At 39.0% G+C, this 72,089-nt stretch overlaps 4 protein-coding genes and 3 pseudogenes across 4 annotated transcripts; 2 read left to right on the top strand and 5 right to left on the bottom strand.

Moving 5' to 3' along the window:
* Window positions 1-4,694: 4,694 nt before the first annotated feature.
* LOC120294460 lies at window positions 4,695-6,276 on the bottom strand (annotated as a pseudogene).
* A 9,967-nt stretch (window positions 6,277-16,243) lies between these two features.
* Window positions 16,244-17,981, bottom strand: LOC104447317 (secoisolariciresinol dehydrogenase). The gene is made up of 2 exons (XM_010061072.3): window positions 17,606-17,981; window positions 16,244-17,254 (listed from the first exon to the last, which is right to left on the bottom strand). Exons 1-2 carry the CDS (start codon window positions 17,773-17,775, stop codon window positions 16,459-16,461), a joined length of 966 nt encoding a protein of 321 aa, XP_010059374.2. The 5' UTR covers window positions 17,776-17,981; the 3' UTR covers window positions 16,244-16,458.
* Window positions 17,982-26,811: 8,830 nt separating this feature from the next.
* On the bottom strand, window positions 26,812-28,931 carry LOC120294608 (putative pentatricopeptide repeat-containing protein At5g37570). Its single transcript, XM_039314882.1, has one exon. It carries the CDS (start codon window positions 28,861-28,863, stop codon window positions 27,202-27,204), a length of 1,662 nt encoding a protein of 553 aa, XP_039170816.1. The 5' UTR covers window positions 28,864-28,931; the 3' UTR covers window positions 26,812-27,201.
* A 2,095-nt stretch (window positions 28,932-31,026) lies between these two features.
* Window positions 31,027-35,068, bottom strand: LOC104447338 (uncharacterized protein At5g41620). Its single transcript, XM_010061091.3, has 4 exons — window positions 34,775-35,068; window positions 33,776-34,256; window positions 33,050-33,172; window positions 31,027-32,745 (listed from the first exon to the last, which is right to left on the bottom strand). Exons 2-4 carry the CDS (start codon window positions 34,229-34,231, stop codon window positions 31,360-31,362), a joined length of 1,965 nt encoding a protein of 654 aa, XP_010059393.1. The 5' UTR covers window positions 34,232-34,256; window positions 34,775-35,068; the 3' UTR covers window positions 31,027-31,359.
* A 3,394-nt stretch (window positions 35,069-38,462) lies between these two features.
* On the top strand, window positions 38,463-43,852 carry LOC120294459 (lysosomal Pro-X carboxypeptidase-like). Its single transcript, XM_039314549.1, has 8 exons — window positions 38,463-38,472; window positions 40,546-40,829; window positions 40,974-41,172; window positions 41,361-41,484; window positions 42,155-42,268; window positions 42,368-42,491; window positions 43,026-43,181; window positions 43,826-43,852. The coding sequence occupies exons 1-8, from the start codon at window positions 38,463-38,465 to the stop codon at window positions 43,850-43,852; spliced, it is 1,038 nt and encodes a 345-aa protein (XP_039170483.1).
* A 4,259-nt stretch (window positions 43,853-48,111) lies between these two features.
* LOC120294458 lies at window positions 48,112-56,181 on the top strand (annotated as a pseudogene).
* Window positions 56,182-71,725: 15,544 nt separating this feature from the next.
* The window catches only part of LOC120294457, a 2,674-nt pseudogene continuing 2,310 nt past the window's right edge, over window positions 71,726-72,089 (bottom strand).

The following is a 72,089-nucleotide window of genomic DNA, read 5'->3' as shown; positions in this document are numbered from 1 at the left end:
TCTCTTATAGAATTTCCTGCAATCAACTCATTTCCTTTTTGGTATCCATCAATTTGGATCCTTCCATTTCGTTAGAGCAAAATATAAAATCTTCATGAATAATCAAATATTTTTTCTAAACTCGTCATAACAAAGTATTTAAGGAAAGAATATTATGCACAATAATATCTTGAAAAAGAAATCCTCACTTAGTCAAAGCACAATAAAATTAGGAGAATAAAATCCTTGAATATCTAAGAGAGAATATTTTAATATCACATAAAACAGATTTCCACTTTACAAAATATGACAAAATTTGAGAGTATAAAATCAAAATAAACTTAATTGTCTCTAAGAAAAATATCAAAAAATGATCACACGATTCTTCCTTTGATAAAACCAATCATAGAATATAATCATTATAAAATCTTAATCAACCAAGGATATATCGAATATAAAGCATAATAAGAATTATGTGCCCAAAAAAAAAAAAATACATTCCTTACCAAATCTCTTTCTTCTTTTCCTTTATTTCTTGCAAAAACAACTCATTGTTTTTTTTTTTTATACCCATTTTTCTTGGGTCCATGAGAGTTAGTAGAGTATGCTGTTTTTACCCAATATTTCTTAATAGGTCTCCACTTTAGGACATTCTTTTTTCAAAGTGTTCTGAATCTCCACAATTCGAACACTTGAGGGCATTTCGATCAACAGGTTTTATAAATACTTTTTAAAAATGATTTTTGTAAAATGCCTTTAGAGGTCTTTGTCTAAGTCTCTCCTTGACTTTAGGAAAATCTATTAGAGAATCATTTTCCTCATTGAAACCAAGTCCCGACTTATTATAGTAAGGAACTTGTATAGAAAGGATATGCTCTAATGTTTTTGATCCATTTGAAAATCTTGTCGAAATATTTGAAAATTCTTTCTTTAAAGAATTATTTTCTTCGACAAGTAAATCTTGACTTTCTTTTGTTTATAGAAAATCTTTTGCAAAATTTTAAACTTTTCTTTTCAAGAAAGATCCTGTTGCATAAGCCAAGAATTTTCCTTTTTAAGTTTGAAGATTCTTTTAAGAGAAGATTTGAGATTAAAGCAAAGCTCATATATATACTTAAGAACTTTTGCAGGAATTTCTGAATGACTTACCTCGATTTCCTCATCGGATTCTAAGTCTGTGTCTGAGTTAGACTTTGATTCTAAGTCTGTGTCTGAGTCAGACTCTGATTCCGAATTTAAGTCTGAGTCCGAATGTGTCATCAAGCATATATTTCCTTACTCATCATCTTTTTTTATTGTTCTTTTCTGGCCATTCTACTTGTATTGTCTTCTTTCACTAAATTTCCTTCATTTTCTACTTAGCTTTATGAATTTCTTGATCATAAAAGCAAGTTCTTCGTCATCCATGTCATTTTTTGAGTTTGTATCATCAAATCAGCATTAGTTTTTAAAGCGATGGACTTCTTACTTTCGAGATCTTCATCGTTGATTTGTTCCACTTCATAGGATTGAAGAGTGCCAATCAATTCATCAATAGAGAGTGGCATAATCCTCTGAGTCTCCCGGATTGAGGTCTTGACATGGTTCCATTCTTTTGAAAGACCTCGCAAAAGTTTGTTGACCTTCATTGGGGAAGAAATTGTATGACCTTGATACGCCAAACCGTTTACAATCTCTGTAAAATGACTAAACATATTTCCAATCAACTATCCTGGCTTCATCTTGAATGATTCACATTGGCCAAGCAGGAAATTTACTCTTGTCTCTTTTACACGATTAGTCCCTTCATATGTAATATGAAGTCTATCCCAAACTTCTTTTGTTGTTTCACATGAAGAGATTCTATTATATTCAGTAAGAGACAAAGCGCAATATAAAGAATAAATGGCTTTTGCATCGAAAGCTTCTCTTTTGGACAACTCCGTCCGAGACATAGGAGCAGGGAGTTTGGTTTATTTGTCTTTGCCATTCTTATTTGATGTAGACGCAACAATGGAATTGATTCTTCTTTCCACAACATCCCATTGCAAGGGATCTCTAGATCTTAGGAATGCTTTCATTTTGTTTTTCCACACGTTGTATTCCTTTCCATCAAAATATGGTGGCCTGGTGTTGCTTTGTCCCTCCATAAGTTCAAGTGCCAAGATACTAGCCATAGAAGATCTTTGGCTCAAAAGTAAAAACACTTTTATAAACCGAGTACTTGACTCTGATACTAATTGAAAGTGCTAGTAAAGACACCTAGAGGAGGGTGAATAGGTGTAGAAACAAATTCTGCAAAATGCAGTGAAAACCTTTACTTTTAACTTGAGTTTGAATAACAACAGACTTTGAAACTGAGTCTGAAGATAACAGAATTTGAGCAAGTTCAGACTTTAGTAGTTAAATAGAACTATGAACAAAATAAAAAAGTTTAGGGAAGAGAATAAGAACACAAGGTTTATAGTGGTTCAGCTTAGATCAAGCTCACGTCCACTCTCCCACGCTAACAGCCTTCTAACTAGATTTAACTATGCAATCAACAAGAGATTACAACATTGAGTGCAAGCACTTAGTAGTAGATCACACTATCTCACTAAGTCATTTTTTTGGTATTTCTCTCACGATCACAAACGTGTAAGCTCACAAGAGATAAGTGTATGATTGAAGGTCGCTTAGACTTATTCTACGTTCCATCTCTTACTTGCTCATCGGTCCTTGATCTCCTTAAATACTCATCCACTTCCCAACTAGCCGTTGAATAGTATCTTGAGGATCGTCTTTTAATCTACCCATTGGATAGATCTGTATCTAGAAGATTTGATAATCGTTGAGTAACAAAAGTAGAATCCCAAATTGATTGTGATCGCCCATACAAATAGAATATTGGTTTCCATAAATAGAGCTTCTTCGTATAGAAAGTTCTTGTCTTCAAGATCTAATTGTCAATCAATTAGATTGAGTCAATCAAATCAATCTTAATGTAGAATCCAAACCAGATCACTAGCCGTTATACATTCAGGGCTTGTGTACGTTCGATTGAATTTGGATGTAAAGTCTGAGAGTCTTCAAACTGAAGAAGAGTCTGAGTGTCTTTTGTCTGAAATAGACTTTACAATCTGGACGTCAGTCTAAATATATTCTGCTTTTGAACAGATTTAGCTTTAAGGTTTGAACACAGTCTGAATAAGTTCAGCTTCAGCATATAGTCTGTCTTCTGGTTCTTCATTCACACTCAGTATGGAATTTGTCAGAATTGGTAGACTTTTGATATAGAATAGACTTTGACATTAAAGTCTGGCAATTTTCAAACTGTGACATAGAAGTCCGGAAATCTTCATAATAGACTTTGGACAATATCCTTTACATATTCTATCATCTGCATAGTCTGTTATTCAACCATTAAATGCGTTAGTAGCTTTTGATATATTTTGTCAAATTTAAAACATCATAAGGGATTTCCCTTACAACGCTATTTGCCTTTTTCTGCCTAAGCACGTGAAGAACCGTGCATACAATCGTTAGTGCCAATGTGCGGTGCTGGAAATGTATCATAAGCCACTTGCTAGAGAATACAATAATAAAATTATTGTCATGTTTGTTCAGTTCTTTGAAACCCGAGTCTTGGAATCAACACTTACCGAATTTTCTAATTAGATTAAGATTTAGCATGCCCTCTTTTAGTTAGCCTTTATTATTTTAATTATTGGTACTAGTAGATAGGGTACAATTGTGCTAGACACATAAGAAGTTGGGAAAATTGTCCAAAAAATCCTAATCCTATTGCAGTTTTGTTAATTCAATCTTAAATCTTTTAATTTTGCTAATTGAGTCCTAAACATTTTCACTTTTTGTCAATTAAGTCTATCCAATCACTTTTGATTGGAATTCGTTAACATAGACGATGGCCGTCCTACACGACCAATGCTAACATTGACAACATTTATTATTTTTATGATTTTTTTTTTAAAAATTATTTTTATTTTTGTCTTCTCTCTTCTTCCTCTAACAGTCGCCTAGCCTCTAATGACTCGCCAAAGGTTGCAACAGGAGTGTCGGCCTTGTCGCCCTTAGGTGAGGTTACCTCATCGGGAATTGGTGAAGGGCACCTCGTTGGCCTCATGCGAGGTCACCCTTGTTGGGATCCGGCGAGGATGACCTTGTGGGCCTTGGGCAAGGCTCGTGGTTGATGAGGCTTGCCCTCGCTTGGCCTTGTCCACGAGGTCGCCCCTCACCAGTTCTTGATGAGGGTGACCTTGCCTAAGGCCAACAAGGTTGACCCCTGCTGATTGCAGCCTTTGGCTAGTTGCTGGAGGTTGGGCGATTGGCCGAGGAAAAAGAGAAAGGAAAAAAAAATTATGAAAAAAATTATAAAAACTTTTAAAAGTAATGAATTTTGTCCACATCAACACCGGTCATGCCATGTAGGACATCAGATGTCCATGCTGGCAAAATTATGTCAAAATTGATCGGATTAACTCAATTGGTAAAAAATGAAAATGTTTAGGAGTTAATTGATAAAATCGAAAGATTTAGAATTGAATTGGCAAAACTATAATAGATTTAGGGCTTTTTGGACAATTTTCCTAGTAAGAAGTCTAATATCGGGAAAAATGAAACTCTTCCACTTTTTTCAGCCGATCATTATCACCATGGGCCTATAAATCTCTGGCCCGACCCGAGAAATGAAGCCATAATTGAAATGGGTCAATTGGATTACACCCGACCTGGCCCAATCAAGCCTCCTCGGGGGGATACTGGAACATGTGGAATGAAGGGTTGACGACGCTGAAGCCGCCGTCAATGAACAGGTTGTGGCTGTTGACGTACCTCACCTTGTTGCCCGCCAAGAACAGGCGGCGTTCGCCACATCTTTGCCTTCAACATCACCCCCTTCGGCTTATATCGCCACCTCCAGCTCCGAGCGGCCCACGCCAACAAACTTGGTCGCCGGTGTCTTCACGCAGGTGTAGGGCGACAAGCAGTTGACCCGGATCTGAACTGCTCTAGCTCCACGGCGGCGTTCCTCGTCAGCCCTAGCACCTTATGCCATTTGCCTTCTTCTACCTAAGCACGTGAATAGCTGTGTTTGCAACTTTGAGCACTCATGCGCAGTGCTAGGAATGTAACATAAGCCACTTGCTAAAAGAGGTGGTAATAAAACATCGGTCGTGCTTGTTTAGCTCTTTGGAACGCAATTACCAGAATTAAGTGTCGCTGATTTTGGTTAGTTCGACATGGAACCCTTATCGAATTTTCCAATTATATTAGTTTAGCATGCATTTTTCGTATGTCTAACATGTTTCGTTCTTATTATTTGTAATTATTAGATAGGGTACAACTGTGCTATACACACGAGATGTCTACATCGTTGAAAGAATCCAGTGTCCCTCCCATGAAAATGAACTCTTCTTTTTCAGCTGATCGGTGTCACCTTGGGCCTTCAAATCTATGACCCGACCTAAGAATCCGGCCACGATTGAAATATGTCGACTAGGAATCATGTCACTCGCTCACGGTCATGGGCCGAACGTAAGAATTGACCCCGCTCAATCAGGCCTCCTCAGGCGGATACCGGAACGTAGAACGACGGGTTAACGACCGTGACGCCACCGTCGATGAATAGGTCGGAGCCGCTGACGTACCTCGCCTCATCACTCGCCAAGAACAGAGCGGCGTTCGCCACGTCCTCTGCCTTCAATGTCACCCCTTTTAGGTTTCCCATCGCGCCTATCCATGCCTCCATCTCCGCTGGGCCCAAGCCCACGAACTTTGCCGCCAGCGGAGTCGCGCAGGCGTAGGGCGACCGGCAGTTGACCCGGAACCGAACTACCCCAGCTCCATGGTAGCATTCCTCGTCAGCCCCAGCACTGTGTGCTTTGAGCACGTGTAGTGTGCGATGCCGAGCTGCCGATGCCGGAGCTGATGCTGGCAGTGTTGATGATGCAGCCATGCCGTGCCGGGATCATGGCTTGCGTGGTGTGCTTCACCCCGAGGAAGACGCCGGTGACATTTATGGCGAGGACGTGCTCAAAGTCGGCCTTGTCGTTGTTGACGATGTGAGCCTTGATCGGGTCGGCGATCCCAACGTTGTTGAACGAGATGTCGAGCTTGCCATAGGCGGAGACGGCCTCAACAACAGCAGCCTTGATCTGGGAACTCATCGGTGACATCGCAATGGACATAGGAGGCGGCGTCCTGGCCAAGGGAGTCCTGGACGAATTGGTCAAGCGAGTCGTTGATGTCGGCGATAACCACCTTGGCGCCGTGGTGTGCAAAGACTCTAGCTGTGATCCCGCTAGCTCCTCCGGTCTTCATTTTCTTGTACCTAGCCTAGTATGCTAGGAGAAGGGCATCGCGGGAATCTGAGCCGGGGGATCTTTGCACAGGGTGGTCCAGTCCCCCGTGGTTAACATTGCCCACATTTTACGTCCGTGGGCTATTTCCGACCAGATGGAGTAGTTTAAGGACCTGCTCAGGTCCTAACCTTGCCCTCTAGTATGTGAGATTAGAGAAAGCATAAAAAATGAAACTTGTTTAGTAACTCAATTCCAAAGAGATAAATATGTACATCAAAGACTTAGGTTTTTCACTAAAAAGTGGAATTACCAAATAAATAGGCAAAATCATATTTAGTGAATACGAAGCCAAAAAGCTTGCTTATGGCGTGATTTGATTGATTATGTAGTTAATGGGAATCCTGTCTCATTACATAATTCAAGGAAATTTTGAAGAAATGTATGACGTGTTTATTATTAGGATTCGCTCTAAAATAACAAGGAAACAAAGTAAAAAAGTGAATGAGAATTTGAGACATGAGATTTTTTCCTGTTTCATCTTAAACTAGGATTTCATCCAGCTGAAAATTTCTCTATAACTAACATTCTGCACATTTATGTTACATCCTTCAATTATAATAAAAAGAGATTATATATACCCAGTAGCTATTTATGGGCCTCAGTTTAAACTATCAATAAAATATTGGTTCAAATTATAAAAGTCCTCTAGTGGATCAGGTGTTGCCCTGCAACCCTGCTAGCTCATCGGGGAGGAGAACCCTTGTGCCATCGTGTCGATAGGCGGGGAGTATCACTCACATGCCAATATTTATTGAAACTAGAGCACGGTATATATTAGTGAATCAGGAGGATGATTTTATTCAATTATAAGAAGAAAACAACGCAGGCAAGAGTCAGTCACTTTCTGGCGATTGCGGAGGTGACGAAGAGCCTCCCATGGGTGGACCATAAGGCGCACTAGAGGAGGACTGCTGCTGTTGCTGCTGCTGCTATTGCTGCGTTGGTGGTCTAATAAGGAAGACAAATCAAATGGAGTTTCTTTATAAGAGACTAGGAAGCATGCTTTTTCATTTTTATTTATATTATTTGGACATTGTTCTGGAGCTCCATGTGCAAAGATTCCATCCTCGAGGCTGCCTCTACAATGTTTTGACAGGCCATTCATCGAAATTTTCCGTTCAATCGATCATGAATGGTCTGAACTTTAGTCGTTTATTCTGCAGTGTGACGTAGGATGATATGCACACTATTGGCGAGAAGAATCATAAATATATCAAGAAATGAAAGAAATGAGGGAGGGGATTGGTGGACATTGCCAAAAGTTTCGGTAAACCTACGAGAAGAAATGGCAGCATAGAGAGAAAAAATATTGATATTGACAAGGATCTGATTGGGTCGAACATCGCGCATGACTCACCAGGTAAAATACGTCGGCACTTGGTTGGATTTGTACTTAAAAAAAGAAGAAGGAAATACCGATAAACCATGTCTAATAGAGGAAATCTTGTTTAGTATGAGGGAAAATTTCAAGTAAGATTCTAAAGTGAAGTTATTTTCTCCAAAGAATCTCCAGAGTGGATCTTTATGCCCAGGGCCCAGCCTGCTCAGGACTTCCGCTCTCCTCTGCACAGCTACTAGCCTCCTCTTCCCACGCTCCAATGCATGCGTGGCACGACTGCATTTTCAGCTGGCCATGCTAGGTTGGCTCCCTCGCCTTCTTGTGCTTGCGAAGCCGGCTCACCCGCGGCCGGTGACCATAAAAATGGAAAAAAAGAAATAGAGAAAGGAAACAAACGGAGGTAAAATAAGAAAGAAAAAAAGAAAAAAGCCCATAGATGAAAATGCCCTCGCTCGTAAAGTATCACTTGAAATAAACGTGCCGACTAGTGGTTAAGTTGGAAATTGTTTTAAAGATTAAATTGGCGATTCAATGATTTAGTTGAAACAAAATCCACTTTAGAGATTCTTTTGAGAAAATGACCTTACTTTATGTCCTTATTTGAAATTTTCCCTTGTATGAAGAGCCAATACTTAATATACAATGACGCATTTTATATGCTTTGTTGAGGTGACATGACATCAGTTATAAAATGGGCTAATAGTTGGTTTATAAGTGTGAGGAGAAATCTCACCCTTTGAGTTAACTTTTAGAGTGAGAAAGGTTCAAGGCCACCCAACATACTTGCCAAATCAAAACAAAAGGCATCTTCCTCCTCGATACCCCATTTCTTGCTCTTTAACGGGTTCCATTAGTTCTAGCATACAACCATATTAATTGGGTTGACTATAATTTAATAGAAATAAAGTTGGTGCAACATTGCCCTCATTCGCTTATGCTCATCTTTATTTGTCATAAAAGCATGTCCTCATAACATTTATCAAGCATCTTAAAAAAAGTTTCCGATTTCCAATTTTAATTGGACATTCTATTAACTCGTGTAATTGATCTTTGATATATGGTGTATAAAGAATGCTGTGAATGCACAGACTCTAAGGTTGTCATAACATGAGATGGACCACCATCTTCCAAAATCTCAAGTTACGTTACCAAAAATCCTAATTGATAATAAGCAAATAGCATACAATCATCTGGTTAGGATCTAAATAATTTCCTGCCCGCGCCAAGAATTTGGGATTCATTATTAAGACCATTTTACCGAATTTAAGGAGGGCAAGGTTCTTTAACTTTTAGGAATATAACGTTGAGATAGCTCATGCGCCGTGCGATTCGTGCAATGATAAAGCCCTAATACATGTATTTCCGCTGATCCTTTACGCAACTGCTCAGATAATCCTGCTTCCCAGTGAAGGAACCGACAAATAAATAAAGAAGGCCTTGTGAGAAAATTGGAGGAGGTTGAGATTCCAAAAGGAAACTCTATTAAAATCATGGGATGACGCTTGAACAAGGACAAGATGGAGCGCCCAGGAATCATTTAGCTCCAAGCCAATGGAATCGTTTCTTTTCAAAGTCAGGAATTGTTAACATTGACTATCGTACATAGTACAATTGTCATGGGTGATTCTCTAAATTTTTTTTTTGATGACCCAGGCGCACCGTACCAACACGAACAACCCGACAGGCCCGGGGTAACGGGGGGTAACCCTGGGGCGACGCTAGCGGAGGACCCACCACCCTGACGTCGCACTTAAGATCCCGTGCGGCCAGCGGGATTCGAACTCCTCTCCTCTGGCAAAAGATCATGGGAGCACTTATCCAACTAGGCCACAGTGGCGGTGGTGTGATTCTCAGAAATTTTTCATATAAAATTTATTCTTTTATTCTTTTTTCTTCTTCCTTCATTGGTCGTTGAGCCTTGGTAATGACCATCGACTGGCGGAGGAAGAAGGAAAGAAAAGAAAAGAATAAAAGAAAATTCAAAAATTTATAAAAAATTCTAAAAATTTTAAAATGTAAAAAGAATATATATATATATATCTTTTGTGTCAGCATCGACCATACAATGTATGATGCTCAACGTCCACGTCTGTGATTACTAGGTCAAATTGGTTAGAATGAATACATTAATAAATTATCAAAATGTTTCGTACAAATTGTTTAAATTGAAATATTTATAACTAAATTAATATTCGTACAAAAGGTTTATGATTTTTTTTGGTAATTATTCCCTTTTTCTTGACTGCCAACTTCTTGGAATCCGAATCTTCACGTACATGTCTATTTCACCGAGTTTCTCTCCGAGACAGTGCCCAAATGGTTACGCCTTTCGTGCGGGTCGGAACTTACCCGACAAGGAATTTCGCTACCTTAGGACCGTTATAGTTACGGCCGCCGTTCACCGGGGCTTCGGTCGCCGGCTCCTCCGTCATCGTCACCAACTTCCTTGACCTTCCGACTGGGCAGGCATCAGCCCCCATACATGGTCTTACGACTTTGCGGAGACCGACTATACAAGAAGCTCCATTGTTCCACATTCCAAGTGAATGCAAATCAAAACTTCACAGTGCTCCAAGGGTTGAATGGCTGTTGTTCAATCACGAATAGATTGAACTCCAGATCTTTAATCATCGACTTGAAAATGAAACTTACCCTACCTTAATCAATCAACTATCCTAACTAAAATTGGTCCATGTACTTCGTCATTGACAAATGCTTGTGCGGAACAAGAACTTGATGATTGAGTTCTTATGTTGATGAAAAGAATTTAATGACATCTACTTCACTGGAAAATGTGAAATACCTTTCATAGTGTGGATCGGTTGATATGAACATACAAAGCCTGTGAAGGTCCTTTGTTGATTCTTGGACATGAATGTAAATGGTAAGGAATCTAAAAGTATGAATACAGGGGACAACTATTGCTAGTAATGTAAATTATAGTGGAGAAGTAAAGTATGTTGAAAGTAAAGATGAAACACGTGTCCATGTATCAATTGGCGATCTGTACAAAAATTACAACTCGAGAATTTTTACCAACAATCGACGGTTACATAGACGGCTACTAAAAAAATTAAACATGCCCAATATAACTTCTAAATTCAGCAACGCTTATCTTCAAAGTTTACGGTATCCAAGATTATCAACTCCACTACTCCACAGGTACATTAACTCTACTTCTTTGATGGTCACATTCCACGCTTCTCCCTATCAACTGAGTGGATCTTCTTCATTTATTGACTCTTCACTCCAACACTTCTAGCCATTTTTTTGTCGACATTTATATAGACTAAAACGGAGTTTTCTTGCCAACAAATTATTCTTGACACTCTAGCGATCTTCTGTTCATATCGCCCTCTTAATAAGCTTCCATCAATCAAGCTATCAACCAAATACTTTGAAATTTTTTTATGTTAACAACGAAAATACAATTGTTAACCAAAGAACAAGAGCAACTGTTTGATCAACACAACAACAAAATGAAAAATTGAAACTCTTAAAAAATTGTACCTATTCCAATAACTATTCTCTCTCCTTAAAATTAAATTTTGACTCCATATTTGATAGCAACCACGTAACGAGTTTGATGGTAACAACTGCTTCGCAGGAACTGTCAATCGATACCCTTAGTAATCATTCCTGCCCAAGAGTTTGATTGCAGTAAATGTCCCGCTACTTATGTCCTTGCAATCGATGTGATTTCAGCCAAATCTCATGAGTCGGTGTCGATGCCTCTTCGCTTGACTGACATTGACTTTGCTATCAATTGATAGATGGAATCTGTTCCCTCCTTCTTGGCTTAATTCTTTTAGCTTCTCATACTATACGCTGGAGTTTAACTATCAAGTTTATTCACAGTTGATATTAGATCACATGTGATGGTTAACATAATCTCTAATTAGTCTCAATTTTGTTCAGTCAATGACTATGCTTTATCATCACGGCCTAACTTAAGAGATTAGTTTTCAGCTCAACAGTCTTAGCACATTCTTATCAACATCGACCCAAGTTAATATCATATTCAAAACCATAGCTGATCTACAGTCAGATTAACTTTACCTCTTAGACATCAAAGACGGTCTTTTCCAGGGTGTTGACAGAACTACAGTTGCATGGTTTTGGTTTGTGATCCTAATGTCTATGACCCTTGTCGACAATCGGTAACTCTCCATACATGAGCTAGGAATTTTTATTTTTATTTTTTGGGTTAGAAATACCAATATTCATTATTAACCCAAAGATGAAGGTTACAAAAGGATTCGAGATCCAAATATAAGTTTAACCAAAAGGAATGAAGGGGATTAATAATCCAGTTCATTGGGAGAGAGCTAGCTCGATGAGCCTTAGCAACTTAGTTGGCCATTTCATTTTAATCTCTTGGTTCAGAATGGATACTACTTCTAGCTGGCTCCGCAAATTGGTGCAATCTTGTATAATTGACCGAGAGGCCCATGGCTCTTCAGACCAGCCCGTAATGCAATCAATTGCTGATAAGCTACCAAATGATAGCATCATGTACATATCAGTGGAAAGTACATCTCCAGTTCGTGCATCTTGCTTCAATTTCAACCACTTCAAAACTTCTCGTATGGTTAGGGCTTCGGCGATGAAGGTAGAAGGGGCGCAGATCGATTTTGCGAATCCGTCCATGAGCGCTCCTTCTCTGTTTCTGCATAATACCGCTTCGATCCCTCCATATTTTGAGCTGCTCCAAGAATAATTGATTTTCACTCTGTAGTAGATCTGGGTCGACGAGCATCCTGTATTTTCTGCAGAACAGGTATCTTCTTCTCGGATAATCTTGTCGCTTCCATGTTTTGCAAATAGTTGAGTCGTATAAACTACATCTTCAATCGTTAAACTTGGGTTGTGTCTCTATGCTTGGAATATTAGGGAGTTTCGCGCCCTCCAAATCCGCCAAACAAGTTTTGCAAAATCCGCTTTGGACTGTGGAGTCATTCTCATGTTGTAGTTCTCCCATACCCATTTGTCCATTCGATTGCAAATCCCTTGGGATAAATCGGCTCTGATCCTCTGGTCTGACTAGATTTCTTTTGTCTAGGGCACATGATGAAGATATGCTCCGTAGATTTGGGAGTTTGGTTACAAAAGGGACACTCTAGTTAGGTAGGGCCTATTTGGCAATGTGCCAAACAGTGCCCGATTCTGATTTTTTGTTCATAAAATTAATTTGGGACGAGAATTGCGTTTGGTAAAATTTTTGTTTCTGGGAACAAATTGGGAAGAGAATTGAGAATAATATATATATATGATTCTCCGTCCGAGAATCAAAAAAGAATCAAAACAGTGAAAGTCTCTATCTTCCCTTCCGACATCTCGCCATTGCCGACTACCACCGCCCGCCGCCGTCTGCCACCGCCCGCCGGTCGCCGGTCGCCATCGGCCGGTCCAACGATCGAGGCTCGACCTCGCCGACCGCGCGAGGCCAAGCCTCACCAAGGGCCGGGCGGGCCTTGCCCAGCCCGGCGAGGCTCGCCCGCCACTAGCGAGGCTCGCCTAGCCCCCCGGCGATGGCTAGGCCGGCCTCGCCTGCCCCGGAGGCCGGACGGCCACGTGCGAGGCTCGGCCGACAAGGGCCGACCTCGCCGACCTCGTCCGTGGCCACCCGGCGAGGCTCGCCCGGCCCAGTGAGGCCGGACTCGGCGACCGGCCACATGAAGAAGAAGAAGAATATGAGAAGAGGGGAAAAAAAAGAGGAAAAAAAGGAAAAAAGTAAAAAAAAAAAACATTTAAAAATTAAAAGAAATTAATTTGGAATATAATCGATTAGCACATTATTAAACGCAATTCTATTCTAGAATTAAAACATTTGGACAATTACCAAACGCGTTTTTTTACTCGGAATCAGTTCTTGAGAACAGAATAAAAAATAATCATTTCTAGTCATAATCGGCTTCCGGGAACATAATCTTTACCAAATGCGCCCGTAGTATCCTCCTCTTATATAATTTTTAGGCAAAGCATTATTACTCGCACTCCATAGCAGAAACCTGACTTTGGGGTAGGCTTTTAGCTTCCAGATTTCAGTCAATAGTCTCTTAGGTAACTAGTATAATGTAGAAGGTTGATTTGCTATTTGAAGTTTTCCCGAGTCTCAAAGCTTGTCATATCCATTTTTCATTATGTAAGAACCCGAGTTATTTGCTGTCCATAGTATCTTGTTTGGTTTAGGTGTTAAGTTTAAAGGCGTGGCTGAAATTTCTTTGATGATTCTTTCCTAAAAAAATCTCCTGTAGTAACTGAATATTCCATCCTCCCTCATTATGATTGATTAATTCATTAAGGGTTGTTTTGGTTTGCTGGTCCTCCTATCTTGCTTGAGAGCAGCCTTCTATCCTCTCTGATTTTGATCTTATTGCTATCGCTAACCTCCCATTTGATCTCTAACTCAATTGTAGCTCTCCCCATTAGTAAGCTTTGCCATCTCCAAGAAGGTCGGGGCCTTTGTTTGCTATCCACAAGTCTTCTTTGGGAAAGTAAATTCCTTTCAATAGTCTACTTCATATGGCTCTCAGGTCTTCAATGAATCTCCAAGTTTGTTTTCCCAACATTGCTTTATTAAAATCAACTAAATTCCTAAAGCCTAGCCCCCCACAATTTTTCCTAGTTTTCAAAATATCCAATCTTTTCCAATGTATAATACCCTTTTTAATAGCATTTTGCTTCTAGCAAAAGGATGGTACTCTCTTTTCAGTAGCTCTGCAAATCAATATGGGAATTTGAAAAATAGACATGATAAATTGAGGTGATGCTTAGACTAATGTTTTAATTAGGATCTCTTTTCCCGCCTTCGACATTAGCTTCTTTTTCCATTCTTCTAGCTTTCTATCAACTTTTGCAAGAATCTAGGAGAACATTTGCTTTTTAGTTTGTCCCCAGTTAGAGAGGACATCTAGATATTTTCCTGTTTTGTCAATGACTGACACTCTTAATTTCGCTACTAGATTCTATTTTAACCCTTGAGTTTCCAAAGAAAATTCTTGACCTATTGAGGTTGATGGATTGTCCTGACGCAAAGCAATATTGATGTAAGATATTTACTAAGTTCTTAGCCTCAGTTATTGTACCATCTAGGAAGAATATAACATCATCTATAAATAGTACATGTGATAATGTAAAGTAATGTGGATTCAGTTGGATGCCCTTTATACTATCATCTATTATAGCTTTCAAATAGTCAAGAGTGATAATCTACCATAATTTCATCACATGACATCATTCAAAGCTATGATCTGATGGAAAACAGATAGGGACAAGTTCAAATGGTAGGCTGAGGTAAATACCTCAGTCGCGAAGGGATGGATTTTCAAGCCAGAAGAGCCTTTAAAGAAAGAACTGCCATAATGCTGCAGAATTCCTGTCAATGGATTTAAATCATCCTTGAATGTTGCAAATATAGATCAAGTGAATAAAATAAAATAGTTGGAAGGAAGGAAAAGAAATCGAACACCGAATATACGTAGTTTAATCCCTCACGGTTCCTAGTGAAACCTTTCAGTGTTTCTCAGCCCTCAATTACACCGAACAACTCATATAGTGTTTAACCCCTCATAATTTCTTATGGAACCTCACCAAGAAATTACACAAATTCTACTCATGAGAATTTAATTTGGTTTCAATACTTGGTGTCTTCTCCAATCTCTCTAGGAAAAGAGCCGGGTGTAATAGAACAATACTCAACCCTCTTGGCCACTGAAAGACTTGGCGCCATGTCATCTCTCTGGCCACCAACGACTTGGCGCACCTTCAACCACAGTGAATCTTCTCCATTTATAACCAGGACAAACCTCCCATCATTTATTGCAGGAGCAATCTTTCCGAGAAGAAATCGCATGCTCTATTTGACTTACACGGCATGGAAGACAAATGTCTATATATATTTTAAGTGTGCAAAGAGTCCTTTCATTTGTTGCTTTGTGCGGCCGTAGCAAAGAAGTCATCAGAGAATTCCATGCACAAGCTGTACTTTTCAACTCAACTTGGGGCCTCATAATTGTTCTTCTTTTTGTACTGTCAAATATTGCGTGCCTCTGCTTAGGAGAGTTGAACAAAACATGCACGTTCTTCCTGCTTTCTTTGTCTCTTACGCATTTAGAGAAATAAATGCAAAAAATCCAAGCGCAATCCTCTTCTTCGTATATCAATTTTTAGCGTTTGGCGCGCTTGCGAAAGGGGCATCTCATCTTGAACTCATACGGACATACATCCACACTTCAGCTTGGACCATATCAATGGGCTTAAACTTGAGATATATTTTAATATTAATAATAAGACCAAATCATCAGTAATGCGCAAATGATTCGCATGGTTATGCTTCATTGGTTTAAAAAAAACCGATCATTGTCCATCGGCTTTCCGTAAACTGACATATCTTTTGCCCCCTTTCCACACATACCAAATCATTTTAAGCCAATTTGATATTTGTCTTCTTCTACCTAAGTACGTGGTATCAATGCGATGTGCTAGTAATGTGTTATAAGCCACTTGCTAGGGAATACGATAATAAAATACTGTCGGGTTTGTTTAATTTTGCAAAACGAGAGTCCTGGAATCAACACTTACCAAATTTTGTAATTGCATGCATCTCTCTTTTAGATAGCCTTTATTATAATTGGTATTAAGATGTCTAGCATCGGGAAAAATGAAAATTGAACTCTTCCTCCTTTTTCAGCCGACCGATGTCACTGTGGGCCCTTCAAATCTCCGGCCCGACCCAAGAAATGAGGCCGCAATCGAATCCGGTCGATTAATGGGATTCACGTGAGACCCGACTCGGCCCAATCAGGCCTCCTCGGGGGGATACTGGAACATGCGGAACGAAGGGTTGACGACGCTGAAGCCGCCGTCGATGAACAGGTTGTGGCCGCTGACATACCTTGCCTCGTCGCCCGCCAGGAACAGGGCGGCGTTTGCCACGTCCTCCGCCTTCAGCGTCACCCCCTTTAGGTTTGCCAACGCGCCCATCGCCGCCTCCAGCTCCGCGGGGCCCACGCCGACGAACTCGGTCGCCAGCGGCGTTACGCAGGCATAGGGCGACAGGCAGTTCACCCGGATTCCGAACTGCCCCAGCTCCACGGCGGCGTTCCTCGTCAGCCCCAGCACCGCGTGCTTCGCGCACGTGTAGGCGTGCGAGGCTGCACCGCCAAGGCCGGAGCTGATGCTGGCGGTGTTGATGATGCACCCGCGCCGCGCCGGGATCATAGCCTGCGCCGCATGCTTCACCCCGAGGAAGACGCCGGTTACGTTCACAGCGAGGACGCGCTCGAAGTCAGCCTTGTCGTTGTCGATGATGCGGGTCTTGTTCAGGCCGCCGATCCCGGCGTTGTTGAACATGATGTCGAGCTTGCCAAAGGTGGAGACAGCCTCGGCGACGGCGGCCTTGGTTTGGGACTCGTCGGTGACATTGCAGTGGACAAAGGAGGCGGTGTCCCGGCCAAGGGAGTCGCAGACGGAGTGGCCGAGCGAATCGTTGACATCGGCAATGACGACTTTGGCACCGTGGTGGGCAAAGACTCTGGCTGTGATCTCGCCGATCCCGCTGGCTCCTCCGGTGATTAGCGCGACCTTGCCCTCTAGCCTGTGAAATTTGAGAAAATGCATCGAAATTGATACTTGTTTAGTACCTAAATCCATGGAGAGATATACATGTTAAATATTTTCGTTTTTCAGTCAAAGTGGGAATTACCAAATAAAAGTGGCAAAATCTCATTAAATTCGAATCCTTTATCATCACATAATTCGATGAAAATTCAAAGAAATCTATAACGTGCTTAGTGGAGCTTGAGCATGATAAATTAGCGAAGCAGGAGGATGATTTATTCAATTACCAGAAAGAAGAAAACCCACAAAAAAAAAAAAAAAAAAACCCTTAAAAACAGAACCAGAAAAGGAGATTAAAAAGAAAAAGAAAAATGAAGGAATCACTCACCTTTTAGTGGCTGCGGAGATAAATGAAGAGCCCGCCATTGTTGCACAGAAAGTGTAGAAGAAGACTGTTGCTGCTGATGTTGTTGTTGCTGCATACGATAATCTCAGGATGAAGAGAGCTAAGCTAGTATGGAGTTTATTATATAGGACAATTAAGACCTGATTCACCATCTTGTAAAATATTAGACTTTTCCGAGCTCTCCGAGGGTTCCCTTCATGGGACTGACTGATTGGAAACTTTTCGCAAGTCTATACATCCGGGCGATTTCATTTGTACCGTGATTAAGATACAACACACCTCGTTATCAAGCGATGTAGTCGAAAATCCATTCTAATCACGATGAGTCAGTGAATTAATTAAAGAAATGAGAGAAAATTACGTAATGAATTAATAAATAATGCTGAATGGACGGCAATATTCCGAATATATGGACGGCAATATTCCGAATATATCATATGATGACACGGAGAAAAAGACGTAAAATAGTAAACGGTGAAAGACCTCGACACCTCCATCGGGTCTGTTACTCAAAAATAGAAATTCCCGTGAGGTACCATGCTCATGTCACGTGGTGGCATGTTAACTTCACTCAATTTGTCTCCTAAAAATAAGGAAAGCCTATGTCGTAACGAAGAGCCGCTGCTTACGACGAATTCGTAGGCTAGCCCGATCAAGAACAGAAGGCATCTTCTTCTTCCCCGATTGGAATAGATCCCTCCATCTCTACCTCATCGACGGGCTCCATTATTTCTATGCATTGATGCGACTTCAGGGCGACACAACTTTGATCGAAATAAGAGTAAAATAAGGTATGCCCACCTATCTTCGCCCGTGCTCATCCTCAAATGTCCAAAAGGCACATCTCCTCGTGATCGGTGTCTTGAATACGTTAAGTATGTAAAGCGAAGAATATTCGATTTCTAATTATTTAGGTTTGATTTCGACACATTTAATTGAGAATTTGAAAGCTTCTTGAGTCATTAAATATCTCTAGCGAATACCCTTTCCAGCTCATTGCACTCCTTAAACGTTATCAATTAATAATGACTCTCTCGGAATTAGTGTTTTAGCGCTGCTCATCGTTGACAACACGCAATGTTGGATGATTTTAAGTGTGACATTTGGATTTTCGCTGGACAATATAGTGAGCTCCAGATGTGTAATGGCCCACGCCATATTAATGAGTTTTTTAAATATATTTTCGTCATATAAAATCCAAAAATTCTGAAATTAAATTATGTTCTAGAACAGTCAATAAGGGACAACTTTTATGAAGAACGTCTCGTGAAATTTGCACCACATTTTTTTTTTGACATAAATTTGCACCACATAAGTTGGTACAAAATTAGCAAACTTTAGGGTCGGGCTAGAACCGAACCTGTCCTCAGCTTAGTCACAATTTTCCTTCAAAGTTTCTGCCATTCCGGCCCTTGTACGTGCCGAATATCAACCATCCCTGCATCTACGACCTAACCACGAACTCAATTATTTTGAACTCGATGACGTAGCTAGGTAACGTAGACGTAGTCGAAGCTTCCGATTAAACGAGTAACGTAGTTGAAACTTCGATTGAGTGAAAATCTCAACAACGTTCTTGAACTTCTAGGCAACTATTCTCGTCGCACGACATATGATCGATATAAGATAGAACGGAGAATATCCACTTGTCTCGAGTCCTCGTGTATGGCAGTCACGACTTGGTGAGATGAAGAGGGCTGACGGCGGCGATGCGGCACTGACTCGAAAGGCAAAAAAATTTCCCGGCGGCCTTGCTGAGATGGGACGCTCGCTGCTGGTTTTTTATCTTTGTGGTTGAAGGCTGGATGAAAAGTTGCTGTGGCCTGGACTTTCTATTTTCCTTTGTGGCGGCGGCTACAAAGGGAATTGAAGAAGAGTGGCAAAGCTAACGTGGTGGGACAGTGGCGTCCCTCCCTCTCTCTCTCTTTCTCCTTTTTCTTCAGTCAACACTGCCTCAGCTTGGACAGCCTTTGTTTACTCCCTTTCCTTATCCCATGCCAGCTGGAAAGGCGGGCTTAAAAGTGAGGAGAGAGGTAAAAAGATCTTCATATGATGGAGGTATTTCAAGGATTTTTAGTGGGGTGGACAGCTGGTCAAGCTTTGCGGTGGACGTGGCAGTGATGAGCAGGGGGAGGAGGGAGAAGCCACTAATGAAGGGGCGGCTTTCTGTCTTATGTCGCTCTTGATCTTCATGCCACGATGAAGGATTCGGTGGGCTTGCTGACCACTTGAGCTGGTCGTCGAGCGGTCCTCGCGAGTGCTGCATGCATTATTGACCGAAGAGCGGCGTGACGTCGCGCCATTAAAACGGACATTGAAGTTGTAGACGATGAGTAGTGACGATGGTTCCGGCGATGTAGACGCATTTTCAAATAAGACAAAATTAGTGTTGCTCCGTGATGACTTGATGCAATGCAAGTGGCGTAGTCCAACAATAAGCTCATTAACGTGGCGTGAACCATTACGCATTTGAGACTTGCTATTTTGTCAAGCGAAAATCCGAATGTCATATCAAGATTGTCGAAACCTGAGACCGATCACGTTTTATTGAAATCCCGTAACAATGACATGCGACGGACATTGAACGATCAGCCCGGCGTTTTGTAAAAATTTCGATGACAAGAATAATGAATTCAAGATTCTTTAGAATGGGTTTATCAAATTTAGGGAGGATAAGATTTTTTTTATGAAAAAATAGCAAGGACGTTACCAAGTAAATAAGAAAATATTGCAGGAGGTTGAGATTCTGAAAAGGAACTCTTATCAAGATCTTGGAGTGGCGCTTGAGCAGGACAAGAGAGAAGACCCAAGGAATCATTCAGCTTCAAGTGGAAGGAATCATTTCTCATCAAAGCCAATGCCGCGGAAAACATACCAGGACAAACATGCCATCTCTTGTTGTGAAGAACCAATTTCTTCGAATCCGACTGCACAAGCAGCGCCATTATACCTGTTGAGATGCGTGCAAAATTTATGTTAGAAAATCCCACATCGAATAATTGACGTTGAATTCCGTAATTAATATATGTTAGTTGACCATAACTCATACTTTATTATTAAGTGAAGGTTAGTCCAAATACATACATTGATGCGCTCCATTAAAGATTCTCATAAAATAAAACTGGAGCTGATTGCTGATTTGGTGGCCACTCTCAACGTTATCTATAAGAGTGAATATCTATTGGAGTTTCACCCATAACATAATTCGAACTTGTGATGATAAAAAGACAAAGGACGAATCTACTGAGCCACGCTTGATGGTTAAATAAAATAAAAGGATTATTAGAAGTTGAGTCCAATTTTAGTCCTCTAGGTATCGTTGAATATTGGATTAGATCACCTAACATTTTTATTATGCAATCAACTCACCTAACTTTCCCCATTTGTATAATCAACTTCTTCTATCAATCCACCTTAGAAGTACCATCAAATTGCAGACTTGGCATTGCTAAAATGACCCGAGATAAACATCCGGTGCTGATGGGGTACGACATTAGTGTCATACCAACTAACACAAGTAAGAGAAAAAGGAAAAATGAAAACTCTACAGAAGATGACCACTTAGGACCCGTTTGGTTCGGCTTTGGGGAAATGCCTTTGGCCAAATGCAAATATTTTTAGGATAAAGGGGTTTTCGGAATGCTCAGCCATTTGGCAAATTACGCATTGGAAAGTTGTTTGTGCAAAAATACCGTTTGGCAAAACTTATTCCAAATGGGCTTTTGCTTTTAATTTTTTTTTTTTTAAATCTAAAAATTGAATCCGGGCGGTGGTGCCGACGGCCGTGATTTGGCCGTCCGCCGCCCGAGGTCGCGACCTCAGCGACACCGTCACCGCGACCTTAGGCGCCCGGAGGCGCAGAGGCCGATCTAGCGGACCCGGGCAAAGACGACCTCAAGCGACGTCGTCACCGCCTGGAGGCGCGACCTCAGGCACCTGAGGTCGTAGAGGCCAGATCTGGCCTCCAGACCGCTAGATCTGGTGGCTCGAGGTCACGCGGACCTGGCGGCATCGACTGGTTTTGAGTGAACCAGTCGACACCGCCTAAGGTCCGCGCCGCCTGGGTCGCGCGTCGCGGCACCCCCAGACGGTGGTCACCGGCGACGTGCGACCCTCGGGCAGTAGCGGCGGTGGCTACCGGAGAAGCCCGGTGGCTGGGAAGAAGAAGAAGAAGACGAGAAGAAGAAGAAAACAACGGGGAAAAAAAATGATGAACAGTAATCGTGGTATTTCCCAAATGCCAAATGCCCAATGCTGCCCCTCCCCAGCTTTGAGCATTGAGCATTCCAAATGCTCATATTTGGGCAAAAGAGCTTCCAAAAAATTTGCCAAACACTAAAATTTTTCTCCTTGGGAATGCCCAACCAAACATCCCTTAAGCCGATCTATAGCATTCAACAACGACTGACGCACCTTATTCTTTTACTTTCTTCTACCTCAGTACCTGACATAACTGTGTATGCAACTAAGTACTGATGCGCAGTGCTAGAAATGTACTTACCATAAGCCCCTCACTAGGTAATATGGTAACAACACATGGTCGTGTTTATTTAGTTCTTCAGAACCCAAGTCCCAAAAGTGACAGTCGCTAATTTTGTTTAGTTTGAATATTACGCATGATTCTTCGGGTAAAAGATGTTGATACTCGATTGGGTATGTACCAAAATTAGATAATGTGCATTATATTCATGTTCATGCTCATGCTCGTGTTGTCTGGTCCTTGCTCTTCCTCAATTGCAATGGATCCCTCCTCCATCTCTATCTCTTTAACGGGCTCCATTACTTCTATGCATCGGACCAACTTATTTGGGGTGATTATAATTTTAATCAAGCAATATTAATTAAATTAAACTCCAGGGGCCACTTATTTGTCATCCAAAATATACAAGTATTTTATTTATACTATGGACATGCCATGATATATAAAATTACCAAAACAGCCTACTTCCAAATTAATTACACAATTAGGACCAATTGTGCATAGACAAGGTGTGTTTGGTAACCGGCCAAATATGTTCTATTCTTTTATTTGTTGGAATAAAAAAGGAATAAAAATCTATTTGGTAACTTTTCTTGTTTCTGGGAATAAATTTGAAACAGAATCAAAAAATAGAATAAATTTACTTCTTTATTCTCCGTAGCAACTTCAATCAAGTCTATTTTCTTTTCTTTTTTCCTTTTCTTCTTCTCCTTCTCCCTTTGCAAAAGAATTTGAGGTTTTATCAAACACATTTCTATCTTGAGAATAAAAATTTTGGTCAACTACTATCTTGAAAATAAAATTTTGCCTTCTTATTCTCGAAACTCGTCCAAAGAATAGGATAAAAACAAATAGGCCCTTCGATACATTGCCTATATTGAGAAATTATCTCTCAAAATAACTCAATTGCCTATAAAAATAAGGTTCCTCATGTTGTGAACAACTCCCAAAACTTTCAATTTTTGCAGATTTGTACCTCAACTTGGTGAAATTACAAATTTGCCCCTAAAGCTTCTAAACTTAGGGGTGATCGTCTAGGGTGGGTAGGGTCAAGACCTGGACCCTGTACCCGACCCTATTATAACCGGTTCTCCTTTTATGGACCCTATACCCAACCCTATTTGTATTGACCTTGTACCCGACCCACCTTGAAAATTATCGAAAAAGTCATAAATATATTATATGATGAGTAATTCAATCCTAAAGTTTTCAATTGTGCCAATTTAATCATAACTCTTTTGACGATCTATCAACACAATCATTCTAGCAATTTTTAACTGAAAATTGAAGATGTAGATGCCGGTTGTCATATGTAACATGGTTAACAGACGATTGGTGCTAACATGAACAATTTTTGTATTTTTTTTTTTAATTTTGACCAACAAGGGTGATGATTGGCCACAAGTGATGGGTGGCAACGGTCACCCAATTGAGGGTCATCGATTCTCGCCCTCACTAGAGCTGGCAAGAGTAATGGTTGCCCAAATAGACATCACTGGATTTGGGTGAGGTTGTTGCGACCTTCATTGGCCACTCCTTGTGCAGGCTTACTTGTGGCTGCCAAGGGTGACCATCTTCTATGTCCGGTGAGCGTTGTGGCTAACTATAAAAAAGAAAAGAAAAAGAAAAAAAATGTAAAACGTATTAAAAAATTGTAAAAATTATTCATGTCTTTGCCTATAGGATGATGAGCCTTAACGTTAGAGATTTTCCAGCCAAAATTGGCTTAAGGGACTATATTAATAAATCATTAAAAATGTTTAAGACTGAATTGACCCTTTGAATAATAGGTTTAGGACTTGTTTTTGGTAATTTTTGGTAATTTGTCAAGCATTTAAGGAAAAATATTTCAATTTCTAATTATTTTGATTCGCTTTTTAAGGCGTGTAATTGACATTTTGAAAGCTGTTCCTTCTCTTTTTTATCATCAAGCATGTCTGGTGAGCTCCTTTATAGCATTCCTTACACATTAACAAGTATAATGACCTCCCCCATTGGTGTTCTAGGGCTGTCCATCTCTGTCAAATGTGCAACGTTGACAACTTCTGCTTCGGTCTCAAAGCCTTCGATCCATGGCTACTCTCGGAGCACCTCCTCGACCAGGTGATTGAACGACCCTTGCGCAAGCACGGCAGGGTCACCAGAACCAACCCCAACCACCCCCCTCCCAAAAAAAAAAAAAAAAAAAACAAAATCAGTGGAACTTATTTGGCATGACATGTTCATTTGCATCTCGTCAGCCATTAGTGATTAGATGATGTTATCAAAGATTAATGAAAGGACTAAATTGATAGATCAAAGAAGAGGTAGATAACTAGACATGCAACAAAGGAGTTAAAAATAACAGACGGCACAAATCATGAATTTTACAAACTACAAATATACTCTATCCCTGTCCATTTCTAATGCATTCTCTATGGAGACATCTATTAGCTCCTTGATTTATCCCCTTCTTCACTATAACGAGCACTAAGACAGCTTCTGCTCAAGTGGTCTGCCGTATCTTCTCTTTCGGCATTTCTTGGGGGAGGTCGACTTTTCTCTTTTTGACCTTTTTCCCCCTACAGAAGCCTCTGAATGGTTTCATCTGGACCCAAAATCCTCTCGTATTACATCAGCTAATTGCAGCATCTCCCTTTCCTTCTCCATTTGATCACGTATATTCGAAGATTCCCTTCTCTCCTCATCTTTCTCTTCCTCATGATGCCGGGTATTTCATCACAAACTTGGTCGATTATCTCTCGTGCTCTCTTATCGCTCTCGAGTTCACGGACTACCGTTAGAAGAGAACCCTTTGACTCTGCTAGTTCTCCCAGTTTCTGGTTCAAGCTCTCGATTTGTGTCCTCAGGTTCCGTACTACTTCGAGTCGTCTACCCGCAACAGACTCTACAGCATGCCTCAACCACTTCATTGGATGGTTTATTCCACCTTGTTCTGAGCGTTGTTCCTGGATAAGTTCATTAATCATCAAATGAGCCCCGTCTAGTTCAGCATGCAAAACTGACGCGATGGATATGCTTGATGGTGGTTAAACTTCATGGCTCCACATGGGATACATAATCTTCAGCAGTTCTTTTGATGTGGTTAAAGCATAACTAACGTCCTTAAAACGAGTCTTTACTCCTACAATCTGACCATCAGATGTCTGGGCTCGAGATTTGTTTTCTGTCTGCACGATCAAAGAAGGGATCTTTGCCTTACAGCCTTCAGACATGACATCCATCAAACTCATAATCAAATATGTAACAGGGCTAATTTAAGTATGGGAAATTTAAAGTACATTGCTTATTCAGAATGACTAAGATACAAAGATATCAGAAAGAATCTGACAGATTATGAATCAACTAAATATATTAAGAGAATTTAATCGAGAAAATGCTGTCTCTCGAGGGAAAAACTAAATAATCTTGCTTAGAGAGCTGAAAGAAAGTGATTTTTTTGGGGGGGGGGGGAGTTTAAGGATGGAGATAGTCCTATTGAAAGGTGTAGCCAATTTGCTGTCACCCTAAGCCTCCGGGAAAAGGACGGCGATCTTCTCCTTTGACTGCCTCTTTCGGATTGATCCATCCCCTGAAAATAGGAAAATGCATTAGTTGAAATTGGAGTTCAGCTGGATTGACTTTGCCAGAAATGGGGAATTAATTATAATACGAGCACCGGAATAGGAGAATCCTCACTTCATTTCTCCTCTCCACCATCATGTTAATGTACAACCCCTCTGAGCAAATTTAATATCGTGATGCATATAAAAAATAGACTGACAAATACATGTTAAAAATTGGACAGACAAATAGATAACAGACATAATAAGTTCAAGACCTCATCTTGCATGTAAACATGCATAAATCAATAAGTTGAACTAGTGAGACTAAGATTTCATGATAAAACAAAGTAACCACAAATCAAATATATCTGTGTCAAGCTTGTAATGAGGGACATGGTCTTGCACGTGAGGATAATGAAATTATCTTGATGCTAGCAAAAGCAGCCCTGAACTAGTTACTGCAGTACTTTTGGACACATGTTGAGGTGTAGTGATCACTTTAGCAATAAACACCGCTTGTCTATATTATAAGAGACTCTTGTTCAAGAAAAGCCAGAGACCAGCACACAACAAAGATCAAGAAAAAGTTTCAGACTACATCTCTTTGTTAGCAAAATAATGTATCCACATGAAAATTTCTAATTCACCTCTGAAAAAAGATTGTGAGATGGATTGGATGAATGTGGAGAGCAAGAACCCTATCACACGGGCTGACGATCCTCTCTCTCCCGCTTCCCTCCTTCTTCAACCTTCTTTCTTCTGATCCCTCCTTCACTCTTGGCGATGGCATCTCATTCACTTCTCAAAGAGTCGCAGCCAGCTTCTGATGAAACTGGCTTTCCCTTATCCACTTTGAGAAGGTGAGTACTTACAGGACTCAACAGTCCAGTGTGCCAATGATGGGTATCGTGAGCTCAATAGACTCTCAGTAAAATCACAGTGGCCAACCCACCCCTTTTACCAATTAAATTGGCTCTCGAGTCAGTCATTGTGGTCTATGGATGATGAGTATGATGTGACCAGGAAAGACCCACATTTTCCAATTTTAGCAGGGATCAAAAGAATCCATTGCTCAATTAATCAGCATGTAGTTGGCTTGTTTTAGATCTGGCAAATCTAAAAGTACCAACAATGAGCAAGAAAATGTGATAAAAATAAATTAATTAAGATTTCCTCAACTTTTTCTTGAAGAAAAATTCAAGAACACGGTAGTGGCGAACACTCAGCAGCTAAAAAAAAAAAGAGTTGCTACTGAGATGTTGAACAGAGACGGCTTTGAAAAGAATCAAGTAAGCATTAGTAGTTTCCCAACTGTATGACTATCACTTCCCTGCCACCAAAGTGGTTTTGGGCATCAAATCAGGAAGAATACTGAACTAACACAGCTAAGCTCACTTTCTCCAATATGAGTTAACACCTAGATCCTAACTCCACCGTGCAGTTCTACTCAAATCCCAAATGCCACCCAAACTTGTCTCAATGCATACAATCCCCCTGGCACCAAATTTTAGAAGGCATGACATGCTTAAGTGATGCAATGGTGAAATTGGTTATTAAGAAATCCAGCTGCAGCCAGGGACTTTTGTGACGCCCCTCTCCTTCATTTGATTCCGGAGAAGAGAGACATCTGTCCACCGATCCGCAGCGGCATATATGTTGGACAGAAGCACATAGTTTCCACCGTTTTGGGGCTCAAGCTCAAAAAGCCTCCGAGCAACCATCTCCCCTAACTCGAGGTCACCATGCAACTTACTGGCCCCAAGAAGTGCACCCCATGCACAAGCATTAGGCTCCATGGGCATTGTGTTCAATAACTCGTAAGCTGCATTTAGCCGTCCTGACCGACTAAGGAGGTCGACCATGATTGAAAAATGATCAGGGGAGGGGACTATGGAGTATTCATTTTTCATCATCTCAAAGAATTGCAAACCCTCTTCTACGAGTGCAGCACGGCTACAAGCAGTTAAAATAACCGTGAAGGCCACCTCATCAGGATTAATTCCTTCCTGGAGCATCCTAGTGAAGAGGTTCACTGCCAAAACCCCACATCCATGCATCGATAGCCCCTGTATCATGGAACAGTAGGAAATGATGTCTCGTTTAGGCAATATTTTGAACAATTCTGTAGCTCTCTCAATGTTCCCACATTTTGCATTCATGTCTATTAGAGCTGCAACAACATGAGCTGTCTTGAGAGCAATTGAACTCTCGCTTAAATAAGAATCGACCCACTTGGCTAACTTCCCACAACCTACTTGGGAACAAGCCGACATCAGGCCAACCAACGTGAACTCATCAGGCTTGATATTCTTTGACACCATCTCAACAAAAACCTTCACAGCTTCATTCGGAAGACCATTTTGTGCATATCCCGATATCATCGACGACCAAGCAAACATATCCTTCACAGGCGCTTGCTCAAACAAAGCCCTTGCCGATGCCATATCACCAGCCTTTGCATACCCATCAATCATCGCAGTGAAAGAAACCACATTCCTCTCAGGCATTTCCTCAAAAAGTTCCCTAGCACTCTTCATGTCACTCGCTCTGGCAAGCCCAGTGATCATCGCATTCCACGACTTCACATTTCTCAGAGGCATTTCCCGAAAAAGTCTCCTCGCCTCGCCCAAATCCCCAGCGCCGACGTAACCGACAACCATCGCCGTCCAAGAAACCACACTCCGCTGGGGCATAGCATCAAACACCTTCCGCGCGCACTCTATCTGGCCGCACTTGCCGTACAAATCAACCAAGCTCGTGCCCACGAACACATCCTCGTCGAGACCGCTCTTCACGACACCCCCATGAACCGCCCTCCCTTCCCGCACCCTCGACTGGCCGGCGCAAGATTTCAAGACCAACGGGTACGTGAACTTGTCGGGCGGGGCGCCGGCCCTCCTCATGCGGGCGAAGACCGAGAGGGTGTCGACCCAGGAGGCCCTCTGGCAGTACCCTTTGAGGAGGGAGTTCCAGAGGACGGGGATTGGGCGGAGGACGCAGCTGAAGAAGCGGGAGCAGTAGGAGAGGGAGGCGAGGGAGTAGGCGAGGCAGATGAAGTGGGAGGCGACGAACTGGTCCTGCTCCAGCCCTTTGACGATGATCTGGGCGTGCAGCTGGTGGAGGTGGGCGGCGTTCTTGCAGGATCTGAGGAGGGTGACGATGGAGGGCAGCTTGTCGGAGACGGGGACGCGGGTCAGTGAAGAATGGAGAGGCATGAGAATTGAGAAGGCATTGCGGTTTGCGGTTTGCGGTTTACAAAGCAATTTCTCGAGGAGGTTTTAGGCTTTCCCCCCCGAATAATATTGAATTCGAACGAGGGATAAGTTCTAAAACTTAAAAGGTTATTATCATCCAAAAAAATCTTCAATTTCATACACTTACAAGAGCTCTATTCCAAAATAATTTTTTGATAATAAGTAACTTAAAACTGAAATATCTATGATAAATTCATCATCCATTAGTTGACAGATTTACTAATTTAGAGTCTTTCATTATGAGTTTGTAGTTTTTCGTTATGTTAATCCAATTAACGGAAACTAATCAAAGATAAATTTATTATAAATATATCAGTTTGAGGGTTTTTTGTGGTTAAAAAATTAATTTGAGATAAATTTGTTATATGTATATTAATTTGGGATTTTTTGTGATAAAAAAAATTAGTTTCTGGTAAATTTATCGCATTTATATCAATTTGAAATTTTTCGTAGTATTAACCAAAAACTTAATCCATGGCTTCAAGGATCACCAATGATTTGAGAAATGTTGTCACTTTTCTTGGCCAAAGAGAAATGTTATGTTTACTAAGACTTGGTTATAAAATCCAAATACTAAATTATGTGACAAATTAATTTTAATTGTTTGATTATAGTCCATTCATTTCAATGACCACTTGCGATTTGCCTTATATGTTAATATACAGACTTTTTATACCCAGTATTGCTCGTGATTTTTCAATTGCATTTGTGGAATTACTCTTGTGTCGGTAATGGATGTAATCGTATTTTTTTAACAAGGATTGCTTTTATTAGGTTCATTGTCAATATAAAATATGTTTTGAATATTTATCATTGGGCATTCGAGACATGGAGTTAAAAGGGCAGATGCATATATGAGGTAATAGTTATACTTTTTATATCATACACGAATTATTAGTTAAATACATTTCGAATTTTCGTATATATTTAAACATTACAAACTAGTTCAGTCGCCATCCCTGGCATTAATTATACAATACGTATGGAAAAAGTTCTGCCATATTCAATGGATGTTTTTCAGATTTTCCCAGGGTCTTTGGCCACTCCATTGATAAACGCAATCCTTACGATGTGCATCACGAGATTGGTTACGTTGTTAGCCATTGTCGATTAGCCATTGGTATCCGAACTTGATGATGGGTCCGTAGGTTTGTGAGGAATTTGTGGATAGGCTGCCCACTTGACCCGAGTCAAACCACATGGAGAACATTGCTCCCGTCAGATCAGATCGAGATGTCCTCCAATCCATCATGACTGACATTGACAGTAGCCATTCAATGGTAAGCATGGCATCTCTCTTTCGTTCAGTCCATGGACTTAAGAGGGTCGGTCAATGCAGCGGAAGTTTAGGCAGGCAACTGTGCAATTTGAGATTATGATATGGAAATGATTGGCAAGAAGATAGTTGACAACCGGGAGAGAATTAGGAAGCAGAGCAAATTTGACAGATCGCACTGGGATAGCCAGTTCCTATGGATAAAAGTAGTATCATTTCTTGTGATTGTGTATCTCCACTCCAGCGTTAACGTAAGCTTCTCATGGCTGACGTGTACTTCCAGCCTCCCCTGTTTTTTGTAGGAGTGATTGGTTCTCGATCTAGTCCAGTTCCAAGATAGAATCGAAAACCAAACCTAACCATTGAAACCAGGGATCGAACCGATTGATCCTTGGACTATAAACCGAACCGAAACATCAGTCTAATCCAATTTAATGGAATCGATCACTTACGTTTTCCTTTTACTTGGAATTTTTAATAAATAATAAAATATTAATCCAGTACGGTTCTCCTTTGAAATTGAGAATCTGACTGCCTAGACACCGGCTCTACTTTTAGGAACCGGGAACCAAATCGACACTTCCGAGAACTAGACCAAACTGATTAGTCCAATCCAGTCTAAACGATTTCCAATTCGACAATCCATTTTGCAGACCCCTAATTTTTAGCTATCAGTACTCATGGCAAAGCTCTAATCACCAAGACTGGTTACCACAAATTAACCATTGAAATGGACTCCCATCGTGCTGCTATGCAAGATAACGAAAAAGGTCGAGAAATGCAATCGTTACTAAAAGAATAAGAAGTTTGATAAGAAAGAATTGCGCCTGAGAAAAATAAGAAGCATAAAGGTAAAAAAACAGTCCGGATTTTCTAGCTGATAATAGTTAATCCTATACATAAGGAATTTCACTCAGTTACAAAATGAAAGCTCTCTACAGCGCAAAAACTCCTCGTACAAAATACTGCTAATGCTTCCTCACAGGGGAAAAACACACACACTGCTCATCCCATTGCAGCCGCAAGTAAGAAATCACTTCCGCCACGACAGCTCGGTGTCTCTGCTCTCTCATCTCATAGACCACTAATTGTTACTGAACCTTCATTCAGCATCCATAGCCACCGAGTCAAGTGGCTCTAGATGATTACGACAAATGTACAAGTCATGAATAATGAAATGCTCACCGCCTAGATTTTCTGACATTGTAAACATCAGTTCGAGCCTCGGCGAGCCTTGACTTCCCCACACAGCCCGGCACCAGATCGGTTCTCTCCTGAGCAATGTTGTCCACATCGCTTGCAGGCTCTTGCCGTCGTCTTGTTGGAGTACCCAAAGCTCGCGGAGACCCAGTCGTCTTGTTGGAGTACCCATACAGCATTCGATCCCTCAGACCCTCTACCAGCTTGTATGCATGCATTTCATCTCCATAACCTTCCATCTGCAGCTTTTCCCAATCTAATTCGTTTCCGCCATTTTGAAACCTCTCTGTTTGAATGCCCCAGTCAACTCCATCGGATATACTCCTCTGCAGGGAAGTACTTCTCCTCGGTGCCCTTCCGGAGGTTGACCTCCTTGCTTTCATCTCCTCTTCAGCTGGTGGGGCTACGTGAGTGTGGGTCCACTTGTAGCTCTTGTTATGGGGGTTTACATCAAATTGCATAGAATAAAGTTCACTTTCAGCAGAGTCTTCTTTGCATTCGATCCCGTCTTCTACAGCTCCTCCATCATCCTCTTTTTCTTCACTGTAACGAGCACCGACACAACTTCTACTCAAGTAGTCTGAGACGTCTACCTTATTGGCATGACTTGGGGGACGTCGACTTTTTTCTTTCGACTTTTTTGTTCCTAATGAAGCTTCAAGTTGATTCCTCAATTTATCAATGGCAGCATTTTTCTCCTCAATTTGATACCTAGCCTCAGAATGCTTCGTCTGGACCCTATCTTCTCGTATCACATCAGCTAATTGCATTATCTCTCTTTCCTTCTCCATTTCTTCCTGAATTTTCAGAGTTTCCCTCCTCAAGGTTTCTGCCTCATCTTTCTCTTCACCGACAGTCCCAGCTAATTCATCACAGACTTGTTCAATTATCTCTCTCTCTCTCTTCTCGCTCTCAAGTTCCTGAACTGTCTTAAGCAGAGAAGCCTTTGACTCGGCTAGTTCTTTTCCAAGTTTCTTGTTTAAGCTCTCAATCCGTGCCCTCAGCTTCCTTTCTACTTCAAGTTCTCCAACAACAGACTCAATGGCAGCCTCAACCACTTTCCGCTCTTTGCTTCGCCATGCCGCCTTTTCTTCGGCAAAACACTTCATCAGATAATTTATTTCACTCTGTTCTGAGCGTTGTTCCTGGATAAGTTGATTAATCATCAAGCGAGCCCTCTCAAGTTCAGCATGCAAAGCTGACATGACAGACATGCTTGATGAGGGCCGATCTTCAGGGCCCCACATGCGATTTATAATCTTTAGCAGCTCTTTTGATGTGGTTAAGGCATTGCTAACGTCCTTCAGACGAGTCTTTACTCCTACAATCTGGCCATTAGGTGTCTGAGGTTGAGATTTGTTTTCCATCTGCACTTTGAATGAAGAGATCTTCACCTTACAGTCCTCAAATTTGACTGTTGTATTTATCAAAATCGTAATAAAAATGTAACAGACAGCTAATTTAAGTATGGACGGCCATATTGCTTATTCCAGATGACATGATATCAAGAAATTGGAAAGGATCTGACAGGTTATCAATCAAATTAACATACCAGAAAGATAAATAATAAAAAAAATCTATGGAAAAATTTGATTAATCTTGATTGAAGGAGCTGAGAAAAAGGAAAGTGTTCTCTTTTGTAAGGATGAAGATAGTCCTAAATTAATTTACCTCCATTAAACTGCCATTGCTAATAGAACCAAGAGCGCCACCATTTTGCTCTGTCACCCTAAGTCTTTGGGAAAAGGATGATGATCTTCTCCTGTGACTGCCCGTTCCAGATCGATCCATCCTCTGCAAAAATAGAAAGATGCATTAGCTGAAATCGAAGTTCAGCTGTATTGACTTTGCCAGAAATGGGAACTAGGGAAACTCTAGTGTGTGCAAATATAGGAGACTCCTGACCCAGTTTCTCCTTTACACAATCGCACTAATGCACAACATATCCAAGAATAGAGAGACTGATAGATAATAAACATAATATCACAAGTATGTGTAAGAATAGAGAGACTGATATATAATAAACATAATTAACTTCTAAAACTTACCATGCTTGCAATTAAGCGTAAACTAGTTAAGTCAATCAGCCAATAAGGCTAACCTTTCACAACCCGAAGTAACCACAAGTCACTACTCTGCCAACATACACACTCAAACTGATTTAAAAGGCAAATACTTTTCTCTATCTGTAAATTGAAGATGACATAAAGCACTGAATGGACAAGTGCTATTTGGATCTATTATCAACTTTAGGAATAAAAGCCAAAAGTTATATCACAAGAGACTCTTCATCCATGGAAAACCAGGCAATAGCACAACAACTACGATGAAGAACAAAGTTTCCTACTTGATCTAATTTTTGGCTAGATAAGGTATCCACTTGGAATTTCTGATTACCTCTGAAACAGGACTGTGAGACGGATCGGACAAATGTGGAGGAAGAGAACCTGAACGCACTGAACTGGCAATCCTCTCTCTCCCTCTCCCCTCCTTCTTCAACCTTCTTCCTTCCAATCCCTCCTTCACTCTTGGTGATGGCATCTCATTCATTTCCCAGAGAGTAGCGGCCAGCTTCCTCGCCGAAACCGGCTCCTGAAGCTTCCCTCTTGTACTTCGAGAGGGCGAGAACTGAGGGGACTCCATGGTCCGCTGAGCCAACGACGGGGATCGGGAACTCATCAGCCTCCACGCGGGCATCGGAGTGGTAGAGCCGCCCCTTTTACCAATTAAAATTGCTCTCTTGAATCTGTAATGCTGGACTATAGACGACGAGGATGATCCAGCCGGCGAAGACCCGCGTTTTCTAATTTTAGCAGGGATTAAAGTATCCATGGCTCGATCACTTCTTGGCATTGCACGTACTCGGTTTGATTTAGATCTGGCAAATCCAAAAGCACCAATATTTGAGCAAGACAGCGTGAACCCCAAAAGGAAAAGAAATCTAATCCAAAGCTCGACAAGCTATGCCAACATCCAAGAACAGGGTAGCGGCCAACACTCAACAGCAAAACGAAAAGCAGAGAAGCCACGGAGATGAACCCAGAAACGATTTGCACAGAGATGGGTTTCAAAAAAGGAAATACTTTTCTCTTCTTTCTTTCTTCTTCACTCCATCTTGAAGACTAACGCGAGAGCACAAGAACTAATGCTCTCAAATTCATTCCGCATTTCCTCGGCTTCTCAGCAACAAAAACCCAGTTCCCCTCCCGCAAAATCAACCAAATCTCCAACGAAAGAGTGCAAAGAAACACAGAAACTCGAAGCTACGGACAAAAAAATACGAAATTTATCCACAGGAACAACCAAGTCGTCATCTTTTTTTCTCCCTGTTCTTCCACTACAAGCAAAAGCACCAGCAACAAAATGCGAGCGAGATCTGCGGCTTCAAGATCGCACCTTTTTCAGGTGCATGAGCGGCAAGATTAGCCCTGGGATGGTGGGCAAGGCACCACTTGCGGACGAGCCCGGATCGGACGAGAGCCGCTGAGGCGGAGAGGCGAGCGCGATCGGGCAAAATGCGGAAAAGGGCGAGGAGGCTCCGACCCTTAAAGGGGTCGCGAGAATGTCGGGGGAGCTTTCTCGTGTTCCTCGAATGGCGTCTTCGTCTACGATTACGATGAGAGAGACGAAGAGGAGGAAGAGGAGGAAGAAGGAGGGACTTGACCAGTCCTAAAGCACTCATTCAGCATCACCAACCTAATTAGCAAACACCCAAAGCCAAAAAAAAAAAAAAAGAAACATCACCAACCAAAAGCCCGTGTGACATAAAAAAAAGGCAGATACAAAGCCATTCGTATCTAAACCAAATCATCAAAATATGCATCACCAATTATAATTTTCGCACCGTGAAAAGTTTCAAATTTATATGCTCGTGCTATAATTATCTCACATTAATTTTTGGGTCACGAAAAGTTTTAAATCAAATGACAAGTTTTAACGAAATCTTTCAAGCTTGAGAGAGATATGGAGGGGCATTAGCAGATCTTAACATATTTTTCAAATTAAGATTTCGGTTATTTTGACAACTTTTGTGACATAAAAATTGATTTTTTACTTGTTTGGGTTTTTTCAATAATACGAAAAGCACGGCATGGATCTATAAGATTTTGTAATTTTTAATGATACGAGATTTACTTTGGGTGAATGCGTGCAAATATGCTAATTTATGATTTTTAGTGATGTTAGTCCGTCAAATTTATTTTCATTGTGATTTTATTATCGTGGAACATATTATGCTTTTCAAATTTATGACCCTTTTAAATTTATCTGCAAGGTTAAAATACTGTCGGCTTTCTCCTTTAAACGAGAGACACGGGAGACACGGCCTATCAACAAGTGATTCGGACCACTTATTTAAAGCATGAATGTATCCGAAGTATTGATTGCGTATGACTGCAGAAGAATTAGCGTGTTAAAAATTATAAAGTTAAAGCGACTCAGGCCAAGCAGGAATCATTCTGCTGAGATCAGGTGCGGCGGAGCACACGAAAGGCACGGTGAGCTTGGTTTTCTCCTGGGCTGTGATTGGCCGGGGAAGAACCCGACGACCTTATCCGGTCTGACCGGCTAGGCCCACGGCCAATCGTTTCGCCACGGAGGATGTGGACTGAGTGGACGCGCGCATCACAGGAGTGGAGACAGCGAGCCGCCAGATCGGGATTTAAAAAAAAAGAAATCGGGGATTAATTAAAAAAATAATCATGATAATGATAATAATGGGCTGCGGTGGAGGACCGAGACAGGTAATTCTAATGCATAGGTTGCAATGGTTGCACATTCCTTTGCGTCCCTAGCTAATTTAAATTATCTAATTAAAAAAAGTCAAAGGTTTCCATGTGGAGGAATTTCGGCTTTGAATTTAGCTGGCAATAATAAAAGGAGGGGAATGTTTAGATCTTGTAATTATGATGTCATCCAATCATGTGGCATGGCATTAAATAGTCACCTTGCCGGGAAAATCCATAGTCCATTTTAGTGATTCACGAGATTGGTATGTAATTAGGGCCGTTGGGATCAAAAGGAGTAAAAAAATTCGATATACTTACTTACAGATATTTACGGAAATTACCGAATGTAAAATTGTTAAGGGGATAATGAATTGAGGAAAATAATGATATAGAAGATAGTTACTTACTAATAGGGTTTTTAAATTTACGAATTGTGGAAGAATATTAGATCATGGTGATGAGTTACCATAAATTGGAAAATTATCATTTTGATAGAGTGGAGTATTGCGATTTTTCGTGGAAAGTTACGAGTGTCAAGATGTTCGAATTTTCGAGACTTCAGGTAAATCACTACTCGTAAAGAATGGCTACCAACTTGTCGTTTATAGGGAGATTAAAATAATGGAAGATAATTATTAAGCTTAGCCACCGTCACTTATGACAATATGAGACTTTTAACTATTTTATTGGTTATTACTAAATGTTAGCATTTTCAGTTAACAAACTCTATAGACAAATGACTGTCCATATAGGTAAAAGACTATTTTATTTGTGCAAACAGGTTACTAATATTACAAGTAAGTTACGACTAATAAAGGTGAATTACTAGTAGGGGGAAATTGTCCAATCAATTCTAAACATATTGTACAAATATCAATTCATAACTAAACTTTACAAATTTACCAATTTAATCTGAAACCTTTGTATGGAATTTTAATATATTTATTCTGATTAATTTTCATAAGAAATTGTCAATGTGGCAATGTGCCACGTGGGACAACTAGCAATTAGTCGATGACTGAACAGTCGTGTCGGAACTTTTAGCAAAATTTAAATGGAAAAACTACGTTGAAATTATATGCAAAAGTTTATGATTAAATCGGCAAAATTAAAAAATTGAGGACTGAATTAATATTCACACAATAGATTTAGAATTGATTGAGTAATCTCTCCTCTACCCGTAATTTTTTAAAAATATATACAAATTGGAAATGAGGGCATTTTGAGCAGCTAGCTAATTTTCATTGAATGAGAAATAAACGTTGGTGCTTCCAAAGATGACTCCAGAAGAATGTGCGACTGCGATTATTTGAATCCCAATCAAAAGCTGTTCTACTTGGGCCTCAAAGCTTTTGAGCATTCAAGTGTAGATATCTTTATAGAGGGCAATCATCTTTGGCACCTCGATTTCATTCATTGGATTTACTTTCCTCTTTTGATTTTTTTTCCCCATACATTATATAAAAGTTCACCAACCAATGGCACCGCGGGCTTTTCCTGTCCAATCTCCATTCAACGAACGCGGCGATGACTCCGAGAATTGCATGACAAAAGTAACAAAATTGAATGGAGACATCTCCGACACATGCTTGCAATAAAGGGGCAAGGACCCTTTACCCTGCTCAACGCGGGTCGGGTTAGAGAGGCTCTCCAATCAACGAACGGGGGCGATTACTCCAAGGGAGACTTTTCTATGCTGAAGGAAAGCATTATCCATGGCCCATCTTGAGAGGAATTTCAACAGACATTTATGATTACTAGGCAAGAATGACAGTGGTACATGGTTGGAAAATAGAAGGTGGAATCGGTCTGAGGTCCCCATGTCTTGTAAAATGGTTCTCCATTTATTGAGTTTTTTCAATTGAAGGGCTGTCCGGAAGTGGTGGTTGCTTGGGCACTTTTGGGACAATTATTGGAGGCTTAAAACTTCTAGCCATTCTCTTCCCAAACTAAGCAATGCTCTTAGGGCATCCGGAGTAGTTAATGCACCAATTATATTACCTTATATATGTGGGAGAACGGGTATTCTAATAGTCCCACAATTCTTTATGTAAATGCTATATGTGTGTGTGTGTTAAGAAAGCGGCAGTGCTAGAATATCCTATATGGCATATGGTATATGAATCCAGTGTCAAAATACCCCGTATGGTATATCTTATGTGGAATTTTGGTTGTTAGAAAATACCATATAAATTAATATGATACGACCACCCTTTTTTGTGTGTGTGTAAATGCTATACATATGTGTGTGTGGGTATTAAGAAAGTCACAGTTCTAGAATATCAAGTATTCTAATATTATCTCTTTTATGTATGTAAATGCTATATGTACATAGTGATAATATAAGAATACCCGATATGGTATATGGTAAATAGTGGCAGTGTCTAAATACCTTATGGTTATGTTTGGCCATCTAAATTTCTAACTAAGATAGGATTAGATATGATAGGAAATGAAATTAAGGGGATTTGGTGATATTTTATACATGATTTGGTGATCGTAGTAATAAAGTTGGATATTCATATCGTATCATAAATGACATATCAATATAAATGAATTGCAAATTTTATAAATAGAGATGGTAAAAATTTCTCACAACACTCTTGTCTATTTTATTTTCATTTGCTTTTCTATTTTTTCCTCTCTTTTTTGATTAATTTCCTTTTTATTTCTTTCTTCCACTTCCATCGTTCTCTAACTAAATTTTATTAAATAGAAAACTATACTAATATACCTAAAATACCAAAACAACTAAAATATATAATAAATATATATTTATATATTGAATTTATATTATAGATAAAATCAAATTTGAATATATAAGTAAAAATAAGATTAAATAAAGAAACTAAAATTTTATTTTTTGTTACTTTGAATTTATTATATTAGAATTCATTTATTGTTTATACTTGAAACATCATTTTAAATTTGTTAATCTAAGAAGTTTAATTTACTTGAAAAAATAATTTTCCTTTTACGAATACTAAAAATTCTATCCACCTTCATCCTACCTCCCATAAAATAATTTTATCCGATCTATATCCATAGTATATATAATTTTATCCTGTTTTGAACAGGCACCAAACACAAAATAGGATAAATCTTATCCTATCATGGATTTTATCCTGACTACCAAATTACCATATAATATATGCCACATACCATATAGGGCATTCATATAAGGTATTCTAATGGTATGTAGTAGTATTAGACTACCTTATATTGTATGTCGTATATGGTATCTTTTTTAAGACAACCAATGTATTTTTATCAATGATACCTTATACGATATACCATATAGGGCATTCTTATTAGTGATATCTTATATAAATACCATATAGTCTACATTTGATCGTTTAGATTTCTAATTAGGATTGGACTGAATAAGAAATGATATGGATTATATTATATCCTATCCACTATTGGTGAATTATAGCAATAAAGTTAAATATATTCACATTAGATCATGTACGTTGTTTGGTATAAATAGCATATCAATGTAAATGAGCCTAAAAGTTGCACAAATGGATATAGTAAAATCTCTTGACACTCTTGCATACTTCATTTTTATATGCTTTTTTCTTTTTATTTTTTTCTTCTCTTTTATAATTATTTTCTTTTTTTTTAATTTCTTTTTCCCCTTCCATCGTTCTCAAACAAAATTTTATTAAATAGTGTTTATATTTTTATATCTATATATTGAATTTATATCACAAGATAGAATTAAATTTGAATAAGATTAAACTAAAAAAACATAAACGTTGTTACTTTTTGTTATTTTGAATTTCTTATATTAGAATTCAAATATTATTTATATTGAAATATAATTTTAGTTTTATTAATTTAAGAAGTTTGTTATTCAAGAAAAATAATTTCATACTATGGATATAAGATACCCTATTAACTTTTATTTTACCTTTAACCTGGAATAATTTTATCCCTATATCCCTTTTATATCCAATTTTATCTTGTCTTAAGTAAGCATTAGATGTAAGATATAATAAATTTTATCTTACCCTGAATTTTATCTTGATTACCAAACATAGCCATATGGTATTTTAATCTTATACGATATACCATAAAGGGTATTCTTTTCAATGATACCTTATACGATATACCATATAGGGTATTTTAATACACTGATAGTGTTAAAAATACCATATACGACATATCCTATAGGGTATTTGAATTCTACCAGTTTATTTTTATCAATGATAGTTAGAATACCCAATATGGTAACTTTTTTTTTTTTTAATTTTATTATCAATGATAGTCCACCAAATAAGTGATCCCAATACCGACCAAAAAAAAAAAAAAAACTCATCCCAACATTTTAGGCAAGACCGATCTTCTTTGTCTCTCTCTAATTTCAATTCTCGTTCGCTGTCTCGCCATTTGGCAAGATCATCCCTCGCTTTCCTTCTCCTCTCATTCATCCAGAAAATTCTCAACCATCGCTCTCTAACGACCAGAGTGGCAACAATGGGCTCTACAAGACTAGGTACTTCACGCAAATCCTCGACCATTTCAGCTACCGTCCCGAGAGCTACCAGACGTTCCAGCAGAGGTACTTAATTAACTCCACCTTCTGGGGCGGCCCGCGGAAGAATGCCCCGATCTTTGTCTACACTGGGAACGAGGGTGACATCGAGTGGTTCGCCCAAAACACCGGTTTCATGTTTGAGACGGCACCCCACTTCAATGCCCTTCTTGTGTTTATTGAGGTATATTGCCAACTGATCCAAATACTCAAGCTGTAGTATCATATTTAAGCAATCAATGATAGGACTTTCGTCATTTTGCTTTGCTTTTGCGAAATACATTACAGAAAGATGTAGAGTTTATCATTCTTATTTGTCTCTGTGAAGCATCGGTATTATGGGAAATCGATGCCGTTCGGGGGCAAAAAAGAGGTGGCGTACAGCAACGCAAGCATGTTGGGCTATCTCTCCTCGACGCAGACATTGGCGGACTACGCAACGCTGATAACCGATCTGAAGACGAACTTGACAGCCGAGCGTTCGCCAGTGTTGGTTTTTGGAGGTTCTTACGGGGAAGTATGCTGCTGTTCCCTCACATATGTTAATAACTATAAACAAATTACTGGCTTCTCACTCTTCAGATTAATTGTTGTGTTTGACTTTAGAATAGATTAACTATGTAGCTGGCTGTGCATGCTTTCTGGTTTTAAAAAGAAGACAACAATGGAGTAAAACTTACTCGGATGTTCACTGAAAATATCGCAGGGTTGGCAGCATGGTTTAGGCTAAAGTATCCGCACATTGCAATCGGCGCTTTGTCTTCTTCTGCTCCGATCCTCGACTTTTTCAACGTCACCTCCCCTTACATCTTCAACGACATCATCACTCGAGACTTCAGGGTTCTCTCTCTCTCTCTCTCTCTCTCTCTCTCTCTCTCTGCTCTGAATTTGTTATTTTGTTTTTGGTTGCTCTTGAATTACAAGGACTCAAGAGAGTTTGGAATTAGGGATAAGGTCAGCCCGATGACAAGAAAGGTCTTGCTCGGCCACGGACTGGAAGATGTATGAAGTAATTTGCATGAGTAAACAAATCCGAAGATGGTCCTAACCTGGACATTTTAGTCAAAATTTCATAAAATCCCTAGTATATTCCTCAGACAAAACTATAATTCATAAGCAAAATCTTGTTATTCAGAAAAAGTCTGGACCACTACATTTCCATTTACTAAATCTCAGTCTTATCATGTAAATCTAAATTCTTTTTTTGAAATAGATAAAATGATATTGTTCATTTTCTTCTTCTTGAGATATTAATTTTTCCACACGCCGTATTCCTGTGCCGGTACTTCAACTAATCCAAAACATCTGGTTCGTTTAATTGTACATGAAATTTTATCAATCCCTTAATTTTATTGTTCTTGTAAACCACAACGCGGTGTAACGTACTTATTTTACATGCACCATCAATCCAACGTTTGTGTTCTCGATACCAACCATATAGATTTCACATGAATTGTGACTATGCGAAAACCACACAAGTCTAAGAGTGCGATTGATGTGAATGTCCGTGAGCGAGAGCAAGAATTGCTACAAAGTGATCAAGCGATCATGGCAGAAGATTGAAGATACAGTGAAACAACAAGGTGGACTCGAGAACCTGCGAAAATCATTCAGACTATGCAAGTAAGAGATGACTCAAACAATATCAGCTTCTCATGGATTTGATTTATTTATGTTTTTTTTTTTGGTGGGTTCTTTGTTTATGTAATGACCCCTTTGCAGGAACTTTAAGGATGCGGAATATCTCACAGGTTGGCTCGAAACTGCTCTCGTTTACGCGGCCATGACCGATTATCCAACTCCTTACAATTTCCTGACTCCCTTGCCTGCTTATCCGGTCAAACAGGTATAGCTTGCTCAACAAATAATAACTTATATTAGCAGTGTATTCCAAGCAATATCTTCAAGATCATACTTTATAGTATTGCAAGTCAAATTCAAATTCTTTGGGGGAACATAGATCTGATCTCAAAGGGAAAATAAAGTTACTTCTCGAATGAACCAATCTTGTTTTGAAGTAAGTAAACTTGGCTTAAAAAATGCAAGACTTCTTGTAGCGTATGACCAATTCGTGAGGCAGATCTGATCTTTGAGGATTGTATCGTTGCGTGTGTGATTGACCAAGTCAAATGAAGGATTAAAATACTTTTTTCCGGCGCAAGACAACTTGGTCCCAAAACTTCATAAACGATTCCTGAGAATTTAATTAACTCGCTCCGTTGTGCCAATATTGAGGCGTGGCGGGGCCATTTTGTGAAATGCTTCTGTTAAATCTTCAAGATATAGTACTAACAGAGTCGCGGAATTGAACAACTCAATGGCTGGACAGACAATCGGACGCATGACTAATGTTTATGCTCTCTATTTTTACTTTGTGTAGATGTGCAAGGCGGTAGATGATCCGAGCAAAGGGGACGATGATTTTGCCAAATTGTATGGCGCGGCAAACATCTACTACAACTACAGCGGCGGCGACTCATGCTTCGATCTAATGGACGATTCCGATCCTCATGGCCTCAGCGGATGGGGATGGCAGGTACCCAACAATTTTTCACTCTCTCAAAAGAAAAGATTTCCTAAGCAATGCCTCTTAAGAATTACATGTTACATTGGATTCAACTTGAAACCTTATCAACCATTATCACATGAATAATGCTAGAGATGATAAGACTTATTTACTAAATGAATTTACTAAATTATGTGATAGAAAACTGTCAAGTGTTTAAAAAGGTATTCTGACTTAATCTAGCAAACCCATCTAGTAGATGAGCTTTAACATCTCCGACATTAATCCAATCCGGAGATAGTAGTTGTGATGAGGTGAAGGTCATAAGCTCTTTTTTTTTTTTTTTTTTTTTTTTTTGTGAGGTCAATATAAGCTTTTTCTATTTGGTTGGTGGAGTAATGAAGAAGTTAGGGAGGACAATAATTAATAGTAATACTAGTTAGGGAGGACTATAATTAATAGTAATACTATTTACTGGTCATCTAGCATTGTATTTGAATATTTAATTATTAAATCGCGCATTAATCCAACGTTTAAACTTTTAAAATAGTTGGCAGTAATTCCATAAAATCCTACAAATTATTCCTTCTTCTTTCTATGACTCTTGAGAAATGACTCGACATTCTCGAAAGAATTTTTCATGAGATTTATGTGGCTTTTTGTCAAATTTGTAGCTTTGTAGTCATGGAGTCCTCATCTGATCTTTCCTATATTTCTCATTGTAGTATCAATAACTAGGAAACTCACCCTTTGGCCTGGTAAAACTTTTTGCGATTGAATTAACTTGTGAACTCTCTTTCTTCTTTGGTGTTCATGTCCTCTTCTTTTACTTAAAAGTGGGCTAGCTTTCGCATCTGGAGGAGCCAATAAATACCCCAAAAAAAAAAAAAAAAAAATTCGAATGGAGAGAACTCCAAGAGGAGCCTAAAATGTCTGGGTTTTCGTTCCCCAGTTCTGTTCCTTCCTTCGGATCCTAGACTGTCAATTTGCTTTGTTTTTTTTTCTTTTTCAAGAAATGGTTTTAATTTGTTAACCCGAATTTTAATTAAGGGAATACATGCTACAGGCGTGTAATAGTTAAATAGGAAGTAAACAACAAAATGGCATCGGGTTGATCGAGTGCATTCACTTTTAATCTATTTGAATCATCTAAAACGATAGATCGTGTATACATAACTCACCAAATTTATGGATCACGATGTATTTGGATTCACATACCCAGTTGCCTCACTCTATCCAATCCACAAACTTGTATTTTTATATATGTATATAGGAGTTAAAGTTAAAGTTTGATGTGAAATCCCACGTTTCTTGAGGTGGGGAATTCTGTGTACCTTATCAAGTCTATGTAATTAACTATGGCATCATCCCAATTTTACATCGAAATCTTAAGTCCTTTTTGTACCATTCCATGATCTCTAAGCTCCTTTTAGCACGAGCGCATGTGATAGTGATCGTTATTTATTTCCTTGCAAGCATGCACGGAAATGGTAATGCCAACAGACGGCAATCAAGAGACGAGTATATTCCCACAAGTACAATTATAAAGATACAATCGGCTCCTGTGCATCTGACTCCAGCGTTGTCTCTAGGCCCACCTAGATCCCTATCGAGTTCGGCGGCCATGTGGGTAACCCGTCCTTTATTATTCTATGCTTGGTGCAAACTTTGTATAAGTATATAATCATAATTTATGAAGTTTCACATAAGCTTTCATATCTTGCACGTCCTTACTTGGAGAATTGCAACATCTATTCATCCCGCCTCCTAACCTGAATTTTGTGTCGATCATTGCGTGTACTTAAAAAGAACAGGACATTAGGCGGACCTTGAGGAGATTTGGGAGCAATATCATCTTCTTCAATGGCTTCAGAGACCCATGGAGTGGTGGAGGGTATCTCTCTCTCTCTCTCTCTGGTGTGGGGGAATATGAATGGTTTAATATTCCTGTCTCTGTGGTAAAATTGGCAGGGTGTTGAAGAGCGCGCGCTCTCTCTCTCTCTCTCTCTCTCTCTCTCTCTCTCTCTCTCTCATGAATGGTTTAATATTCCCGTCTCTGTGGTAAAATTGGCAGGGTGTTGAAGAGCATTTCCAAGAGCATTGTTGCAATAGTGCCCAAAAAAGGTCAGCTCACTGTCTCCGAAACTTCGCATAATTGACTCTTCATTTTATGAATAAACGTTATCACAAAAAGATATTAGTGAATCCCTTCGATGGAAGAAGTGATGGTCAATATTCACATTGATGGGAGGTTGTCTGTGGTATGTAAAATAACAAGTTCAGAGACAAGTTATAGAAATAGATTTTCTAGGACATACAACAAGTTATTTTTAACCGTCGTAAGTTATCGATGATAGGGGCTCACCATGTCGATCTACGATACTCAACCAGTGAAGATCCCAAGTGGCTTCAAGATGTGAGAAAGAAGGAGATCAAGATCATTTCGGGCTGGATCTCTCAATACTATTGTGACTTGGCCAAATAGTCTTCCTAATTTCGGTTTTCCGTTTCATAATGCTTCTAGTTCTTCAACTATCCAAATGAAAACTTTTACTTCGGGGATTGACAGTGGCTCTTATATGTTGTTTTCTTAAATGGTTCCCAACATTAACAAATAATTATCCAATTTGTCATATTAAGTTCAAATCATGTGAACGAGTCACGTACCCATTCATGTGAAATGGGGTGAAAAATGAAATAGCAAATATCACAACTAACATTTCAATTATATCCCACATATAGTTATTATTGGGGAAAATTATCAGAAAAATCCTAAATCAATTGCATTTGTATCAATTCATTCTAAATTTTTTATGCAAATTGACACAAGTATAATAAGTTTAGGTAAAGTGACACAAGTGTAGCACGCAAGAGCTGTTTTTGAGTGTTTCCCATGCTAACCAGGACTAGCTTATAAACACTTTGGATTGTGTTTGGTCATTTGAATTTTCCACTATATACGACCGAACAAGATTCCAATGAAAGCTAAATCGGTGAAAAGAGCAGTTGACACTAAGACTCGTTTATGAAGTTAATACTTTTAATTGATGTCACGAACTCTTACTAACTCAGGATCAAATATGACCCACTTATTCAAATAATCATTTGCAATTTGTAATTAGATTTATGCATTATGATTCATAAGCACAATGTACATTGTTTCATGATCATTGAGAGTTTGGATCTAACAATAGGGACACTCAACCATAAGTCAGTTTATTGTTTCATAAGGATGAGCTCATTCGTATTTGTTCAAGTGCTGCATGTGCATAGGAGTATGCACGTTCTATTAACAATATCTGACAAGTACGACAGTAGAGTTGGTGTGTATATATTGAATGAGTGAAGTCCATTGCACGTGGGTGTGTAGGTCCGAACAGAAACTGTAAAATCGTTTATTAATCGAAGTTAGAATGCTGATTATTTGGTTGATTGTTGTGGAAAAATGATCAAAAGAGTCATAAACCTATTATACGGATGTCAATTTAATCCTAAACTTTTAATTTGATCAATTTAGTTTTAAACTTTTTCATGGTTTACCAATGTAGTTTTTCTGTCTAATTTTAGCCAGAATTACTGACGTAGTCATCCAATCAATGTTGACTATCCTACATGGCACAATTGGTGCCGACAGCTTAACAATTCTTGTAATCTTTTGAAAAAAATTAAATTTTTCCTTTTCCTTTTCCTTTTCCTTTTCCTTTTTTTTTATTTTCTCTATTTCCCTTTGCTAGTTGTTGGGCTTGGATGATGTTTAGCGAGGTTGCCAGCTACAAGCAAGGGCTGCAACATCTTTGCCGATTTGGCAAAGGGCCGCCCTCACCAACCTCTAGCAAGCATCGACCTAGTTGGATTAAATTGGCAAAATTAGAGAGTTCATACTGAATTCACATTTATATAATAGGTTTTAAAACTGATCGAGATCTTCCCACTACTTTTTGTTTATTTTTTATTTTTTTTAATATTAATTAGCAGTAAGGGACATTTTGAGCGCCGACTAATTCTCATCGAGGCGGCATCATTCCATCACACACACTCGACCGAGATAAATAGGTTTGTGCATCTGAAAATGTCCCTAAAAGGATTAGCAAATGTGATTATTTGAATCCCAATAAAAAATTATTCTACTTCGGTCTCATAGCTTTTGAGTATCTAATTGTAGATATCTCTATGAAGGGCCATCATTTCTTGAACCACAAATTCAATTTTTTTTTTTTTATTTACTTTCCTCTTTTGATTTTTCTTCTAGACATTATCGAAAAGTTCCCCGACCAATAGCACCATGGACCTTTCCTGCCCAATATCCATTCGACAAATGGAGCGATTACTCCGAGAAATGGATAAACAAAGTAAAAAGGAAACTACAAGTAGTATCCTGGCCCATCTTGAGAGGAATTTCAACAGACGTGTATGATTAGGATTACTAGACATGTCTCGCAAAATAGTTTCGTAGGACGTGTTTATTCCATAAAATATAACTAATTCCATTTTGATAAAATGACATTTTGTAAAACTTATAAAAATAAATAAACGAAAAAGATTTTTATCATTCATGAAAATTTTTGGACATAGTGAAAAATTCTTATGGACTAATTATTTCAAGCAATATTACTGAATATTTTTAAGAAAATATTTTTCAAATAATTCATTCTCCATTTTTAATTATTTTGTTGAGTCTATTAAGTTGTTGTGGTTGTTTGGGGCCGTCTTTCCCAAACTAAGCAATACTCAGTATCCGTAGCAGTTAATGCAGCAATTTATTACCTCACATATTTATGGAATTTACGGTAGGAGGAAGTTATTTTCTAGAAAAATAATCATATATTCTAATGTTCGATTAAAATTTAAAAATTAAATAAAAATATGTTCTACTGTTCGGCAATGAGGGAGGAAGAGAGATCAAAAGCCCCAATTGTACAAGTTCCAAACACAACACGTTGCAACCACCGGGATTCGCCCAATGCCACCCTTCCAACATGGAAGGGGAGGTGAGGTTCAAATCCCTACCTTCTCGGGAGAATGGGGTGAAGGACGCGTAAGTTTCGGGAGTGGGTTTCGACTCTCAGGCCTTGCAAGAAGCAAGGATGGGGTGGGGATGCGTAAGTTTCAGGAGTGAGTTTCGACTCTCACGCTCTGCAAGAAGCAATGTAAAAGTCTGAGAGCGAGTGTAGAGTAGGAATAGAGTAGAACCGACCAAAGAAAAAAAAAACACGACACGTTGCTCATCGGAGGCCCATCAACGGGACAATAAGACAACGATCTTCATGTGGCCCAAATCGATTCTCGGCCACTATTGATCCGCCGTTGGATAGCATGCAAAACTGTATTCATGCATGACGATGTTGAATGTCACCAATAAGTCTCACTTTGCATGTGTAATTTATTCAATACTTGTTATTGGATACGGAAAATATTATAAATAAAGTTATGGCCAACGATTTGATCCTGGGATGTGTGGACTTTAATGAATATGTTAGGGGTTTACAGACTGGGCCATATTTTGCTTCAATTTTGATTAGATAAAACTTTTTCCAACCAGTATTGTTAAATTTGGTAAATCATCGTCAACCAATCTAAAATCTCAAACTGTTAAATGAATACGTGGTTTAAACCTTTGAATATTCTCATACTCCCATTCATGTGTAGGCTGTACTTTGACCTACGCCTAAAGCGTGAAAATATGTGATTAGTAAGGCCAATAAGGAACTGTAAAGATTTAAAAAGATTTGTAGTAGAAGAGAGAAGAGTGTCATATTATGTACTTTACCGGAAAAAGAGTACAAGAGCTTGATTGTATAGAGAGAGAAACCAATTAGACTTTATTATAATTAAGATAAATCACAATTAACCTAATCCTAAATATACGTCGGACACATGTAATTTGAACAGTGCGAGAAGTTCCCTCTAGCCATGGATGGACGGAGTAAAACACAACCCTCATTTTATTAGCATTGGCACAGCTATTGTGGAGAAATGAATTTTTTGTAATTATTGTTTAAATAGCTTTATGAAAATGAAAAATATTAATAAATATTCCTTGAACATCAATGGAATTATTATAATTGTACTTCGTCCATAAAAATTCATTTTTTAAGTTCAATTTTTGGATGCTTTTGTATTCAGATCTGTAACATATGTTGCTCGGCAATTGAGTCCACCAACTTTCATTTTCTGCAATCGAGAACTTTAATTTGCATAATTTCTTCAAATGCTCATTTTACATGGTCATTAGCTCTTATTGAAACTATTGATTTACTTTAAAAAATGGAAGCGATTTTCATTTTAATTTCCACAACTCTCATCGTGCTCTTTGGCATTAGTTCATGAATAGCACAAACAATCATGGGGCAACATTCATCAATTTCTCATTTTTCATATTAGGTTGTATTGTTGTTTGAACAACAATCAACTTGATCTTAATAAATTCTTACTTAAGTGAGTTATGTGTGATTTTTATTAAAATTAAAAGATTTATGATTAAATTGATATCCATACAATAGATTCACGAATGATTTAATAATTTTTCAAAAAAGAGAAATAAATAAATTAAATTCACATCTTCCTCTACCGGTGTTTCATCAGACATAACTTTGATGGTGGAAAAGAGGGAGTTTTAAATTAGTGATAAATTCACATCTTAAAAAGCTAATCCAATGATCATGACACACGTTATAGCATCGTAGCATCGTCAGTAATAATCACATGAGAGTAAAAAAGCTAGAAAAGATAAAAGAAATAGAAATTCAACAAGTTCGAGTCAGAGATTGGAGGAAAGACTCGTTGACCTTGTTATTATGTAATTCTTTGTTCCAAAAGGACGTTCCACACCTTGACCATTATATTATATCCTATGCACTATTGGTAAATTATAGCAATAAAGTTAAATATATTCACATTAGATCAAGTACGTTGTTTGGTATAAATAGCATATCAATGTAAATAAGCCTAAAAGTTGTACAAATGGAGATCATAAAAATCTCTTGACACCTTCACCAAAAAAAAAAAAAAAAATCTCTCGACACTCTTGCATACTTCATTTTTATTTGCTTTTTTATTTTTATTTTTTCTTCTCTTTTATAATTATTTTCTTTTTTATTTTTTTTCCCCTTCCATCGTTCTCTAACAAAATTATTAAATAGTAAACCATAATAATATACCTAAAATATGTAATAAATATAAACATGCTTTTATATCTATATATTGAATTTATATCATAAGATAGAATTAAATTTGAATAAAATAAACTAAAAAAACATAAATGTTGTTACTTTTTGTTATTTTGAATTTCTTATATTAGAATTCAAATATTATTTATATTGAAATATAATTTTAGTTTTATTAATTTAAAATTTTTGTTATTCGAGAAAAATAATTGCATATTATGGATATAAGATACCATATTAACTTTTATTCCACATTTCTTATGGTATAATTTTATCCGGACTATATTCCTTTTATATCCGACTTTATTTTGCCTTGAGTAAACATTAAACATAGGATATGATAAATTTTATCTTACCCAAATTTTTTATCTTGATTACTAGACACAACCATAGGGTATTTTAATCCTATACGATATACCATATAGGCTATTTTAATACGCTAGTAGTATTAAAAATACCATATACGACATATCCTATAGGGTATTTCAATTCTACCATTTTATTTTTATCAATGATAGTTAGAATACCCTATATGGTATTTTTTTTATTTTTTATTTATCAATGATAGTCCACCAAATAAGTTATCCCAATACCGACCAAAAATAAAAACTCATCCCAACATTTAAGGCAATACCGATTTCCTTCCATCGTGGATACGGCCATCTATACAGCCTCGAGATGGCCGTCTCCTGTCCCCTGCCGGCGGGAACCATTTGTCTCGGTTGACTTACCCCCCCCTCTCCCCTTTCCTTCTCAACTGAAATCTCCATACTCATTCACTTCCTCTGCAGCTGCAAACACCAAAGCCCGAAAGATCATGAGTGCAACGCAACTACCATCGAACCTTCCTCTTTGTCTCTCTCTCTAATCTTTCAATGCTCGTTCGCTGTCTCGCCATTTGGCAAGATCATCCCTCGCTTTCCTTCTCCTCTCATTCATCCAGAAAATTCTCAACCATCGCTCTCTAACGACCAGAGTGGCAACAATGGGCTCTATAAGACTAGGTACTTCACGCAAATCCTCGACCATTTCAGCTACCGTCCCGAGAGCTACCAGACGTTCCAGCAGAGGTACTTAATTAACTCCACCTTCTGGGGCGGCCCGCGGAGGAATGCCCCGATCTTTGTCTACACTGGGAACGAGGGTGACATCGAGTGGTTCGCCCCAAACACCGGTTTCATGTTTGAGACGGCACCCCACTTCAATGCCCTTCTTGTGTTTATTGAGGTATATTGCCAACTGATCCAAATACTCAAGCTGTAGTATCATATTTAAGCAATCAATGATAGGACTTTCGTCATTTTGCTTTGCTTTTGCGAAGTACATTACAGAAAGATGTAGAGTTTATCATTCTCATTTGTCTCTGTGAAGCATCGGTATTATGGGAAATCGATGCCGTTCGGGGGCAAAAAGAGGTGGCGTACAGCAACGCAAGCATGTTGGGCTATCTCTCCTCGACGCAGGCATTGGCAGACTACGCAACGCTGATAACCGATCTGAAGAAGAACTTGACAGCCGAGCATTCGCCAGTGGTGGTTTTTGGAGGTTCTTACGGGGAAGTATGCTGCTGTTCCCTCACATATGTTAATAACTATAAACAAATTACTGGCTTCTCACTCTTCAGATTAATTGTTGTGTTTGACTTTAGAATAGATTAACTATGTAGCTGGCTGTGCATGCTTTCTGGTTTTAAAAAGAAGAAAACAATGGAGTAAACTTACTCGGATGTTCACTGAAAATATCGCAGTGTTGGCAGCATGGTTTAGGCTAAAGTATCCGCACATTGCAATCGGCGCTTTGTCTTCTTCTGCTCCGATCCTCGACTTTTTCAACGTCACCTCCCCTTACATCTTCAACGACATCATCACTCGAGACTTCAGGGTTCTCTCTCTCTGCAAATTTGTTATTTTGTTTTTGGTTGCTCTTGAATTACAAGGACTTAAGAGAGTTTGGAATTAGGGATAAGGTCAGCCCGATAACAACAAAGGTCTTGCTCGGCCACGGACTAGAAGATGTATTAAGTAATTTGCATGAGTAAACAAATCCGAAGATGGTCCTAACCTGGACATTTCAGTCAAAATTTCATAAAATCCCTAGTATATTCCTCAGACAAAACTATAATTCATAAGCAAAATCTTGTTATTCAGAAAAGTCTGGACCACTACATTTCCATTTACTAAATCTCCAATCTTATCATGTAAATCTAAATTTTTTTTGAATTAGATCAAATGATATTGTTCATTTTCTTCTTCTTGAGATTTTAATTTTTCCACACACCGTATGCTCTGTGCCGGTACTTCAACTAATCCAAAACATCCGGTACATTTAATTGTGCATGGAGTTTATCAATCCCTTAATTTTATTGTTCTTGTAAACCACAATGCGGTGTAATGTACTTATTTTACGTGCACCATCAATCCGACGTTTGTGTTCTCAATATCCACCATATAGATTTCACATGAGTTGTGACTATACAAAACTACACAAGTCTAAGACGCAATTGATGTGAATGTCCAGAGCGAGAGCAAGAATTGCTATAAAGTGATCAAGCGATCATGGCAGAAGATTGAAGTTATGGCGAAACAACAAGGTGGACTCGAGATCCTGCGAAAATCATTCAGACTATGCAAGTAAGAGACGACTCAAACAATATCAGCTTCTCATGGATTTGATTTATTTATGTTTTTTTTTTTTTGGGTGGGTTCTTTGTTTATGTAATGACCCCTTTGCAGGAACTTTAAGGATGCGGAATATCTCACAGGTTGGCTCGAAACTGCTCTCGTTTACGCGGCCATGACCGATTATCCAACTCCTTCCAATTTCCTGACTCCCTTGCCTGCTTATCCGATCAAACAGGTATAGTTTGCTCAACAAATAATAACTTGTATTAGCAATGTAATCCAAGCAATATCTTCAAGATCATACTTTATAGTATTGCAAGTCAAATTCAAATTCTTTTGAGGCACATAGATCTGATCTCAAAGGGAAAATAAAGTTACTTCTCCAACGAACCAATCTTGTTTTGAAAGTAAGTAAATTTGGCTTTAAAAATGCAAGACTTCTTGTAGCGCATGACCAATTTGTGAGGCAGATCTGATCTTTGGGGATTGTATCGTTGCATGTGTGATTAACCAAGTCAAATGAAGGATTAGCATACTTTTTCCGGCACAAGACAACTTAGTCCCAAAACTTCATAAACGATTCCTGAGAATTTAATTATCTCGCTCCGTTGTGCCAATATTGCGGCGTGGCGGGGCCATTTTGTGAAATGCGTTTCTGTTAAATCTTCAAGATATAGTACTAACAGAGTCGCAGAATTGAACAACTCAATGGCTGGACAGACAATCGGATGCATGACTAATGTTTATGCTCTCTATTTTTATTTTGTGTAGATGTGCAAGGCGATAGATGATCCGAGCAAAGGGGACGATGATTTTGCCAAATTGTATGGCGCGGCAAACATCTACTACAATTACAGCGGCGGCATCTCATGCTTCGATCTAATGGACGATTCCGATCCTCATGGCCTCAGCGGATGGGGATGGCAGGTACCCAACAATTTTTCACTCAGAAAAGATCTCCTAAGCAATGCCTCTTAAGAATTACATGTTACATTGGATTCAACTTGAAACCTTATCAACCATTATCACATGAATAGTGCTAGAGATGATAAGACTTATATACTAAATGAATTTACTAAATGATGTGATAGAACACTGTTAAGTATTTAAAAGGGTATTCTGACTTAATCTAGCAAAACCATCTAGTATATGAGCTTTAACATCTCCGACATTAATCCAATCCGGAGATAGTACTTGTGATGAGGTGAAGGTCATAAGCTCTTTCTATTTTATTTTATTTTTTTGTGAGGTCAATACAAGCTTTTTCTATTTTGTTGGTGGAGTAATGAAGAAGTTAGGGAGGACTAGAATTAATAGTAATACTATTTACCGGTCATCTAGCATTGTGTTTGAATGTTTAATTATTAAATCATGCATTAAGCTAATGATTTAAACTTTTAAAACAGTTGGCAGTAATTCCGTAAAGTCTCACAAATTGTTCCTTCTTCTTTCTATGACTTGAGAAATGACTCGATATTCTCGAAAGAAGTTTTCATGAGATCTTTGTGGCTCTTTGCCAAATTTGTAGCTTTGTAGTCATGGAGTCTTCATTTGATCTTTCCTATATTTCTCATTGTAGTATCTATAACTAGAAAAATCACCCTTTGGCCAGGTAAAACTTTGCGATTGAATTAACTTGTGAACTCTCTTCTTCTTTGGTGTTCTTGTCCTCTTCTTTTACTTAAAAGTGGGCTAGCTGCATCTGGAGGGGCCAATAATTACCAAAAAAAAAAAAATCGAATGGAGAGAACTCCAAGAGGAGCCTAAAATGTCTGGGTTTTCGTTCCTCAGTTCTGTTCCTTCCTTCGGATCCTAGACTGTCAATTTGCTTTGTTTCTTTTTCTTTTTCTTTTTCCAGAAATGGTTTTAATTTGTTAAGCCCGATTTTAATTAAGGGAATACATGCTAAAGGCGTGCAATAGTTAAATAGAATGTAAACAACAAAATGGCATCGGGTTGATCGAGTGCATGCACTTTTAATCTATTTGAATCGTGTATACATAACTCACCAAATTTATGGATCGCGATGTATTTGGATTCACATACCCAGTTGACTCACTCTATCCAATCCACAAACTTATATTTTTATATATGTATATAGGAGTTAAAGTTAAAGTTTGATGTGAAATCCCACATTTCTTGAGGTGGGGAATTATGCGTATCTTATCAAGTCTATGTAATTAACTATGGCACCATCCCAACTTTTACGTCAAAATCTTAAGTCCTTTTTGTACCATTCCATGATCTCTAAGCTTCTTTTAGCATGAGTGCATGTGATAGTGATCTTTATTATTTCCTTGTAGGCATGCACGGAAATGGTAATGCCAATAGACGGCAATCGAGAGACAAGCATATTCCCAGCTTACAAGTACAACTATACCGATACAATCAGCTCCTGTGCAGCTGACTCCAGCGTCGTCTCTAGGCCCACCTGGATCCCTATCGAGTTCGGCGGCCATGTGGGTAACCCGTCCTTCATTATTCTATGCTTGGTGCAACCTTTTTATTAGTATAAATGATAATTTATGAAGTCTTGCATACGCTTTCATATCTTGCACATCCTTACTTAGAGAATTGCAGCATCTATTCATCCTGCCTCCTAACCTGAATTTTTGTGTCGATCATTGTGTGTACTTAAAAAGAACAGGACATTAGGCGGACCTTGAGGAGATTTGGGAGCAATATCATCTTCTTCAATGGCTTAAGAGACCCATGGAGTGGTGGAGGGTATCGCTCTCTCTCTCTCTCTCTCTCTCTCTCTCTCTCTCTCTCTCTCTCTCTGGTGTGGAGGAAATGAATGTTTTAATATTCTTGTCTCTGTGGCAAAATTGGCAGGGTGTTGAAGAGCATTTCCAAGAGCATTGTTGCAATAGTGGCCGAAAAAGGTCAGCTCACTGTCTCTCAAACTTAGCATAATTGACTCTTCATTTTATGAATAAACGTTATCACAAAAAGATATAAGTGAATCCCTTCGATGGAAGAAGTGATGGTCAATCTTCACATTGATGGGAGGTTGTCCGTGGTATGTACAATAACATGTCCAGATACAAGTTATAGAAATAGATTTTCTAGGACATACAACAAGTTATTTTTAACCCTCGTAAGTTATCGATTATAGGGGCTCACCATGTCGATCTACGATACTCGACCAGTGAAGACCCCGAGTGGCTTCAAGATGTGAGAAAGAAGGAGATCAAGATCATTTCAGGCTGGATCTCTCAATACTATCGTGACTTGGCCAAATAGTCTTCCTAATTTTGGTTTTCCGACTCATAATGCTTCTAGTTCTTCAACTATCCAAGTGAAAACTTTTACTTCGGGGATTGACAGTGGCTCTTATATGTTGTTTTCTTAAATGATTCCCAACATTAATAAATGATTATCCAATTTGTCATATTAAGTTCAAATCATGTGAACGAGTCACGTACCCATTCATGTGAAATGGGGGTGAAAAATGAAATAGCAAATATCACAACTGACATTTCAATTATATCCCCCATATAGTTATTATTGGGGAAAATTATAAAAAAAAATCCTAAATCAATTGCATTTGTATCAATTTATTTCTAAATCTTTTATGTGTATTGACACAAGTATAATAAGTTTAGGTAAAATGACACGAGTGTAGTTCGCAAGAGCTGTTTTTGAGTGTTCCCCATGCTAACCAAGAGTAGCTTATAAACACTTTGGATTGTGTTTGGCCATTTGAATTTTCCACCGTCTACGACCGAAGAAGATTCCAATGAAAGCTAAATACTCGTTTATGAAGTTAATACTTTTAATTGATGTCATGAACTCTTACTGACTCTGGATCAAATATGACCCACTTATTCAAATAATCATTTGCAATTTGTAATTAGATTTATGCATTATGATTCATAAGCACAATGTACATTGTTTCATAAACATTGAGAGTTTCGATCTAACAATAGGGACAGTCAACCATCAGTCAGTTTATTGTTTCATAAGGATAAGCTCATTCGTATTTGTTTATGCTGCATGTGCATAGGAGTATGCACGTTCTATTAACAATATCTGACAAGTACGACAGTAGAGTTGGTGTGTATATATTGAATGACTGAATTCCATTGCACGTGGGTGTGTAGGTCCGAACAGAAACTCTAAAATTATTTATTAATAGAAGTTAGAATGCTGATTATTTGGTTGAACAGTTGCAGAAAAATGATCAAAATAGTCATATAAACCTATTATACGGATGTCAATTCAATCCTAAATTTTCAATTTGATCAATTTAGTTTTATACTTTTTCATGATTTACTAATGTAGTTTTTCTGTCTAATTTTAGCTAGAATTATTAACGTAATCATCCAATCAATGTCGGCTATCCTACGTGGCACAACCGGTGTTGATGGTTAACAATTTTTATAATTTTTTGAAAAAAATTGGCAAAATTAAAGAGTTTAGATTGAATTAACATTCATACAATAAGTTTTAAAACTGAGTGAGAGATCTTTCCACTACTTTAGGTTTATTTTTATTTTTTTTTAAATATTTAATTGGTAGTAAGGGACATTTTGAGCTCGACTAATTCTCATCTAGTCGGCATCATTCCATCACACGCACTCGACCAAGATAAATAGGTCCGTGCTTCTGAAAATGTCCCTAAAAGGATTAGCAAATGTGATTATTTGAATCCCAATAAAAAATTATTCTACTTCGGTCTCATAGCTTTTGAGTATTTAATTGTAGATATCTCTATGAAGGGCCATCATTTCTTGAACCAAAAATTCATTCTTTTGACTTACTTTCCTCTTTGATTCTTCTTCCAGACATTATAGAAAAGTTCCCCAACCGATAGCACCACGGGCCTTTCCTGCCCAATATCCATTCGACAAATGGAGCGATTACTCCGAGAAATGGATAAACAAAGTAAAAAGGAAACTACAAGTAGTATCCTGGTCCATCTTGAGAGGAATTTCAACAGACGTGTATGATTAGGATTACTAGACATGTCTCGCAAAATAGTTTCGTAGGACGTGTTTATTCCATAAAATATAAATAATTCGGATAACATTTTTGATAAAAATGACATTTTGCATATCACTTATAAAAATAAATAAATGAAAAAGATTTTTATCGTCATGAAATTTTGGACATAGTGAAAAATTCTTATGGACTAATTATTTCAAGCAATATTACCGAATATTTTTAAGAAAATATTTTTCAAATAATTCATTCTCCATTTTTAATTATTCTATTGAGTCTATTCGGTTGTTGTGGTTGTTTGGGGCGTCTTTCCCAAACTAAGCAATACTTAGCATCCGGAGCAGTTAGTGCAGCAATTTATTACCTCACATATTTATGGAATATACGGTGGGAGGAAGTTACTCCGGTCTTCGGCATTGATTCTGCGATGCAATCACATTTAAGCAGAAATCAAAGGTAGGAACCAGCTTGGATCTCCGAATTCTGCTTGTAGATTAAAACTACGCCAAGTTTGATGGTCATGTCACCAAGTGTAAGCAATTTCATGATGGCTTATTAAAACATATGTGGCGGGCTCAATTCCCCGTCAAGTGTAAACAATTGCATACTTAGATTCGTGTCTCACTATGGCATATTTCATATGATGGGCTTCTTCATCCGCCCCGGGGCAGGAGAGAGAGAGAGAGATTGTGTCAATGTCAAGGAAGCATTAGCGAAGAGCAACAACAATAACTAGGACTGGCCAACACATGCACCTGTGATGGAAAGAGATTAGCATGTGGATGTTGTGTCTAGAGTTGAAATGAGATTCTAACCTTAGAACTAATCATTGGAATATGCTAATTGTTCAACATGAATTAGTTCGCTTCATAAAAAAAAAAAAAAAATTAGGCACTAAGATTCCATTCGTTTTTGCTGAAAATATTATATCTCCAGAATATATTTTCTAAGAAGTTATTTTCTAAAAAAATAATCATATTTTTTAATGTTCGATTGAAATTTAAAAATTAAATAGAAAATATTTTCCACTATTCAGCAAAGAAGGGGGAAGAGAGATCAAAAGCCTCAATTGTACAAGTTCCAAACACAACACGTTGCTCATTGGAGGCCCATCAACGGGACAATAAGACAAGGATCTTCATGTGGACCAAATCGATTCCCGGCCCCTATTGATCCGCCATAGGATTGCATGAAAAACTGTATTCACGCATGACGAGATGTTGAATGTCACCAATAAGTCTTCGCTTTGCATGTGCAATTTATTCAATACACGTTATTGGATACGGAAAATATTATAAATATAAGTTATGGCCAACGATTTGATCCTGGGATGTGTGGACTTTAATAAATAGGTTAGAGGTTTAGAAATAGGACCATATTTTTCTCCAATTTTGATTAGATAAAAAAATTTCCAACCAATATTTTTAAATTTGGTAAATTATTATCGATTGTTTTAAAATCTTAAATTGTTAAATGAATACGCGATTTAAACATTTGAATATTTTCATACTCTCATTCATGTGTAGGTCAGACTTTGATCTACGCCTATAGCGGAAATATGTGATTAGTAAGGCCAATAGGGAATTGTAAAGATTTACAGAGATTTGTAGTAGGAGAGAGGAGTGTCATATTATGTACTTTACCAGAGAAAGAGTACAAGAGCTTGATTGTATAGAGAGAGAAAGCAATTAGACTTTATTACAATTAAGAAAAATCACAATTAACCTAATCCTAAATATACATCGAACACATGTAATTTGAATAGTGCAAGAAGTTCCCTCTAGCCATGGATGGACGGAGGAAAACACAACCCTCATTTTATTAGCATTGGCACAGCTATTGTGAGATAATGAATATTTTGTAATTATTGTTTAAATAGCTTTATGAAAATGAAAAATATTATTAAATATTCCTTGAACATCAATGGAATTATTATAATTGTACTTTGTCCATGAAACTTCATTTTTAAGTTTAATTTTTGGATGCTTTTGTATTCAGATCTGTAACATATGTTGCTTGGCAATTGAGTCCACCAACTTTCATTTTCTGCAATTGAGAATTTTAATTTGCATAATTTCTTCAAACAAGGATTTCTTCAAATGCTCGTTTTACGTGGTCATTAGCTCTTATTGAAACTATTGATTTACTTAAAACATGGAAGCGATCTTCATCGCAATTTCCATAACTCTCATCGTGCTCTTTGGCATTAGTTCATGAATAGCACAAACAATCATGGGACAACATTCATCAATTTCTCGTTATTCATATTAGGATGTATTGTTGTTTGAACAACAATCGACTTGATCTTAATAAATTCTTACTTAAGTGAGTTATGTGTGATTTTATTAAAATAAAAATATTTATAACTAAATCGACATCTGTACAATAGATTCACGAATGATTTAACAATTTTTCAAAAAAAGAGAAAGAAAGAAATTAAATTCACATCTTCCTCTACCGGTGTTTCATTGGACATACCTTTTGATGGTGGAAAAGAGGGGGTTTTAAATTAGTGATACATTCACATCTTAAGAAGCTAATCCAATGATCATGACACAAGTTATAGCATCGTTAGTAATAATCACATGAGAGTAAAAAAGCTAGAAAAGATAAAAGAAATAGAAATTCCAACAAGTTCGAGTCAGAGATTGGAGGAAAGACTCGTTGACCTTGTTATTATGTAGTTCTTTGTTCCAAAAGGACGTTCCACACCTCGACCTTTTCTGCAAGTTTAAAACGCCTGGTCCTAAAAGTTGCATCAGTTCTAGTACTTTAGAATAGTGACTTGACATTGCAATAACCGAGCTACCACCTGCATCGTACAATATGCGTAACCCAATGGTTTTGGAGCACAGATCATATATTGGAACAAGGAAATTCTTTTTTTAATTGTCTCCACAACTAGATCAAAAATAAGAATGAGGTCCATCAAACCTTTTAAGATCTTCAATCTTTAAAAAGAGAGAGAGAGAAATTTCCAGAGTTCCGTTCATTAGAATAAGGATCCCCAGCAAGGAGAAGATGGATATGAAGAAGATTTCCCATTTTTTAAACTAATTCACTTATCCAATTCAAGCTTATAGCTCGATTTTCTGACAATTAGACAGCAAATTAGCACTCCAATAAACAAGAAGGACGTTTCCAATGATTTTTGACAACGTTTGTATTCCCTCGCGGTTCACATTGTCTCACTGCCAGTCCTCATTTGTCTTTTTTGGTGGATAAAGACATATGGGGGTATCCCCCTCCTCGCTCCAGGTTCCCTTTGAAGAGACGCCTCCATTTTCAAGAAAAGAAGTCAAGAAACGGGACGTCCCGTTTCTTTTGGCGGTCGACTGCGCAGTTTCTTTCAATGTGCGCCGCAGCAAAACGCGTCTTACAGAAGTTCCTTTTTCACAATCCCACGTCATATAAATAAAATGCAGACAAGAGATGCTAATTTTCCAAAAGTACTTTCTTCTTTTTTTTTTTTCAGAAGAATGCCGAAAACAGTTTCTTAATGATTTGGCTTTTGATATGTCCGTAAATCAAACTGAAATCGGAACTACATCGAATTTTCGTACATTTTTTGTTCATAATAATGAAAAAAAAAAACCATTGTATATTCCGGTTTGAATAGTTTCGCCCCTTTTCTTAGTATTACAATTTACAATATCTCTAATTTTCCAAATAAACATCTTTTTAATATTTCAAAAAAGAAAACTAAAAAATCGAATCGATTCGGTCCAAAACGAAATGAGTATCCATTTTGGGTTTGGTTTAATTCAAAGTTAATACACATCAAAACAGTTTGGTTCAGGCTTGAATATCCGAACCGAAACCCAAACCAAACAGAACCATTAACACCCCTTGTATTAATGCCATAATGTCTCATTCGATAATTTGAGTTTTGTATCTTTTCGATCGTTTGCGAATTCATTCGTCGAATCCGTTTCTTGCCAAAGGAGCATACATATATTTCTTGAGTATAGGCAGTGATTAAAGATGTCGTGGCCGAAGACACGTCTGGTTGACCACCTCTTTCTGGGAAATTACTCGGACCGTCATTTTAAGGAAAGAAACTTCAGAAAGACGGACAACGCATATCTGCCTAGCTCCCCTGCACGCTGGAGAAAACCGGGACGTCCCGTTCATTTGACGATCGACCCGTTTCTTTCAATACGAAAGAGCGGAGTATTTTTAAAATACCGAAACGGAGGCTATATAAAGCACGTTCAGTTCACCTTCCGCTTCGTCATCTACAAGGCTCGAGAGACACAGCAGTTCATCGAGCTCCCCACAGAGCAGAGCTCCAGCATCTGCAGAGTTCGAACAGAGTCAACACTGGAGCCGAGGGACATGGCGAATCACACGAGCGTGACAATTCAAGTCGAAGTCGGAAGGTACTCAATTCGCTCACGAATACATCGTTTTGGAAACTGTTGTCGCGACCGGAAGCGCGGGATGAGCAAACTAGTCCGTTCTTGATTGGTTTTGAACGGTTTCTTTTGTGATTCGATGCAGGGACGATGATCAGCAGCAGCTGCAGGACCAGCAACAACAGCAACAGGGATGGCTGGACTCCACCTTAAAGTTCCACGTCGAGTTTGGTTTACTGAAGCTGCTCATGATCGCGCACTTCCATTCGATGTACATCATTTGTGAAGTCATCTACCTAATATCATTGATTGAGGTGACCGGATCCGTGAGCCCGAATCGTGTTTACTGGTACTTGTACATCATTTCTGGAACTCTCGGCTTTGAGCTGCTCCTTTGGACAAACCTCTCTCTAATCATGTGGTTGGTCATCAATTTTTGCTTATTAATGTATGCTCTGGCATCATCTGGTCAGCTTGCCCGAGGCTCTGACCGGTTTGTACAGCTTGTTCAGCCGTTTGACGACATGGCACTTTCAGAAATTCACCTTGATTTTTGAAGCGCCCAGAATCATACTGCACTTGTGTGTATTGATTTGTAGCTGTACGTCCTTTGTACTGCTTCTGATTTAGAGAAAAGACTGAAGAGAATGTAATCACAGACATGTTCTGTATTTGCTGAAGCTGACCTATGAATACCATTCACCATTCATGTTATTGAATTCCATTGGCTTTGTTTTTCTCCCCTTTCTTCTGCTATTCTCTAGCAATTATATCCAACTGTTCAAGACCCCTATACATCCTGAGTTTTCATATTGGACGAAATTACACCTCAAGTTGACATCAAAGAGGCGGCTTGTGGTGGCGGGACAACATCGGCCAAGGCACCTGGTTCCGATGCGTAGAGAAAGATATCTGTCGATACCCTGTACAATTTAAGTAGAAAGAAATCCATCCAAATTACGAACAGAAATGAGCAGCAGTCGCAAGATTGCTTATGCAGATGCACAGAGAAATGCTCGACCTCGACAGAGCACCCCCAGCAAACAGTCCGTTATAAGCAAATAGTAACAGGCAATTCCAACAACTGAAATAAGCAAACAAAAGGGGGAAATAAAATTGAGTCCTTTTAAGTAATCAAATGTGAACGCAGTTGCTTGTTTAAGAGGGAGAAGCAGTTTGAGATTTGCTCTTTATAACCATCACTTGAATAAGGGATATTGTATCAGAAACTTTCTTTTTTAAGTTGGGGCCAAGACTAGAAGAGAGACACTCCCCTTTAATTAAAAAGGTTGAGCAAACTTTAAGGTATTGTCATTCTCAAATGGGATACCCTTTCCTAAATTATGCCTAAAAGGGGCTCTTGATTCGTGCAGATCCTTCACCGTTTGCACCATCTTTAGAAAGAGTTCCATCATCTTTCCTAGAAGTTGGGTTTGTTTTGTGTATGGAATCATGTGGCTGCAATTAGTACTTTTTCCAGCATTTTGGTGGAAGTTAAACATGAAAATTACGATTTTATCAACATTGAAATGATCATCTTGTAAATGATCTGCTTGATAGGTTATCTTTATACCAATTAGTGGAAAATTCGACATTTTTGCTATTTGATTTGTTACTTCAATAGAGGGACTAATCGATTAGTTTTTCACAGACAATTACTCTATTCTTGTTATATTTCTGTTGTGGTCACCCCATATTTTGAGTATGTCATGAAGAACTTAGAAAGTTCAAGGCTGGTGAATGGATTCAACCTAATTGCAAACTATATCAAAGTATAATGATTGCGAATGGGATTTAGTCTTATGAGATAAAGCGAAGGATGATATTTCCTTCATTTTTTTTCATTTGCATCTTTTGCCCTCCTTGTACCTTAATACGATGATTGTTTCTCCTAATTAATCTTGGCGATAATTGGAATCCATAACATGCTTAATCGTTAGTTTCTACGGAATTATGTGAGATATAATCAAAATTCAAAAGCTAGGACTGTTTGTACATGATTTTGGGCTAATGATATGACTGGTTTGTTCAGATTTACAACGAGCCTGTAAAGGCAAAGTCAATTGACAACTAGTCGAGCTATCATGGCATGAAGCTCTTCTCAAAGATGAAATATAGGCTTGAAGCATTGAATCTCATTTATTACCACGTAAAAATAAATATATGATGGGTGAAAACTGAAAACGGATTGGAGGGGAACCCATTATGGAAAGGCAAGACAGGTCTTGTCGTGTTTGACTCAATCTTTGTCCCTTTCATTACGCTTTGCTTCACTCACAAGGTAATCATCATCTCTTAGAGTTTGCAACACAAATCTGTCATTGTACCGTTTAATACGTACCGGTCAGCTTTGAGAACGACGAATAAAAAAACTTGTCTGATGAACGCGTTCAGTTTTCTTGTCTTCATCATCATATTATACTCGCAAATTGAAATCGCAAAAAGCATGTGTTAGCCCCATGCCCCTGATTGCAAATTCGATGTTTCTGGTGAATTTGCAAAAAGAAAAGAAAAAAGATTCATGCCCTGAGACATTAGAGCACACTGCCTCACGGAAAATAGGGTAACATCGGCATCCCCCCTCACCCCAACTCCGTGGCTGATTTAAAAGAGCAACGAACTCTTTCACCATCTACGTTGACATGTCGTCGTATTTCTTTAGTGGGAATACTTCATAATAAAGGAAATTACTTTTCAGGAAAATAATTTTTTTTTTAGAAAATTGATAATTTTCCTTCATTTAATAATATATGACAAAAAAAAAATTAACCAATTTTTAGATCTCATATTAAAGATGATTTTCAATCTTATGACTTTATCTCAAACAAACAAAAATCAAAATTTTAAATAATTGTTTATTTATGTTTTCTTTTAACTTTTTCGTTTCTTTCTTTTTATTTTTCCTTCCTCTGCCGGTTGTTGAGCCTCGACAATGGCCAATGACAGGCCACGAGCATGGCTTGAGCTTGCCGGTCTCGAGTGAGGTCAATCCTTGCTCGTGGCTTGTCGCCGCCTCGGCGAGGCTCAAGCCCATCAATATCAAGCTCAACAAAAGTGGTCATTGCTGAGGTCTTGTGATCAACGGGAGGAGAAGGGAAAAAATAACATGTTAAAATTTTGATAAGAGAAATTCTGCCCTCCTTAAGTTTAGGAATTCACATTTCTAATTTTGGAAAAAGTGCCAAAGTCCTAAACATTTTGCTTTTGTGCCAATTTAGTCATAAACATTTTTAAATTGTGCCGATTCAATCCTTTTCGACCGATTTTGGTTGGATTTTGTTGACTGGACGCTGGCCGGCTAACGTGGCTTGATTGGCGCTAACATGAACAACTTTTAATAATATTGTCTTTTTCCTCCAGCCGGTCGCCGAGGGCCGGCAACTGGCCAAAGGCGACCACCAGCGAGGGCGAGGCCGACCTTGCCGGATTTGGCGAGGCGAGCCTTGCCCATGGCCGGCGAGGGCGAGGCTCGCCCATGGCCCGATCTCGGCGAGGTCGGGCGAGCCTCGCCCATGGCCACCTCGCCACATCAGCCATGGGCGAGCCTCATCCTCGCCGGATCTAGCAAGGTCGAGCCTTGCCAACCCTTGCCCATGGCTAGCTAGGCTTGACCTCGCTAGATCCTGGCGAGGTTGGCCTTGCCCTCGCCGCGATCGCCTCGCCGCTGTTGCCCTCGCCGATTGGTTGGAAGAAAAGACAAAAATAATAAATAAATAAAAATATTCAAATATTATTAAAAGTTGTCAACATCACGATCAACCACGTTAGTTGGCCAGGCCCAAATAACAAAATCCACCAAAATTGGCCGGAAATGACCGGGAATTGGCACAATTTAAAAAGGTTTAGGATTGAATCGGCACAAAAAAAAATGTGTAGGACTAAATCGGTACAGAGGCAAAATGTTTAGACTTTTTTGGCACTTTTCCCTTCTAATTTTACATATGAATATTTTTGTTGATCAAAAGTGTCTTTAGTTGACAAGTCATTTTTGATGAATCAAACAAGTGAAAATTTAGAAAAACACTTCTACTGAAATAAATAAACTTTAAAATCTTTTGCAATTTTCCTTAAGACTTTTCCTAAATGCCTAACCAAATGGACCCCAAATTAGCCACTTCTTATAAATTATTCACCGCGATTCTTTGAGAGATCCCATACGTTTTCTTTTCCGGTCCAAGATCCACATTGGGGCACTTCAGGCCACTCCCCCACCTACCTTTTTTAGCGTACCACTATAAAAGCTTCGTGGACCCAACATCGTTTGAATTGAAGAACGTTCTTTTTCCAGTCCTTTTCGATACGGTGCAAATGAGGTAACGAGGACCCCGTGGAATTCTGGGAAAAGACGCGACGGATTCGCTAGCGACAACGGGGAAGTTCTACGTCTATCGCCATCGAAGCATTTGACTAAGTACGTCACCCTACTCTTTCGTTTAATATATCAAATGTAAAATGCCCCACAAGTTTCATACGTCCGGTTCTTTACAGTCTCTCCCATTTTCTTCTTCTTGCTTTTATCATATCGGGGTTGCGAGGATTTACATCATTTTCAAGTGTATACGTCCGGTTCTTTTCAGTCTCTTTGATGATTTGTTCCTATTCCGTTGCAGCAGCAATACAAATAACGTTGCAGATTGATTCGTTAAGGCCCATAAAGATGGATACCTGGCCTTTACTGAGGTCGCAAATTGATTGGTTAAAGCCCTTGAAGCTCAATGGGCTTTTTTTTTTTTTTTACTACTATTTGTACCCGTAGTCATTACCAAGTAATGAGAAGTACACTTTTCCAAAAAAAAAAAAAAAAAAAAAAAAATTCGACTCCTCCTTTGGAAAACTTAAAAATCAAAACAAGAGAGAGGGAGAGAGTGACAAAATAGTGCATTGGTCAACAATGGAGGTCCTGGCAACCTTTGTTGTGAGGGAGAGATAGAGAGAGATCATTGGCTCAATTGTGCAATATCAAATACTAAAAGCTACCAAAACCCAACCATAAGGGAGATAGGCAGTTCGGAGGCATATTCTGTAATCTTGATACTAAGAACTTACATTCGAACATCGGGTTGTCTTGGAGTCAATCGAGACATGAGTATGAACATCGGAACGGTTGATAACTACGATAGAAGTCAAAGTGAATTTTCCAAAATGATTTTAGTTTTCAAGGAAACATGAGAAATAGTCTCTTGTTCATGTGGACTTTGATATGCTAATAGAATGGTTGATAACTACAATATGGTATGGCAGTTTCTCATGAAACAAAGTGACATAAACTTATTGGGAGAACGGCATCATAAGTACTAAAATTTGCATATGGCGTTAACTTGAGTGCTATATTTTTTTCTTTTTTTTTTTATCACTTAAGTGTCATAATTTATTAAATAAACTTTCACTTAGTGTCATAGATTTTTTTTTTTTTGCTAAAAAAAGCAAAATAAATTATGGGTAAAGAGCGTATTTTGGGGGCACTGATGGAAAGGCAAGATAGGTCTTATTGTCTTTGACTTCATCTTGTCCTTTTCATTTCGTTTCTGTTCACTCACAAGGTAATCATCTTTCCAGCCCGCGTTCGCAACAAACCTACCATTTTGACATTTAATATGTACGGGCTGGTTTTGAGAATTATGAATGAAAAACTTATCCGAATAAAAACGTGTCCCATTTTTTTATCCTAATCATCATTATCATCTCCGACAACACGTTGAAGCCGCTTTGCCTCCTGGAGGGGGAAAGGAAGGAGAGAGGGGTGGAGGCACTTGCAGCGATGACACTAGTTGAAGATAACTATTATGTTTCTTTTAATTATCCATATTTTTCCGTATTATGCATATATCTCCCCTTATTGTATATATCCCTAATTGCTTATAATTAATAATAATCTTCCCCAAATTTCTATTTACATTGACGGTTTAATCAATGAACTCGAAGTCCATTGGTGGACCATTGGGTATGTTTTGGTCCAAATCCATCAATAAACCACCCAAGCCCAAGCCCAAGCCCAAGCCCAATTGTACCCAGACGTTGGCCCCCTCTAATTGCATCATTGGAATTCAAGAGTAGCTTTTCAAAACTCATTAAATTGAGCCCCATCACATGCAACAACAAATATAAATTGAAGACTTTGAAAGAGCTACTTCTCAATATTATTTAATCAAATTTATGCCTCGATAGGATTAGCAATCATACCGTCCACCTTACCCTTAATTTAAAACCCTCGCAATATTGAATGCCATATATTTGTCTAATGCCGGCTAATATATCAATCAATGACGGTCCACCAAATAAGGTTATCCCCAACTCTCCGTCGCGCCCCCTTCTCCCTCAGTACCAGCTCCCGGACTCCGACCTCGACGCCCTCATCTCCCTCTGCACCGACGACGACCTCGCCGTCATGGTGGACGAGCTCGACCGCCTCGCTTCGTCGTCGGACCCCAGGCCAGGCCCTCCGCATCAGGCTGTTCCTCTTCCTGACGAGGCCCGAGGCCGGATCCGGAGTCGGCTCAGCCCTCCCGTGCTGTGCCACCCCAAGACCGAGACGTGGTTCATCGACGCGCTCAAGGGCGCGAGGATTGTGGGGAAGGAGGACGAATTCGATCAGGGCGGCAGCGCCAATCGGTGGTTCTCGAGACGAGCTCGTCTTTCAGGTCCACGTCGTCGTCGGCTTCCCTGTCGAATTTGCCTCACTCTCGTGGCTCATGTGGACGATCCGGGATTTAAGAATCATCACCAAGATTCAATGGCAAGGTACTCGTTGTCAATGATTCAATGCGATTACATTGCAGCGGCATTAGCGTGAGATTGAATTGATGACTTGTTCAATATTGTTTCTGCAAATTGCATTTAATGCCCAAAAATGTCACATTGAAAGGATAATTCGTTCGAACCGTGCTTTGATTTACTAGAAAAGAGTTGTTAGCAGTTGGTTATTTGACACAACAGGACAATGTGGTCCATTCAATTGATGCGATTGTGTTCTTTTTTTTTTTTCCTTATTTCCCTTCTTGCTGGTCTATGATTTACAGAGATGGTAGCAGTGTTGTGAGTGCCAATTTGAACCCGCCGACTGGACCCTATACTGCCCCTGTTGTTCATATTGCATCGCTGCAGACCCCAGACTTCTGCAACACTCTCGAATCGAAAAGTAGGACCGTTTGTTCTGGTACTCAGCCATGTACAACTGTTCCAGTTTCTGGTTATCCAGTGACTTCTCAATTCGATCAGTTGCAACATGTCCAGTTTTTTCCCACGGCCTCACCTTACATGTCCCAGAACCCTGCTTTTGTAGTGCCTGTTTCACAGTACTATCCTGTTTATCAACTACAGCCGCAGCCGTTGTATTATGCGCCAAATCAGTCTTATCCCACTTATGTGGTGCCCATGCCTGTGGCCCAGTCTCAGAATCTGCCGATGCAGGGTCCATTGCATGATGCTCCGGCGATCACCTCTAGTCAGCCTGCTCTGGATTTTAGTCCTATGGTGAATCCTCAGGTAGCTTATAAGGAAGTCCCTGAAGCTCTGAGAAAGCAGGAATTGGCTTCGCAGGTTTCACTAACGTGCAGGGACAGCACCACACGCTCATGTACCCGTTACTGAAAATAAGCAAAATCTCGTGCAAATGAACCAAGTCCGCAAGCATCCTCAGCCCGTTGATGTTGTGCATGAAGAAACTTGTTTCTATGATGATGAGTATGTTGAGGACCCTGCACGGCTCAAATCTACAAATCCCAGCCACTACCTCCAACATTGCCTTCTCAATACCAAACCATGACCGAGGCGAATGCTTTATTGCTGACAGAGGCATTGTCCCAGTTGAATACAGATTGCATGAAGCAACAGAGTAAAAACCTAAATGCCACGGTGAGGCATTTCAAGCAAAAGAAGATTTAGGTTTTCCTTAGAAGCGTTGATGTTTCTCAGACTTTTCTTCTGTGCTCCTTGTATGAAGCAGTGTTTTTGTGTTCACTGTAACAGAAATAAATACTACAGTTTTGCGAGTTACTAATTATTGCTTTATTTGTTCTTGGTGCTATGCATAATGGTTCCTGTTAGAGCATGAAACATGCATCAAACTCCAGTTTCACAGAGCAATATATTCAGTTGTGACCATGGATTGTTTTCTCTCTCGATAGTTTGATCCATCCGCCAAGTGAAAGTTTTGTTTGAAGATATTATTGTCTGAGTCAGCATTTGGGTTTGATTTTTAACCCTAAATCAGATTTGAGATGGCTGGTTAATATTTGGTAATAATAGTAAAGATGTCATGATGGTTGCTAGTGGCTGATATCTCATCGGTGCTTAACATCTTAACGCACAGTATGGGAGTCTTTCTTCACTGAAGACTATCTACTGCAAATGCAACATTAATGAGTGGCAGTACCATTTGAGTATGGGACTAACCAGGTAATGTTGACGGCAGGGTGTTCTATGGAAGAATGTATTTTATTCACAGATTCTGAAAATGGGTTGATGTGCATAATCTCAGAATTGTGCCCTTGTCTCCATTATTTTTGTTCTCTTAATCTTGATGATTTTTCAGCAAGACTATGGATGTGGCCGCCCGGAGCTTTGTAATGCACATGAACTTTTAGGGACTTTCTTCATTTTCCCTTTTTTGTCACCTGTGGCAGAGGGGATGGTGATACTCACGTCCAGGTCTACTTGGGCAACCATGCGGACAAAATAAAGAGAAAAGGGCGCCTATCCTGATCTACTGTGTGATTTGAGCTGGGGAAAGCTATCTCTGCTAAACTCTGTTCTAGCTTTTACATGTTCAGGATTGTCTGAAGTTCGCTGTCATTTTTTGGCAATGATACGTTCAAAGAGGCTCTGTCCGATGAAATTTAATGTACCAAATGATTATAGCCTAGCTTTTATTGTTCTCAGGCAACTCAAATTCACAAGCTCCTCCATATTAAGGATAGGGAGATGCTGTGCAAAGTCATTATTGTGGTTGATCCTATGCATAATCTCCATCTGGTTGCATAAACATCTCATGTGTTTGCGCGTCGGTCTCTTTCTTGCTTTGTTTCAGCAGGCATCATCTTTATTTTGATTTAAGGATGCATATTTCTTTGCTAATAGCCATCCAGTCCTGAAAATATTCCGTGTCAAATTGCAGATTTGTGCTAACCACTGATTGTTGCTTATTCATCCTTCAAGCATACCCAGTTGATAACTTCACCTCTCAATCTTTTCATATACGGACTGGGTTTATCAGTATCTCTTTTCCTGGCTACCGGGAGCAGGAATTGCACACAGAACTACAGTTTCTTGTTTTGAAAGGGGAAAAGAAACAGAAAAACAGGAACGATATAACAGGTTTCTTTTGTATATAAGTAATCAAAAGTTGACTCGGCAGTCATTTGGTCTTCTTATAATAGCTCGATTAGATCAGACACGGCTCATGGAAACTGGAACAAGGTCAAGGGAGAAGAAAACTCAAAAGAAATGTGCCAATGGTGTATTGTCGCCGTAGCTGGAGCTCAACAATGTCAAAAACCGATGAAGGGCAGGAAGAAAACAAACCTCCCAATGCACTCTTCAATAGCCTTTGATATTTGGAAGCTCTCACGACAGGAACGATGCTGGTGTGAGCTCCCCACCTGGGTGAATCCTGGCAAACATTGACCATCCCGGTCTTGTCTCCCCATGTGGAAACAGCTACACCTCCTGAAAACTTCCTGGAAAATAAGCCAGTTTGGACAGCCATTCAATCTCGGAGCTCCTTGGACTTCTTCTTCATCTCCTCCACTGAATAGCTTAGATAGGTTCGGCATCACCTTCCTTCTCTTCTTGAGAGTTATCGAGGTTGACCGAGCCGTAACATGGGTTCCAGGTGAACTTGACTTGCGGAAC

Source organism: Eucalyptus grandis, chromosome 6 (genome assembly GCF_016545825.1).
Source record: "Eucalyptus grandis isolate ANBG69807.140 chromosome 6, ASM1654582v1, whole genome shotgun sequence".
NCBI lineage: Eukaryota > Viridiplantae > Streptophyta > Magnoliopsida > Myrtales > Myrtaceae > Eucalyptus > Eucalyptus grandis.
The sequence above is the reverse complement of the archived record's forward strand: the minus strand, read 5'-3'. Positions and strand labels throughout refer to the sequence as shown.

Bases quoted from the DNA above. Each gene is read 5' to 3' on its own strand.
- LOC104447317 (XM_010061072.3), bottom strand. From the start codon at position 17,775: ATGGTGAATCAGGTCTTAATTGTCCTATATAATAAACTCCATACTAGC. The intron at 17,255-17,605 runs GTGAGTGATTCC...CAAATTTCACAG, and splicing joins ATCTCCGCAGCCACTAAAAG to GCTAGAGGGCAAGGTCGCGC.
- LOC120294608 (XM_039314882.1), bottom strand. From the start codon at position 28,863: ATGCCTCTCCATTCTTCACTGACCCGCGTCCCCGTCTCCGACAAGCTG.
- LOC104447338 (XM_010061091.3), bottom strand. From the start codon at position 34,231: ATGCCAAGAAGTGATCGAGCCATGGATACTTTAATCCCTGCTAAAATT. The intron at 33,173-33,775 runs GTAATCAGAAAT...CTATTTTTGCAG, and splicing joins CTCACAGTCCTGTTTCAGAG to AGGATGGATCGATCTGGAAC. The intron at 32,746-33,049 runs GTAAATTAATTT...TTCAAAGTGCAG, and splicing joins GCAATGGCAGTTTAATGGAG to ATGGAAAACAAATCTCAACC.
- LOC120294459 (XM_039314549.1), top strand. The intron at 40,830-40,973 runs GTATATTGCCAA...GTCTCTGTGAAG, and splicing joins CCCTTCTTGTGTTTATTGAG to CATCGGTATTATGGGAAATC. The intron at 41,173-41,360 runs GTTCCCTCACAT...CAGGGTTGGCAG, and splicing joins TTACGGGGAAGTATGCTGCT to CATGGTTTAGGCTAAAGTAT.